This window comes from Panthera pardus, unplaced genomic scaffold (assembly GCF_024362965.1).
Source record: "Panthera pardus isolate Hobbes unplaced genomic scaffold, ASM2436296v1 HiC_scaffold_20, whole genome shotgun sequence".
NCBI classification, from domain to species: domain Eukaryota; kingdom Metazoa; phylum Chordata; class Mammalia; order Carnivora; family Felidae; genus Panthera; species Panthera pardus.
The window spans coordinates 1,037,000-1,104,409 of NW_026526766.1; the positions used below are offsets into that span (position 1 = coordinate 1,037,000).

The 67,410-nt window shown below is 60.0% G+C and overlaps 3 protein-coding genes across 9 annotated transcripts; 2 read left to right on the plus strand and 1 right to left on the minus strand.

Annotated features, from left to right (window-relative positions):
• The first annotated feature begins 1,484 nt into the window (after positions 1–1,484).
• On the plus strand, positions 1,485–18,286 carry SUSD3 (sushi domain containing 3). Of its 4 annotated transcripts, none has more exons than XM_019434344.2 (5): positions 1,695–1,831; positions 12,335–12,523; positions 14,005–14,149; positions 14,529–14,681; positions 17,599–18,286. In XM_019434344.2, exons 1-5 carry the CDS (start codon positions 1,744–1,746, stop codon positions 17,789–17,791), a joined length of 768 nt encoding a protein of 255 aa, XP_019289889.1. In that variant the 5' UTR covers positions 1,695–1,743; the 3' UTR covers positions 17,792–18,286. The 4 variants fall into 4 exon arrangements, with proteins under 4 accessions (XP_019289891.2, XP_053763672.1, XP_019289889.1 ...); XM_019434345.2 differs by lacking the exon at positions 1,695–1,831 and adding an exon at positions 6,350–6,416; XM_019434346.2 differs by lacking the exons at positions 14,005–14,149; positions 14,529–14,681; positions 17,599–18,286 and adding exons at positions 6,226–6,306; positions 13,572–13,997 and having other exon boundaries at positions 1,485–1,831.
• Positions 18,287–24,208: 5,922 nt separating this feature from the next.
• Positions 24,209–37,360, plus strand: CARD19 (caspase recruitment domain family member 19). Of its 3 annotated transcripts, XM_019434337.2 has the most exons (6): positions 24,209–24,433; positions 33,565–33,707; positions 35,145–35,298; positions 36,337–36,396; positions 36,581–36,652; positions 37,096–37,360. In XM_019434337.2, exons 1-6 carry the CDS (start codon positions 24,427–24,429, stop codon positions 37,209–37,211), a joined length of 552 nt encoding a protein of 183 aa, XP_019289882.1. In that variant the 5' UTR covers positions 24,209–24,426; the 3' UTR covers positions 37,212–37,360. The 3 variants fall into 3 exon arrangements, with proteins under 3 accessions (XP_019289882.1, XP_053763673.1, XP_019289885.1); XM_053907698.1 differs by lacking the exon at positions 36,581–36,652; XM_019434340.2 differs by lacking the exon at positions 36,337–36,396 and having other exon boundaries at positions 24,211–24,433.
• A 7,100-nt stretch (positions 37,361–44,460) lies between these two features.
• On the minus strand, positions 44,461–54,356 carry NINJ1 (ninjurin 1). Of its 2 annotated transcripts, XM_019434342.2 has the most exons (4): positions 54,184–54,351; positions 46,667–46,892; positions 45,964–46,126; positions 44,461–44,966 (listed from the first exon to the last, which is right to left on the minus strand). In XM_019434342.2, the coding sequence occupies exons 1-3, from the start codon at positions 54,256–54,258 to the stop codon at positions 45,972–45,974; spliced, it is 456 nt and encodes a 151-aa protein (XP_019289887.1). In that variant the 5' UTR covers positions 54,259–54,351; the 3' UTR covers positions 44,461–44,966; positions 45,964–45,971. The 2 variants fall into 2 exon arrangements, with proteins under 2 accessions (XP_019289887.1, XP_019289888.1); XM_019434343.2 differs by lacking the exon at positions 44,461–44,966 and having other exon boundaries at positions 46,017–46,126; positions 46,665–46,892; positions 54,184–54,356.
• Between the last annotated feature and the right edge of the window lie 13,054 nt (positions 54,357–67,410).

Below are 67,410 nucleotides of genomic sequence, written 5' to 3' on the forward strand. Positions count from 1 at the left end.
GGGGCCAGCACCACATGCTTGAACACCCAGAACCCACTACCCAGCTGTAGACCAGCGAGAACAGTTTGTGTCCCTGACCTCGATGCCATCTGTCAGGGGCTGAACTGTGCCCAGGCCCCCACCCCCCAAATTCAAGTGCTGGAGTCCTAACCCCAGTACCTCAGAACATGCCGTTTTTGGAGACAGTACCTTTCTACAGGTAACCAAGTTAAAGTGAGGTCAGAAGGGCTGCCTCTAACCCAGTGAGACTAGTGTCCCTATAAAAAGGGTAAATCTGGGCAGCGACAGAAATGTACAAAGGGACAGACGGCCATGTGAAGTTTGGAATGATACAGCCACAAGCCAAGGGACTACATACAGGAAGCTGAACAGAGGCCTGGAATAGATCCTTCCTAGGGCCTTTGGAGGGGACACATCTGCTGGCACCTGATCTCAGGCCCCGAGACAACATGTGTGCAGTTCTAAGACACTCAGCCTGTGGCACCGTGTTACAGCACCCCGGAACATACCGCCCTAAGTGGCCAGGCTCAATCTGGCATTTGGGACTCCTGGAGGCCTGGGCCAGCCGGTCCTACCTCCCCTCCCACTCACAAGCAGAGACCAGGGTTAGCCCTGTGTGCAAGCCCTGGAGATGGGCTGGGGGCCTCTGGCAGGGAATTCTGGGGCTCCAGCCTAGGGTGGTCTAGAGGCAGCAGGGATCACAGCAGGCCCTGTGGGCTCACCTGGCTTTCCCATGTGGCAAACGGGATATACTTGCTTGGTCAGGGGAACTGAAGAAACTCATCTTGTGTGGTCCACGGGTCTGAAGTGGGGACCAGATATTATGGGGTGACCGCAACTCAGACCCAGGAAAGGGGAGGGTCCCTCACTTATTCCACTGGCTCTGAAAGCAGAGGTGGGGATGGGCTGCCCTGCTGGGACCCTGCTCTGTGGTTCCAGGAGAACACTCACCTCTTTGTGCCACCTGCCAGGCCCTCCAGAGCCAGTCCTGTCCACCTGGGCCACCTTCTCAGGCTTCGTGAGCCAGGGACTTCCGGCTGTTCTTCAAGCTTCCAAAATATTCCACCTCAGGACTTTTGCATCTGCTGTTCTTTCTTCCAAGATCACTTCCTCCAACTCCGCCAGAGACAAGCCTGCTTGGGAGCAGCCCTGAGCCACCCAGTGCCGCCTCTGCTGGGAAGTCACTAGTTTGAGAGCCCCCTGGGCGAATGGCCAGGCAAGGACGCGCGGCGCCGGGGCGGGGTGGGGTCAGAGGGAGAGGAAGGGGCGGGCTGCAGCTCCGGGTCCGGCCCGGACCACGACCCGGGTTGCTGGGCCGGGGGCTGAGCCGGGAGAGGGCAGGTGCCCCGCCGCGTTCGTGAGGGCACAGCCAGACCCCAGGGGTCTGAATCTGCCCCCACCACCCGGGGCTCCTCAGTGAAGACCTACAGCATCGACCCCCCAGCTCAGAGGGCCTGGCCCACAGGGACACGGATGGGGTTCACATGTGCCGCTCACGGAGGACACCTGGCCTGGGGAACCGGGGTTTTCAGAGGGGCGGGGGCCGAGGGCAAAGCCCGTGCAGAGCCCTGGAGCGAGACTTCCTGCACCGCCAGCTTTGCCCCCTGGGGGGTTGGGGCTCCCGCGGGGTCGGCCCCGCCCCCGACCTACGGGGCGGGGCCGGCCCTAGGGGACGTGTCCCGGGCCGCCCCGCCCCTCCGGCTCAGGCCCCGCGGTACCCGCCGAGCGGCGAGGAGCGCAGGGATGCACGGGGCGGCCTCGACCCCTCGCCGCAGGGCGAGGCCCGGGGGGCGCGCGGTGGACGCCGAACCCGCCCCGGGGAACGGCACAGGTGAGCGCCGGGGCTGCGGGCCACGAGCGAGGCTCTGCACCCATTTCACGGACCGGGAAGCCAAGAGGCGCGCGGCGCAGCGGGAGCGGGGAGGGGGTGCGCACAGCCGTGGCGGTGGGGGCGCGCAGCCGGGAGAAGGGGCGCACGGCCGCGTCCGGGGAGGCCCGCAGCCCGAGACCCGCCGGAGGACGACCCTCTCCGACCCTCCCCTCCCGCCCAGCCGGCGCCCCAGAGGAGCCGAAGCCCGGCTGCAGGCGGCCCGAAACCAGGCGGCGGCGGCCAGCCGCCCCTCCGCGCAGGTGCGCGCCCGCTCCCGCTGCGGCGCCCGCCCCGCCCGCGCCCCGCTCGGAGCAGGGGAAGTCGGTGCGGCCGACGTGGGGACCCGGCCTCGCTTGGCGGGGAGGCTCTCCGGTGCCCCGGCTGGCCCCCCACCCCCAGTTCACAGGTGAGGAAACTGAGCCTGGCGGGGGAACGACTCTCCGCGGTCGCCAGGCTCCCGGGCCAGGGACGAAGTCTGGGGTCTCCGGAAGTGGGAGGACTGGCACTTAGCGTACTTTGTGACTGATTTCGAGAATGTTTTGAAGAGGGTTCACCTTCGTGCTTTGGCTGCGGTGTGGGCAGCTCGTCCGAAGCCCCAGGTTTGGAGGCTGGCTTTGCTGCATGAATGCGCCTAAAGCCTAACTGAGAAACAGAACCAGAGGTCCCTGAGGCTCACTTTGGCGGACACTGCCCCCTCCCCTTATGCCTGAAGGTCTCTGCACACCTGTGGCCCAGGCCAGGCTCAGGACTGGGCTCTTCGCACGGATGGAAGCGGGGTCTGGAGGAGCCCCCCTGGGTGCTGCCAGTCCTGCTTAAAACAGTCCCCACCCTGGGGGCCCTGGCGGGCAGCTCCTTCTCAAATGGGGAAACTGAGGCCCAAGGAGGCAAATTACCGGCAGGGGAGAGGTGCTTGGCTCTAGGGGCAGCCTGGCCTGGTGAGGTGGGTTTATTTTCTTTGACTCCCCGTCCCCCTAATACCGAATTTGGTGCGTGTGATGACCGTTTGAGTGTTGCCCCACTGCCGGGGAGGTGGGTGTTGACCAAGAGGTGGAGAGACTTGCACAAGACCAGCCTAGGACGGGGAAGGGGAGGCCCTGATGTGTCTGCATACAAAAAACTGTTTGCTGAGAATCCTGGGGGTGGGGGGTGGGGTCTCAGAGGCCAGTCCCCGCCCTCAGGCTTTCCCTGCCTCCCATCTTAGGGCTCAGACTCCTCTGGCCGCCCTGGGGGTCCCAGCCCATTAGCCCTTTCCCAGCATTTGGGGTTGAAAGACACCTCTCACCTGGGATGTGTCGCTCTGCTTCTGGCCTCAGTTTCCCCACGTGCTTAGTGGGCACTGCATGCCTGTCCCCGGCCTTGTGGACCAGTCAGGGGGAGTCAGGAAGGGCCTGTGCACCCCCCACCCCCGCCACAGTTGTTCTGCTCCGGGGTAACACAGTCATCCCAGACCCCACCATCCTCCTGCCCCATGGCCCCAGTCTTTTGAGCTGTGAAATGTGTACCCACTTGTCCCTGTGGGGTTGTGACAGTTTGGCACAAGCTACAACCTAGCAGTGGGGGCGGGGGGCGTGTTTTTCCTTGCCGTGGTAAAATGGACGCATCACTCTGCTCTTCCAAAGTCTAGCCGCACGGACTTGGCGTCCCGGGGTCCACGTTCTTCCCTCTTCGCCCAGGTGTGGCTGGTGAAGGGGCAGAGGCTGGCTCACAGCAGGGGTTAAGTGTTTGTTGAGTGGAGGCCGGGTGCCCCGCTCGCCATGGAGGCCACCCTTCCGCTGCCCACAGGCCCCCGCCGGCCCTGGCCCGCCTCCCGGGCTGCTCCAGCACTCCCTGATGGGGGAGATTGTGCAGGAACGCAGCCCTGCGGGAAGGACACGGTTCCAGCAGCCAGAGGTGACCCCCTCCCACTTCTGGAAGGGCCTTGAAGGAGATGCCTGGGAAGGGGGCCGCAGGAGGACCCGGATGATGAGGGCGTGCCATGGGCGTGACTCCTATATCCCTGCCGCACCGCTGATCTGCGCGCACTTCACAGAGGACAGACCGAGGCCCAGGGGGAGTGGTGGGAATTCAAGCGTGGCCTCCTTGTCCCGAGGTCCAGCTCCGCCTTCTGCCTTCACGTTCCTTCCCCCGCCCCTGGAGCTTTGGGTGGCAGCTCTTCCTGGGTGGGAACCAGCCTGGGTCTGCTCTGAAACACACTGGGGATTCCGCCAGTGTGGGCTGACCCACCAGCTGGGGGGCGTGCCGGGAGACCCCGTCTCCACTGTGGCCGAGGCCCGAGGCCCGGGCCTGCCCTCGGAGGGGACAGGAGACATGCTCAGAGAGGGCGAGTATCTAGCCTGAAGACACACAGCCGGGGCTGTGGGCCCCCCCACGTGTGGCTGTCCCCCCCTGCTGGGGTCTTGGGGGTCTCACCCTCCATAGAGCACATGTCACCCTTTGAACTCTCCTCCTTGGGTTTCCCTTTCCGTTTGGGGGAAACCCAGACGCAGATCAAGGAAGCAACTCTCCAGTGTCGCAGGGACCCAGGCTGGTGGTGAGCGGGCCCAGCAGCCTGTCTCCCCATCCCAGTCCCAGTGCACCTCTTCCCAGAACGGAAAAAAGTAACTGATTTACCAGGTCCTGGGGGGGGGGGGGGGCAGGGGGGAGGTCAGGGTTTGAGGGCAGTGTGGGCTCCAGGAAGGAGGAGGACGAAGCAAGCAGGCCTGTGGCCCAAGGTTCCAGATAAAAGATTAACAACCGGGATTGTTCTTCACCCTGCTGGCCATGCGGGGCTGGGCTGGGGAAGCACCACCACAGGCCCTGCACCCCCCCTCCCCATGAGAGGGAGCATCCTCCTGGACCCGTTGGGGCGGGAGCTGGGGGCAAGGGGCGTTCCAGGGCAAGTCTGCCCTTCACTGTCCAGGGAGCCCCTAGGGTTTGGTTTGGGTTTGTGTCTTCTTTGCAGTGAATCCATTTACTTTGTTTTTCCTGCTTTAAGATTTATTTGCACCTAGTAAAAAAGAGGTCGTAAAAAAAGGCCATGAAGGGCCCAAGGAGCAATGCACCCAAGGTTGAGGGGTGCATAGGTCCAGCCAGAGAAGGGCTGGGGGGGGGGGGGTGCAGCGCCAGGTGTCTGGGCCAGCCACAGGTGGGAGGGGCCTAAGGAGAGGACAGCGTGAGGGTGTCCTGCAGGATGCCCAGGGGCAGCGGGGTGTCTGTGAGGGTTTTCAGCAGCGACAGGAGGAGGTGGGATTTGCTTCTTAGATATCAAGGGAGGGGCTGTTGGGAGCCAGTGATGGGGTCTGGGGTCTCCAGGACGGGGAGGGGTCAGTAAGGGCTGTGAGCAGAAGCTGGGTTCGCCGTGTCAAGGGCCATGGTGTCTACAGCCCGCTGGCCCATCCGCCGGCCGTGGTGATTCCTCAGGACGTCTCTGGGAGGGGGTCTTGGGTGGACGTGACTACAGCCCCCCGCAGCCCTTTGGCACTCAACCACCTCCCTGCCCTGGCTGTGTGTCACCAGTTCCGTGGAAGGGTCTTGTGGAGACCCTGCCAGTGTACACGGGGGACATCAGTTTCCTCATCTGGAAAATGGGCTCAGCCCAGAGATGTGTTCGCTGGCCTTCTGGGCCCAGGGAAGGGATGCCGGAAGAGACCCATAGGAGCCTGGGGGTGTCTGGGGTGCCATGGGCTGGGTGCTCAGAATGAGGCATTGAGCCCCCTCCTGGGGAGTGTTTCTGAGCTCAGGCACTGCTCTGAGGTCTCCCTGGGGTGGCCTTACTCTTCTCATGACCCTTGTGGGAGGGCAGTTCACCCTGTTTTGCAGATGGGGAAATTGAGTCTGAGCAAGGTGAGGCCCAGGTCTAGGACTCAAGTCAGACCCGGTGGAGAGGGCCTGAGGTTTGGGGGCTGGGGGCTTCCCAGCAGGGGCAGGGGCACCTTCCCACCTCAGCATCCTGTCCGGGACGTGGGGCTCCCGGCCGGCCCCCCAGGGAAGGCATTCCCCTCTTCTGGGCAGGTAGTGGGCAGGGCTCCTCCCCCTCCTCTCACCACGATTATTCCTCTGGCCCTGTGTTTGGCCGGCCACACACTGATGCTGTGGCTCCCTGCCTCTGACGGGTGTGAGCTCGGCTCGCTGCCTGGAAATGCAGAGTATGAGGCCGCAGGGCTGGGGCACGGAGCCAGGACTGCACTTAAAGCCCCCCACTCTGAGTCTCTCGGAGACCCGCAGACCCCCACCCCACAGTGTGCTCGCTGGGTGGGCTCTAAATCCTGTCTCCTGTCTGCGGGTCGGTGCCGCCCCTCCCCCTTCCCTGACGGCCCCCTCTCTCTGTCCCCTTATGGCTCTGAGCACCTTAGGGAGAATCACTTCTCTCCTTTCAGCTGTGTGACCCATCCCCTGGGTGGAGAAACCCAGGACGGGCATCCTGGCCACCCCCACGGGAACCGGCAGCAGCACAGGATGTGAGTGACAGCGGGGCCCTCCCCCAACCCGTGCACACAGGGCGAAGCAGTTCCTGAGATGGCAGTGCCGTCTGGGTACTTCCAGATGGGTCACAGGCCCAGAGCAGCAGGTGCGGGTGGCGGGGGCAGGGGGGGTTGCCGCAGAGCCCGAGGGGTCTGGAATGGGCCGGGCCCTGGCTGCCAGGCGGTGACATTCAGCGGTGACACTGGCTGGAGGCTCTCTCCCCTTGTCTTAAATATCACAGACGCACCTGCAGAGCCGAATGGATTTATTACCACACCTCCCAGCCTGACCCTGCCCTTGACTCTTCACCAGGCTGCTTCATCGCCTCTGCTGCTGCTCTGGTCTGTCCCTCAGGGCTCCTGACCTTCTTGAGAAAGTTCTAGGTGTGCAGGCCAGGCGCTTGGTGAGGGTGCTGTGAGCGCTCCCGGCCTCTCCCCCTGGCCAGCCTCCTCCCCAGGCAGGTCACACGGGGCAGCACCGAAAGAGGCTGCTTAGCGGCCCCGGCCCCAGAAGCAGAAGTGGCGGCTCTAAATTGAGGACTAGGAAGTGTTGGCTCCCTGGTGACCCCGGGGGAGGGGCCACGTGGCCGGCCTGTGGCTGCCGTGCTCCGTCTACCCGGTTCCAGAATGCCCCGCCCGCCTCCTGGCCGGGAGGACAGCCGGTGTCCTTGTCCACGGGTCCTGGTGGGGGCGCTGGCTGCAGCCCGGTGGCTGAGACGGCCTTTCCGTCGCTCCTGCCTTGGCGCCTGTCGAGGCCAAGTGTGGCGGTCAGTTAAGAGCCCAGAGTCTGCAGTGTTCAGTCCCAGGTCAGCGAGTGGAAGCGGGCAGTGTCCACCTCGGGGGCACAGGGTGGGTCCCCTGCCCTCCACGCCGGGGCTCTGCGTGCGCACACACACACCCCACCCGCCCCGGTACGCCAGTCTTTTCCATCTTGACCAAGCTAAGGGGCCAGAACAATACCTCGCATTTCAAATTTGCACTTCTCTGATTGACACAAGTATTTTCCTGGAATTTTTAGGAGCTTTATTGAGATGTCATTCACCCATTTAAAGTGTGCATTTAACGTGTGCAGCTCAGTGGCTTATAGTACGTTTTCAGATAGGGACAGCCATCACCACAGTCCTTTTTAGAACATTTCATCACCCCGGAGAGAAGCCGTGCGCCCTCCAGCAGTCTCCCCCCCCCCCCCACCCCCCGCCCATGGCTAATCTACTTTCCGTCTGTGAGGATTTGCTTGCCCCTTCCAGACATTTCCTATAAACAGAGTCTGACAACTTGAGGTTTTGTGACTGGCTCAGGCACCGAGCGTCCTGTCCTCATAGGGTTCGGCCACACTGTGGCCTGTGTCGCTGCCCCTCTCCTTTTTGTCGTCTGGTGCTGTTCCAGCGGGGCTTGTACCATTTTCTATTTATCTGTCCACTCATCCGTGTGGACGTTGGGGTGGTTTCCACCGTTTGGCTCTCGTGAGTGATGCTGTTGTGTGTGTGTGTGTGTGTGTGTGTGTGTGCGCAAGCAAGTCTGTGTGTGGGTGTGTTTTCATCTCAGTTGTGTTGCTGGGCGGGGCAGCGCTGCACCGCGTGGTAACGCCCCATGTGACGTCAGGAAGGGGGCTTCACGTGTTGTGTCCCCACCTGCAGGGCACGGGCTCCAGGTTCTCCACCTCCTGGGGACACCTGGTCCTTTTCAGGGACAGGTGCTTGCTGGCTGTGAAGCAGGGACTCCCTGGTGATTTGATTTGCATTTGCCTGAAGGAAGGACGTTGAGCATCTTTTCATGTGCTAACGGGGGCCACTGGTATGTCTGTCGAGAAATGTCTGTCCAGGTACTTTACCCATTTTTAAATTTGGTTATTTTGTCTTTTATGATGGAGTGAGTATAACGGGGCATCTGGGTGCTTCAGTTGGTTGAACGGCCGACTCTTGATTTCGGCTCAGGTCATGATCCCAAGCTGGTGGATCGAGCCCCGCCTTGGGCTCTGCACTGAACGAGGGGCCTGCTTAAGAGTCTCTCTCTCTCCCTCTGCCCCCTCCCCACTCTCGCGCGCACTCTTTCTCTCTCTCAAATAAAATTTTTTTTCATTTATAATTCACCATAATAACTTCCGCACTCTAAACACAAGTCCTTTATCAGATATACAGTTGACAAATATTTTCTCATACTCTCTAGCTTGTCTTCTTACTTTCTTGATCATGGCCTTTGAAGCACAAAGATTTTTAATTTCAGTCAAGTCCCATTTATCTATTTTTTGCTTTTGTCGTTAGTCTTTTGGTGTCGAATCAAGGTCAGGAAGATTTATCCCTCTGCTTTCGTCTGAGAGTTCTGCAGATTTAGCTCTTACATTTAGGTCTGGGATTCACTTGAAGTTCGTTTTTGTGTCTGCTGCGGGGAGAGGGCCAGCGCTGCTTTGCCTGTGGATGTTGTTGCCCAGCACTAGCTGCTGGAACGCCGTTCTCTTCCCGCCGGACGGTCCTCGTGCCCTCATCAAAGCTCACCTGACTTTAAGAGTTCATTTCTGCACTGTCGCTTCTGCTCCATTGGCTCCGGGTCTGTCCCTTTCTCACCGTAGCTTTGCGGAAAGTTTTGAAACAGGAAAGCGTGAGTCCTCCAACTCTGATGTTTTTCGAGATAGTTTTTGTTGGAACTATCCTAGGTTTTCTGCATTTCCTTAAGAATTTTAGGACCCTCCTGTCAGTTTCTGGAAAGGCAGCAGCTGGGACTCTGGGAGGGGCTGTGGTGTGTCTGCAGAGGAGCCGAGGCTAGTGTGGCGGTCAGTCTCCCGGCCCGCGGGCACGTGCGACTTCACCTCCGGGCAGGACCTTTATTTCCGCCCGCAGTGTCTTGTAGTTTTTGGGGTTTAAGTTTTACTCTTCTTTTGTTCACTTTATTCCTAAGCGATGTATTCCTTTGGACGCTCTTGTAAATGGAATTGCTTTCTTTATTCCACTTTGTTCCCTGCCACTGTGCTGAAATATGGATTTTCGGGTGTTGGGCTTGCATCCTGCAGCCTTGCTGGACTTACTAGTTTCTGTAGGTTTTTAGCAGATGCCTGGGGATTTTTGGATTCGAGATGGTGTCAAATGGAGGTTTGCTCCTTTTCTGATGTGAATGCTTTTTATTTAATTTTTTTTTTAAAACTAATTGCCCTTCCCCTGGTTTTTGAGACATTGCTTTTTCTTTTCTGATTTACCTGTTCTTTTCTTTTGTGATTGTTGACACCGTCTTAGTAATTTGGTAGTGCGGTCTATCAGGGAAAGACCCGCTCTGGGACAGGTACCCACACCCCCTGCTCTGCTGCTGACTTAGTCCGGGCCCCTCCCCTGTGGAACCTTGGTTTCCTCGCGGCAAAATGGAGACGATGATTCTTCTCCGCTGTCCTCTGAGATGGTTGGGAGTGCTGCACGAGGGTAGGAATGAGGGTGCTTCTTGGCCAGAACATTCTATCAGAGCTGCATTGCTGGTGGGGTAGTGATGCTGGTGTCGGACACCTGCACACGGGGGCCCACATCCTCCCAGCCGCAGGACAGACGGGGACAGCTGCGGCCAGTTCCCGCGGTGTGTCACCCAGCCTTGCTGTGCCTCAGTTTCCCCATCTGTAAGGTAGTGATGGACTGCCCTGCTCACAGGGCTGTAGCCAAGCACCCAGTAGGTTCCCAGTGTTAGCTGATCCAGGAGTCAGCACCCCACCCCTTGCACAAAGCATGAGGGCCCCCGGCTCACATTCTGCCCCACATTTCGGCCCGTGAGCCCCCCTCCCCCCAGTTCTCGGTGGGGCAGAACAAGGGGTGGACTAGTGCAGCGTGGCAGAGCACAGCCAAATGCTGTCACTCACAGTCACTGCCCATGGTGAGGCCTGGGGCAGCCGCGGCTCCTACTGTTTTCCTGACAGCACGAAGCGGGGCCGATGCTCAGGCTGCTGCCCCCTTAACAACCTCACCCTGAGTGGGGCAAGGCCAGCACAGCTGGACAAGGGGTGGCTTGACCTCCCCCTGCCTTGGTTTCCCCTCTGGACAGGTTGGATGTGCCAGGCATGTGCGTGTGTGGCTGTCCCGAGTGGTCCTGGGTGTGCTATCCTCCCACAGCCTATGTGGAATGGGGTGCCATGGTGGCACGCATGGAGCCCCCGTGGCTGTTTCTAGGTGGGCGTGGCCTTGGGGGGCACTCTAGCCCCCTGGGGTGTCCTGGGTACAGATTTTAAAAGCAGAGCCCGCAGGGTTTGCTGGCGAGTCGGCTGTGGATCAAGAAGTGTCCACGTGTCAGGGCTGGAGCACAGAAGGAGCCGGCCTGGTGCTGCCGTCCGAGTGAACACAGCAAAGGCCACGTGTCGCGCAGCCTGGCGAGCGCAGGAGCTTGGCTGGGTCACAGCGTGCCAGGCTGACGGCAGAATGTCATGGCCGGTGCCTTCCCTGGGCATTGTGCTGAGCAGGGGAGCCAGACACAGGGCACGTGGCTGCGTGCATATGTCCGTGTGCACACACACGTGTTCAGAAGGTAGCCTGGTGCCATCTTGCTGGTTCCGAATCCCTGCCCTGCAACACAGGAGCTGTGTAGCCTCGGGAAGTGACTTAGCCACCCTGTGCCTCGGTTTCCTAACCTGCCAAGTGGGGAGAATGGTGGCTCCCCAGGAAGGCACGGTCCAGGTTGACGTGTCAGTGCACGTAAGGCGTGCGTTCAGCATCCGGCACTCCGTAGGCTCCCGGTAAGCGCCAGCTGTTGTCATTGTGGCGGTCTCATGACGGTGCTGTGATTGCCACTCCATTCATACCGTCTCTGTACGTCCTTATGGAAGGACGGCTGGCTGGCATTTGTCACCAGGCTATGCCTTGCTTGGCCGCACGGGTCCACGGCCAGGCACATTGGTGGTTTCTGTACACGTGGGGGTGAACATCCTGGTGTAGAAATCCTGGCTGCAGATTCGTAATTCTTTCCTTTGGCTAAATTCTCGGATGATCCACGACACAAAGCTCTTCACACGTTTTCCCATCCAGAAAGGTTTGGATCCACCCAGAGCGGGCGTTCCCAGGCCTCTTGAACTTGGCACATGGTCTTTTTTCTCTTACGATTGGCCAGCTCGAGGTGTGAGAGACGAGGTCTCTGAATCCGCACATCCTCAGCTACCGTGAGGAAACAGATTCTTGCCTCTCGGCTCCTTGTGTTTTTTCTGTGAAGCACGTGTTCCCACGTTAGCTGTTGCTTTTTATTTGGGGTCAGCTTTTGTGGATGAGCACGAAGATACCAACCAGCAAGGGGGTGGAACCTTCGTCCTGCGCTCTCCAGATCTCTTCCTGGTTGTTTCACCTGAGCTTGTTTGTGTCTTAGTTATTGGAGGAACGAAAGTTCTCCTTTCTTACTTTTCACGCACACTGCCCGTCTCTCCCTTCCCCTGTTTTTTCCTTGCTTCTGCCTTTGGGTCTACGCTTAGATACTAATTGTGTGCAGTTGGCACTTGACCAACACAGGAGTTAGGGGTCCTGACCCCCATGCAGTTGATATTTGGATATAACTTCTGACTCCCCGAAAACTTAACCACTAATGGCTACTGTTGGCCGGAAGCCTTACTGATCACATCAAGAGCTGGTTCACACCTATCTCACATGTTAGATGGGTTATGTACCATATGATTACAGTAAAGTAAACTAGAGAAAAGAAACGTCATTAAGAAAGTCGTAAGAGAAAATCCATTTACAGCCCTGTCCTGTAAAAAGTCCACACTTAAGTGTACCCGAGCAGTTCAAAACCGTGTTGTTCAAGAGTCACCTGTGTTTGCTTTTCTTGTCTTCTGACACAGATTCGTTTTTTCAACACTGTGGTCTTTGGAACCTCTAAGGTTCACTTAATGTTGGGATCTGCTCCGCGTTGGCCCCCAGGCCACCGGCCGAGTGGCTGCCACGCCAGATGGCCTGGGCCGTGGCACCTTACCCAGGGCGTCGTGTGGCTGTTGGAGCAGCAGCGCCCTTCCCCGCCGGGGCTCCTCCCCACCCTCTGCTGTCCAGGGTAGGGTCCTCATCTCTGCTCTCTTCTTCCCTAGGCACGTGCACACGGGTGCAGCCACCCCCGCGGGGCACCCTTCAAGTCCTTCGTGGCGACGGCACTTCTGTGGGGACTGTCCTCGTGTTCCACTGCCCCTCAGGCCACCAGATGGTTGGGTCCGGCCTCCTCACCTGTGCTTGGAAGGGGAGCATCGCCGAGTGGTCTTCAGTGAGCCCCGTGTGCAAGTGTGAGGCCCGCTTCCCCTGAGCACCTGCAGGGGGTGGGGGGCGGCTGGTCCCGTCATGTGGGGCTGTGAGCGTCCACGGAGGGGATGCGGTGGGTACAAGTCCCCGCTAGGCCTCTGTAGGGTCCCGACCCCGCTGCTGGCAGCTGGACAGCCCCCACTGGGCCCTATGTCTGCACATGGACTCCAGGCCCAGCAGCCTCAACCCTCGCTCTGCCACTGACTTGGCCTGTCAGCACCGAGAGCTTGTTTGAGCTGTTCTCTGTCATCTTTTAAGCAGGCAGCTCTGTCTGTTCATTCATTCATTCTTTGATGCACCCATGCAGCAGACCTTCATAGGATATTGTGTGTGCTATGGATTCTAGAACTGGGGACACTGAGGGCCAGGATGCTCGCAGCCCCGGGCTCCCCGTCAGGGGACGAGATGGCTTTCTAGCTTTCAAGTTGTATTTGTTGTACAGGGTGGTGAAGGGTTTTCCAGAGGGAGGTCACTGTATCGTGTTGACGTGTGTCGGGCATCAAAGAGGGCTTCGTAGCCAACACGGTTTGGAACATGCTGGATTAATAGGCTACAGCACTTCTCAGAGCCTTTCAAATGCTCGTGTGCTGGATCAGTCTCTGAGAAGGAGGGCGCCCATCTGGATTAGGCTCCAAGATAACAGGGATTCACTGACAAGGAGCTTTCTCTCTGAGGGCCCATAGCCCTCAGGATGGGCATCTCATACGGCACTCCCTGTGGAGGGGGGACCCAGGCTGCGCTGGCCCCTCGCCCTGGGGTGGGACTCAAGACAATGGCACCTGTGTTCTGGGTGCTTGTCGTGGCCGGGCAGGAAAGGAAGGCCCTAAGAAGTGCCCCACACCATTCCCCTCACCCCCACGGGCCAGAAGACGGATATACAGCTGCGGGGGCAGCCGGGAGAGCTCTTGGGTCTGGGTGGCCTGTGTTCAGCTGGGGCAGGGGATGGGGATGGAGGTGGGGCGTGAGCAGTGTCACCGCAGGGCAGGGTGTGCAGTGTTGCTCAGACTAGGACCCTGGGCCTTGTCTTCCCAGGATGCCCGTTAGAAGCCGGTAGAACACTGCTCGACCCATAGCTGAGGTCACACGGCTGTTAAGCAGCAAAGGCCCTTTGGCCTCAGACACAGGCATTCTTCTTGCTTTTGAGCCTCCTGGAAAGTGAACTGAGAAGGCACGTGGGCCCCTGAAGGGTTTACCAGCTTGGAGCACGTGGAAGCAGGCCACTGCTGGCATGTGGCTGCCATGGAACCAGGGGCTATCACTGAACTCCTTTCAGAGCTTTTCCGGGTGTGCTGCTGTGAACTCCTACACACCCTCTGAAACCCTGCCCAAGCACCCCCCCCCCCTTTAGGGGACAGTGTTCCCTGACAGCCCCAGCCACCAGCACCTACCTCCCTGCCTCCCCCACGGAACGGGGTTACTGAGGGCCTCGCGAGCCCTGTGCAGGAGGTGGCCTTGTCTCCCTCAGCCGTGCCGCCGTATGAGACCTTCGGCTTCAAGGTGGCCGTGATCGCCTCCATCGTCAGCTGCGCTATCATCCTACTCATGTCCATGGCCTTCCTCACCTCCTGCCTCATGAGGTGCATGAAGAGGAGTGAGCAGCCATCCGACAGGTACGCTGGCCCCAGCGGCCTCCAGCCCTCCCTGCCGCCCGAGCCTGAGGGCAGAGGGCGCTCCATGGGCACTTGCCATCCGTGCCCTGGGCCTCCGGCGGGTGTCCGGGGGCGCTGGGGCTGCCCTGGCTCCTCAGGGAGCCCGGCTACCGAGTGCTGCCCCACAGCAGCCTGCGACTCACAGAGCCTCGCGGCTCTGGAAGGTCTTTCCTAACCAGGCCGCACACATGGGTCTGGTCTGGGCCTCCTTCAGTCTGGGTCCGCTCGCGGCCTGGGCTCCGCGGTGCTGGGTGAGCAGGGTGACGAGCCAGAGTCCGGCTCATCAACCGCCTTGCAGAGGATTTGGCATCCTGAATGTCCTTCCCCCGTCTCTCCCCAGGGCAACCCAGCTGTGGCTCCAGCTGAGAGCCGGGGACTTGGATACGGTGCAGGCCTCCTACCTCGGCCTCAAGGGCCCGAACAATGGCGGCGGTGGTGGCAGGGACCCTGGGGTCCGCCCTGGCCAGGCGCACGACAACTACAGCTTCACCACGTGGGCACGGGCACGGCGAGGGGGGCATTGGGCGTGAGGGTGGGGGGCCCAGCTTGGTCAGGACGCCCGTCATCCCACACGCTGCCCAGCCTTACCTGGGCCTCAACTCCCACCACCCAATGCCTTTATCCTGGGAACTCAGACCTGCAGAGACAGGAGGTCCCCTCCCGGGGGACGCAGCAGGGCTCTGGGTCTTATCTTCTTGCACGGGCACACAGACTTTCTGAACCGTTACAGGGACATTCTCTTATGTCCCTTCCTCTGACTCCCGGAGTCTGGTCAAGACTGCACGTGGGCTGCAGATACAACAGCTCCCGGTGTTTCTAGCTTTCAGCATGTGCCCTCTGACCCCAGCGCTGGGGCTCCGGGCGCCTTCAGTGGGGCGGGCTGTTTGTTTTTGGCAGCTTTGTCTCTTGCGGGTTCTGGGCCGCCAGGCTTCTGCATGGCCACACTCGGGCTGCATCTCCCGGATGTGCCCCCTGGTGGCGCTGCTGTGGGTCACAGACGCAGGTCAGGCCGGCGCCCCGTGGTCACATGCTCTGGGGCCTCTCGGTTGAGGCGTCCACGTCACGTGATGAAGAGGGGACTCTGCAAGGGGCCATACTGCTCCCCCCACGACCCTGACCTGTGGCCTGGGAGTTACACACATGGTGATTCTCTAATTGTGCCGCGACTCTGTCCTTCCTGTTGTGAGGAATGAGGATGAGCTCTGGCTGTTTACTCACTTTCTTTTTGGTTTTGCTGTTTGCACGTCACTCTGAACTCTTTCCTGAACTTTATTTCGGGGAGATGTCAGGAGCACACAGAAGCAGACGGAACGTGTAACGGGCCCCCTGTCATGCTCACGGTCACTGTCCCCGACCTCATCTGGGTGCACGTTTCCACAGGCTCCGGTCCTTTCCGTCCACCTGTCCCCGTCCGGTGGCCTTGCTGCATGGCGGCTGCCGCGGCCTCAGGGTCCTCCGTCAAACGGCCAGGGTCTTAGCAGTGCCTGGGCCGGCCGGACAGGGCTCGGGGAGTGCCGGCCGTCACCGTTCATCCTGCTCTTGTCTTGAGGCGCGGCTGTGGTGCGGCGGTCTGGCCCCGTGTCTGCTTGCGACGTCCCGGGCCCGGCGATGGCTGGAGTGTGGAGTCTGGCCCACGGGGAGGCACTGATTTCCTGCCTCCCTCCCTGGAGCTCCAGATGCACCTTAGACACACACTAGGCGCACGTCACGGTGGCGTGGCGGAAATGCTGCCTCGCCCCCTTTCCATCCGTGCACCACGTGGTCCGCGGTCCCCAGAGCGTCGCCCAGATGCTGCAGCCATTGCACTCGGGTCGGGGTGAATGTCTGCACTTACTCAGAGTGGTTTTCCTCTCTCAAGATGACATCTGGGACCACCCAAGAATGGACTGTTGAGGTCAACAGTCTGGATGTTTTTATTTCCACGTTCTTTCCCCAGGAGCCCAGCACAAGTTATCTGAGCCGTTTCCACAACAGCTGCACCGTCACCGGGTGTCAGGACTGGTCTCCCGCTCACTCCCTTAGCAGGCGCCAGCTTCATGCTCGTCGGCGGCTCCTCGGTTAACGCCGAGGTGTTCCCCACACCATCGCTGTCAGTTGTGTTGTTGGCTTTAGTCCTTCGGGGTTACTCTGCGCGTCGCCTGCTGGTGACGGCTGTTCTGGGAGCTCTGTGGGTCCTTGGGACAGAAGCGTAGCCACGGCCGCAAGTGCCTGCCTTTTTGCTCCGGCTGTGCTGTGGGGTCTCGGCTGATGCATTCTCTTCGCGGACGGTCAGCCGCCCCCCCCCCCCCCACCCCCGGCAGGTCTCAGAGCTTTTCCATTGCCCCCTACCCGGTGGCACCTTCCCTTCCCATTACAGACTGTGACACACCGTGCTGTGTCTTAGCTGGGGACGCACCAGTTCAGTGGGGGAGGAACGGCTGTCTCTCGGATGTGCCTTCCTAGGTAAGGCCCAGGGCCTCGAGCCCCCCATCTAGGTCAGTGGGGCTGTCTGGAGGAGGCCAGGTGTGCCCCCCACATTCCTGTTTTCTGTATGTTTCCCAGCAACTCCCAATAGGCCAGGCGCTGCTCTAACCTTAGCGGCAGGCACTGTTTCCATCCCATTTTAATAGAAACTTGTCCAGAATCGCACATAACTGCTAACGTGAAGCCGAGTTTGGACTCTGGCTGTCTGGCTCCAAAGTCCACAGCCTCACCCACCAAGCAGTCTTTCCTCTCCGCTAATTAACTGGTTCATTTACTTATTCATCAAACCAACATAACTTCTTAACTCCTACTACTTCCTAGAGCTTTTCTGAGAATTAAGTGTGGGGGGAGCAGAGATCCAGGCAGGCTTCCTGGAGGAGGTGATGCCTGTGGTGAACAGATGGGGAGAGTCTGCATTTGGGGGAAGGAGAGAGACAGCATCTTAAGTGGGGGCAGGAAGCAGCAGGGCAGCGTGAGCAGGAGACGACCCAGTGGATGGGGGTGCAGGCTCTGGTCAGGCTGAAGAGTGTGATTGGTTTGTGGGTTGGGGGTGGGATGCACAGAGGAACCGGAGATACAGGCAGTGGGTGATCTGGCCCCAGGCCACCAGAGGACAGTCTGGAGGAGCAAAGCTGTCTCTGCCCCCAGCAACGGGGCCAGGGAGAGGCCTGGCCCCTGTGCTTTCTGCACACGCTGAATAAGCCCCCTTCCCCAGCACCACCCCAGGAAGCCCCTTCCCAGCTTGGAAGGTGGGCATGCTGCTCCTTGGACCATACCTCATACGAGTGAGGGGTCTGAGGCCCAGGGAGGGGCCTCCTCAGGCTCAGGGCAGTTCTGACCCTGCCCCAAGCCCACTGAAGGCAGGGCCCAGGTGCCCGGCATGGGGGCAGTGTCGGGTTACACGGGGTCCCCGCTTTTCCCCCAAGCTTTGCCTCTTCTTCCTGCAGAGACCTGGGTGAGGGCACCAGAGAAATGGCTGGCATGGCCCGTGGCGTGGACAAGGACCCCTGGACCACTCGTCCTGCTGGCTCACCCCGTGCCCAGGTGATGGTGCACACGGCGGACCCGGGGCACACCCTGCCTGCCTCCTGGCCCGCTGCAGGAATGTCCAGGCAGCATGCGGCCTACGTCCCGGGGTGACTGAGGCAGAGGCCGGAGCCTGCCCTCCACACTGGGAAGACCAGGCCAACCCCACCACCCAGCCACCTGCATATCCACCTGTGCCCAGCTTAAGAGTGGTCAGTGAAATCACCTTCTGGGGTTAGGGATCCCTCAGGGTGCTGAGCTGGGGACGCCGGTGGGGTGTCCTGTCCCGGGGACGCCCAGCCAGAACAGTTTTTATAGATAGGCTCCCTTGGAACCAGCACGAAAGGTTCTGGAACCAGGTGCAGCCTTGCCTAGCCTGCTCCTTTAAAGAAACTGGAGGACATTTAAAGCAAATCTCACTTATAGCAGAGCAGGAGGCCGGGCAGCCGACCTCTCGGCTCCTGCTGGCTGCCTCATCTTCCCCGCAGGCCAGGCCGGGGCCTGTGAGCAGGGACCCAGCTGGGGTGCTGCCTCTGTTACCTGCACAGTAGCCACGAGGGGTGAGAGGTGGGAAATAAACCATTCTAACACTGGGAAAACAAAGATAAAGATCACTGTCTTGATTTTCAATCTCTGTTGTACTCAGGGTGTAAAACAACTCCCTTATTGTCACTGCTGCTCAGGGCCCCGGGCTTGCTGGGGCTCCGTCAGGCAGTGCCATCAGCAGCCTGCTCACAGAGACCTCAACGGCGGTGGCCGTCTCGAGTGGCCCGGGTCTCCTTGCACACTGGGGGCTGGTGTCCACGGTGAGAGTCCTGAGTGTCAGCCATGCCCTCCGGGGCCTGGGAAGTCCTGCCGGGTCACTGCTGCTGCATGCCAGCCAGCAAGGGGGCAGCTGAACTCCACTTCTGGATGGGAGGAGGACCAGACACAGGGGGACACCTTCAAAGCCATCACAGTCCCCCAACCCCGAACTCATCAAAGCAGTTTGACAAGAAGATGTCTTGTCTTTTACCACCGAGCCCCTCTTCCGAAGGGGACAGACGGACAGCATACCTGTATGTCCACACCCATCAGGTGTGGCTCTCAACGTTTGCACCTGCTGTTGTGCTCCTCCAGGGCTCACTGCTCAGCCACGCCTCTGAGTGGCTCCTGGGGGCTGCTAGGTCCCACCCTCCACGTCCACATCTGTCCTGGGCCGGTTAAGATCCAACCTCCAGTCTCCTGCATTTTGGGGTGGGATCTGTCTGGCCATTGAGAAAAGTCACTTTGGTTTGTCCTCTGACCTTCCCTGCTTCCTGCCCGGAGCCTCCGCAGCCACACTGGGGCCGTGAGGAGGGCAGCCTGTGGTCCTCAGGAGCCTGGGCTGCCCCCCTGAAGCCATGATTGTGGTGTTTCCCATCACTTACAAATATATCCTGATGCAGGCTACCCAGATTGGTCTGTCTGTCCCTTGGCTCTTGTGGGAAGCCACCCGCTGAGGGACCCTTGGGTGGTTTTCAGCTGTTGCATTTGGTGCCAACATCCTTTCTGTCCTGGGATGCTGTTCCGTAGGGTGGGTTTCAGGGTGGGATCGTGAGGCCAGAGGGTGTGTGCAGCCCTCACCTGGGCACGAGGCAGCTTTCACACCGCGCTCCCGTGGGGGGTGCTGGGGGACACCAGCTGGGCAACGTCATTCCCAGCCCTCAACCTGAGCAGTGTAGGCTCCACATGATGGTGTCCCCGGCAGACCTGGGCTCTCCCCAGATTCTCTGGCAGTGGCAAGCCGTGCCCCTGGGCCACGCGCCTCTGACGAGTCTGCAGGCTCAGCTGCCGGGGGCCGGGCTGGGGTGACAAGCTGCCGTGACCCCACAGAGGGTGGCCGTGATGCTGTCAGAAACTGCTGTGCTCCTTGAGGGCTTTCAAGTCCTTCCGAGGCGAGTATTTTGTCCCCGGGTACCTGACCCGGGGCTCCCGGAGCGCAGGACGGGAAGACTGGGGTGAAGCGGCCCAAGGAGGGCGGCCCCGTTCTCCATTCCTAACAGCTGAGGGTGACAGATGGGGTCCGGCTGGGGCAGGTGCACGAGTGTCAGAGTCCTTGCCCGGGAGACCCGGCGGCGGGAGGCCTCAGCTGTGTGGCACGCTGGGCTCTGAACCCGTGTGTGCCACAGTCAGGGGTCTCTGGTGGATTGGGAGCGTCCCGGACGGTTCAGGGCAGAGAGGCGTCACCCAGCTGCAGAGAACAGGGAAGCAGCCAGCCCCAAGCCCCCCAAAACCAGTTCCACCTTGTACTGGGAAGAGAGGAGTGAACACCTTTCTTTCTGCTTCTGGAAACCCCAAGCTCACTCCCACGGAGGGGCCTCGGCACCTGCCACCGCCCCCACCCCCACTCGTGCCTGCAATGCTGCCAGGCCAGCTTCTCCACCCAGGTCACCATGGTGTTCAGGAAGGGTCCTGCTGCTGCGAGGAGCAAGCCCTGGGCCAGCCCCAGGCCCTGGGGTGGAGGCACACCTCAGAGATTTATCTCCCAGTCCTGAGGGCTGGGAGCCCGAGACCCACGTGCCAGCCCATGTGGTTCCGGTGTGGACCCTCGTGCTTGCACACAGCCACCTTCTGTGTCCTCACGCGTGCTGGGTGACCAGGGCGGTGGGCTCTCTGGTGTGTGGTTACAAGGACACTAATCGTAGGGATCAGGGCCCCACCCTTCGGACCCAGTTTACACTCAGTACTTCCTCAGAGGACCATCGCTAGAGACAGCCATGGGGCAGGGCCTCGATCCACGGATTTGGGGGACACGAGCATTCGGTCCGGAGCAGCCCCCTCGCCTCAGGGTTTATTGCTTGCTTGCGCTGTGCGGTCACAGGCCCCCAGCTGGGGGAGCAGCCCCATCCCAAGGGGGGGTCCACGACCTCTGGGAAGAGGAAGGGATGTGAAGGGTCCCTCAAGGCAGGGCTCTGGCCTGGGGGGCACGCACCTCACTCATGCGCACCACGCATTGACCAGACTGACGTCACGGGCCAGGAGGGTGACTCTCCTGGTGTGCCCTCCTCCTCTCCACCGCACGTGCTTCGAGGCCTGCCCCGGCCCTTCCAACACGCGAGACCCGCGGTGTTGAGGTGCTAGGATAGCTACGCCATCAGAGAACACCAGTCAGCCCTCAATACTGGGGCGCGGCCGTTCCTGTCCCCAGAAGAGGCTGAGCAGCATCAGGCAGCACCCCATCCCAGGTAGAACGTCCCCCGCTCGGGGGACAGTGGCTGGGGGAAAACTGCCTTGTGAGTCCATTTCTCAGCAACTTGGTTATCTGTGTGTACCATTTATCCACTGCTGGACAGCCAGCCACCGGGAAACCCTGGCTTAAAACCACAGCCGCCAGGTTACCATTTCGTCTCCTGGTTCTGTGGGTTTGCTGGGCACATCTGCCCCACGGCCCTTGTCAGCAGAGGCCGGGCTGGAATCTTCCAGGGGTATCTCCACACATACGTCTGGCAAGTGGCTGTGACTCAAAAGTAAGCGGCCCAGGAAACAAAGTGCGAGCTTCCTCAGGCCTGAACATTCAGGGGTTTAGATGCACTTCAGCTTCTGGACTCAGCAGAGACGAACTCCTGATTCTACCTGCCCCTTCCACTCCCCCAGGCCCAAACACCGATTCCACTTTCTCTGAGTCCCCACATCCAGTCCTGCAGAGAGTCCTTGTGACTCAACCTCAAAACCCATGTGGAACCCACTCGGTGTATCCAGCCTCTGGCTCCTGTCGCCCCGATTGTTGGAGTAGCTTCCTGGTCTCCTAGGCTCCTTGCCTCCATTCAGGGACCACCCTGCACACACGTGTGAATTTCCGCACAGAAAGAACCCTACCACAGGGTTGCTTTGGGGTTTTGAATTTCTAATTGTGGTAAAATATGCATAATATAAAAATTTACCATCTTAACCACTGTTAAGCATACAGTGCAGGGGCATTAAGTACATTCACACTCTTGTACACCCATCACCAACATGTTTCCAGAACTTTCCCATCTTCCCAGACTGAACCTCTGTACCCCTTAAACACTCCCCTGTCTCCTCTCTCCCCAGCACCTGGCACCCACCATCCGATACCGTCTGTCTATGGACTTGGCTGCCATAGGGATCTCATGTAAGTGGAATCCTACAGTATTTGACCTTTTGTGTCAGCTTATCTCACTTAGTCTTTAATGTTCTGTGCAACCAATTTTGAACGTGTGGAGGGGGCTTCCCCGCACACCAACAAGCAGTTCTCAGAAACCAGCAGAGTGGCCTACAGTTCAACTCACTGCTGACCCTGTCTGCCAGGAGAATTCGATCCCACAAGCTGCGGGCTGTCCTAGAGTGTCCCCCACCTGTCATGCTGCAGACGCCGGCCGTAAATCCAGTTCTCACCCGTGCATCTGACCAACTGGTTGTAAATCAGAGGTTCCCACCATCCCTTCCTTGGATTGGACTAATTTGCTAGAGTCGTTCACAGAACTCAGAAAGATGCACAGGGCAGCATGTGGACAGAGGGCACGGAGAGTCCAGGCACTCTCCAGGCAGACCACTCTCCCACACCAACGCGGAGGCTCTCTGACCCCTGTCCCTTAAGGCACGATTGATCTATTCATTGGCCCTTGGGGATTGACTCGAGCTCCAGACCCTCTCCTCTCTCCTGAGCCGAGGGGTGGATTGCAAGTTCTAACCCTCCAATCACATGGAGGTTTCTCTGGGCCACCAGCCCCATTCTTAGGTGACCTGGGGACATTCCAAAAGTCGCCTCATTAACATAACAAAAGGCACCTTTTTCTCTCCTTTAGGAAATCCCTAGGGTTTTAAGAGTTCTGCCAGGAGGAAGACCAAATATGTATTTCTTACTGTTAATCACAATATCACATTCAACATCATGTCCTCAAGGCTCATCCATGTTGCAGTAGGTGTCAGAATTTCCTTCCCTTTTAAGCCTGAACCCACTGTCTGGACACAGCGTATATACTAACCCGTTCCTCCGCTCACGCACACAGGCTGGCTTCTGCCTCTTGGCTACCGTGAATAATGCTGCTCTGAACACGAGTGTGCACACGTCTCTTGGAGACCCTACTGTTAATTCTTTCGTGTGTACAGAGGCTGTTTTCAAACCTATCAGTCAGAGATCACCACGCCCTCGTCTCAGCGCATAACCTCAAATACTGGGCCCTGGCTGCCTGGCCTGCGAGACTCTGCATGACTCCCCGGTCACCTCCCGACCTCACTGCTATTGCAGAGTCCAGTCCAGCCGCCAGACTGTCTCTCAAGCCTAGAAAGGTGGTCTATGCTTGGGCTCCTGCATGATACTGTTCCCCAGCCATCGTGTGGAGTTCTGCCTCCCTTTGGCTGGGCGTCTGCTTGGATGTCTGGTGCATTCAGTGAATAACTGCCAGGTAACCAGTTACCCTGAAACACAGTGGTTCAAAAACAATCGTCATTATCACCTGTTACTACAGCTCTCTGTTTCACGTGAGGTTTGGCAGGGTGGCTCTGGCTCTCTGTTGAGGCTGGGGCTGTGGTCTCACCTGACGGCTGGACAGGCGAGGATCCATCCATCGTCACTGTCCAGGTACTGCCCCCTTTAGGCTGATCCCTCCTGGCTACTGGACGTCCACCGGCCTTTGTCCCAGGCTTGTCCTTGTTCCTCCTACAGACTGACCTGCGTGACCTTGGGTAAGTCACTTCCTCTCTCAGAGCCTCAGTTTCCTCATTCGGGCGTGGGGCGCGGTGGCGCGGGGCAGGGAAGCCTACTGCGCCCAGCGTGGCTGAGCCACCTACTCCCGGGCGAGGCCATCTCGAGGGCGGGGCCTCGAGGGGGCGGAGCCTAGATGGGGCGGAGCCAGTAGGCGGGCGTCGGCAGTAGGGGAAGGTGAGCCAGGGCTGGGGGCGGGGCTGGAGTGGGGGGCTCAGAGTCCTGGTCGTCGCCGGAAGGGGCGGGGCCATGTTGGGGGCGGAGTTTGGAACCCTGGGACAGGATGGCGGGACGGGACTTATTGAGGGGCGGAGCTAAGGGCTTGTGAGGCCCCTGTACCCTATGCGGGTTGGAAACTCCAGACTTCAGAAGGCGGGGCCGGGCTCAGTGAGGGGCGTGGCTCAGGGCTGTAGAAGCGACCTAACAGACGTCAGCAAGGGTGGGGCTCAGTGGAGTCGGAGCTTAGAGCCCTAGCATAGGCGAAGACGCCTGCGGCGCCCGGGATGGAAGGGCCTCAGAGAGGGGTGGGGCCAAGAACTCCTGCCAGAGCCGTAGGTGCCTCCAGAGGGGGAGGTGTTCAAGTGGGGGCGGGGCTTAGGACCTTCGCGGCCAGGCCACAGGTCTGGGGGCGGAGCATAACGTCCGGAGGAGGCGGGGCTCGAATGGGGAGCGGGGCTTTGGGCCCTCGCGGCGCCGCGGCTGCCGCTGGGGGCGGAGCATAACGGGAAGGGGCGGGCTCAGTGGGGGCGGGGCCTATAACTTCTACGGGTGCCGTAGGTATCTCGGGTGGAGGCGGGGCTCGAGCGGGGTCAGGGCTTGGGACGCTCGCGGCGCTGCCGCTGCCTCTGTGGGCGGAGCATAACGGGAAAGGGCCGGCTCAGTGGGGACGACTTGGGACTGTGGCGGCGACACCGCCGAGACCGGGGCGAGGCCTGCCGGGAGGCGGGCCTGCCGGGAGGGGGCGGAGCGAGTGGGACCGGGCGAGCGGCGGACAGACGACCTAACGGGTGGACGGCGGCAAGGGGACGGGCCGGGCCCGGCCGGGAGCGCGCCGTGCGTCGCCATGACAGGTGAGAGCGGGCCGGGCCGGTGTCCAGCCTGCCAGCCCGGGACCGGCGCGCGGCCGCGGTGACCCCCCGGTGCTGCCCCGGTGGCAGCTCCTCGCGGCAGCGGCCAGTGACCTTGGTCCGTGACCGCCTCTCTGTGGGCGGGACGACGACCGGCCGGGGGCGGTGGTCGGAGCCTGGAGGGGCCGTGGGCGAGGGGCTGGGGTGATGCTGAGGCCTGACAGGGGGAGGCGAGGGTGAAAAGGGCACCAGCAGTCTTCGCGGGGGTCATCCTGGCCACCTGACACCCGTGTATAGTACCAGTGGGACTCTTGTTTGGGGTCAGGCCCAGGAGAACCGGGGACACAGACTCAGCCAGCACCCCTGGGCTTTGTGCTGCGTGCAGGGCGGCCCTGCCCCCTCCAGATTCTCCCAGAGTGGGGTCTGAAGTGCAGCCAAACCCCCAGAGCCTGTGTGGCCCGCAGAACCCACCTGCCTCCTGGTCCCAGCTGAGCAGGGTCACCTTGTTGTGTGGGACTTCCACTGATGGAGAGACCTGGTGATGGAGATGGGTTGGCCAGGGATCTCATGACAGCATGGTCAGGGAATGTTCTTGCTCCCCAGGGCCCCACTCTTCCAACCTCCGGGGTGGCAGAGGGCTCAGGGAGGCTCCCAAAGGTCCTGTTCTCTCCCCGGTGCTCACTGGAGTCCCACAAATAGGATTTCATGGGCTAGTTCCTGGTGTCTTCTGGGACACCAGTGTCCCAGCGTAGGTCGGAAGAGACCCCAGCTGCACCCTATTCGCCTGTCACCTCCCAGAACCCTTCTCATTTGTGGCTGCTTTTTCTGAGAGCCTGCTGTGCCCTTGGCCCCGTGTCAGGTGTAGAAGGACATGTAGGATATTGTCTGTATGTGGATGAGGAAATAAAGGCTCAGGTTGGACAGGTGCCAAGCACCAGGCTACCTGGGTGGTCAGGGGCAGAACTAGACCTGTGCCCTGCCCAGGCCCCTCAAGGTCCTGTGGGAGCCTCTCCACAGCCCCTTTCTTGCAGCCAAGTCTGAGCGCTGAGCCTCTAGAGATCCCTCCCGTCACAGCTCCTCATTTTGGGGGCAGGAAGCTGAGGCCCAGAGAGTGCGGGCAGCTTTGCCAGGCTGCAGGGATGAAATCCTTGGCTCGTTCCTGTGCCATGACTGGGGGGTCTGCCTTGTGCTGGTTCTGGGGCCTTCATGACAGGTTGCAGGGTGGGCATTTGGACCCAATGTGTCTGCACAGGGCCGACGCTGGCCAGGTGTCACTGCAGCTGTTACTGTTCTGTGGACCCAGGTGTGCTGGGGAGTGAGCCCTCTCAGCGCCACACCTGAGGCCAGGTCCAGAGCCCAAGCAGGAGGGGATTCTGAGCGGGTCAGGGACTGCAGTGGGGAGGGAGCCATGGAAACTCAGGGAGGCCTCTTGAGGGGAGGACGGTGAGCTGAGTACAGGTTAGCCAGGGGGAAGCCAAGGGACAGGGTTCTCATCCTTTGGCAGGGGTCCCAAGCAGCATGGTGCCACGGCAGGGGCGGGGGGCGGCTGCTGTGCAGGACAGCTCAGGAACCTGGGGTGAAGGCACCTGGGGTAGCTCCCACAGGGCCTTGAGTGCCACGCAGGGGTAAGGGGTTGGGGGCTCTGTGGTTTTGGCACCAGCTGAGCAAGTAGGTGGGGGAGGTGGGGCTTGGCAGAAGTTGCTGGCAGAGTCGGGTGGGTTTGTGCCAGAACATTCGACTCCATCCTGTAAGAGCTTTCTGGGGCTGTTACTCAGGACCCAGGACCAAAGTTTCCTGTGCATTTTCCTTCCTGGGTGTGGCCATCTGGGTGTGGTTTTCCTGCACGGCTTCCAGCCACCACGGAAAGCTTCAGCCCTAGGCTGTGTATGCCCTGTGCCGGGTGACTCATGCTTGCTGCCGTGGAGACTCCACCTAGCTAGGGCTGCAGCCGGAGGACCGCCAGTGTGCTGGCCGTGGTCCACCGACAGTCCATGCATCCAGAACTCTTTAGTGAGTGCCTGCTGTATGCCTGCCCTGTGCACGAGTGCACACGCTGTAGAGGCAGTGCTGGGCAGAATAGCCTGGGGTCAGGATGCAGCTAATTGAACAGTTAATTAGTACGTTAATTAGGCGAGTGGGAAGTCTTGGATGTCAAGAGGCAGTGGCTTGACACAGCCACAAAGCTTTGGATGCCACCAAGTTGTGCCTGGCTCCAGCCTCCATCTTCACTCTCTAGTGGCTGAGGTCTTGGGCAGGTCCCTCATCTATTCCCATCTGGAAATGGGCGCGATGGTCTTGCTAGAGCCGCAGAGCTGATGGGGCGATGAAGATGATCTGCACGCAAAGAGCCTGTAGAGTGCCCGGTCACGGGGCACACGCCGTCAGCCGGCTCAGAGGGGCTACGAGTGGTGACGCCAGGTGACCGGGAAAGTCCTGCCTATGTGGCCCTGGCAGATCTTTCGGTGTCCCTGGGGGTGACTTCCTCACCATGGTGAGGCTGCTGACGGGTGCGTCTGCCAGGTAGACTTTCAGGACCTGGGAGGACCCAGAAGTTAGAAATGCATATTTTTGAGGGAAAAGACCAGCCAGGAGGAGGTGGCAGTGGGAGAGAGAGGTGAGGAGGACAGATGGTGTGTTGAGTAGGCCCCATGGCGGAAATCTAGGAGGGGCCCTTCTTGTTCCCACATGATGACCCCATTTGAAAAAATCAACTTTATTGAGGTATTATTTACTCACAACAAATGCATTTATTCTTCTTAAACATTTTTTAAGTTTATTTATTTATTTTGAGAGAGAGAGAGTGGGGGAGGGGCAGAGAGAGAGGGAGAGACCATCCTAAGCAGGCTCTGTGCTGTCATCACAGAGCCAGACATGGGGCTCCATCCCACAAACCGTGAGATCCTGACCTGAGCTAAGATCAAGAGTCAGTTGCTTAACCGACTGAGCAACCCAGGTGTCCCCAAATGCACCTATTTTTTAAAAATGCTTTAATTTTTATTTTAGAGAAAGAGTGCACACACATAAGTGGGGGAGGGGCAGAGAGAGAGGGAGACACAGAATCTGAAGCAAGTTCCAGGCTCCGAGCTGTCAGCCCAGAGCCCGACTCAGGGCTTGAACCCACAGACAGTGCAATCATGATCTGAGCCGAAGTCAGATGCTCAACTGAGCCACCCAGGTGCCCCAAACATCTGATTCTTGATTTCAGTTCAGGTCATGATCCCAGGGTTGTAGGATCAAGCCCCGTGTAGGACTCCACGCTGGGCATGGAACTTGGTTAAGATTCTCTCTCTCCCTCTGCCCCTCCCTCCCACATGCATAGGCTTGTGCTTTATCTCAAAAAAATAAACATTAAAAAAAACCGAGTCTGTATGAATTTTAGAAGAAAAACAAGAAACATCATTGGAGTTTGGATAGGAATTGCGCGGACTCCATAGATCACTTTGGGAATTATTGTCATCTTCACGACATTAAATCTTCTAATCCATGAACAGAGGGTATATTAATTTGTATCTTTTAAATTTCTTTCAGTGATGTTTTGAAGTTTTCAGTGTACAAGTCTTTTACCTTCTTGGTTGAATTTACTCCTAAGTATTTTATTATTTTTGATGACATTGTAAGTGGAATTGTTTTCTTATTTTCTTTTTTGGATTGTTGATTGTTAGTGTATGGAGATGCAACTGGTTGTTGTGTATTGATTTTGTATCTTGCAGCTTTGCTGAATTTGTTGATTAATTTTAACCTTTTTAGAGTTTTCTAGATAGAAGATCATGTCATCTGCAAAAAGAGATCATTTTACTTATTCCTTTTTTTTGAATTTTTTTAAATGTTTTTATTTATTTTTGAAGGAGAAAGAGACAGAGCATGAGTGGGGGAGGAGCAGAGAGAGAGGGAGACACAGAATCAGAAGCAGGCTCCAGGCTCTAAGCTGTCAGCACAGAGCCTGATGCGGGGCTTGAACCCACAAACTGTGAGATCATGATCTGAGCCAAAGCCAGACACTCAACCGACTGAGCCACCCAGGCGCCCCCCTTTTTTTTAATTTTTTTTTTTTTACTTATTCCTTTTCATTTGAATAACTTTTTTTTTTTTTTTTGTCTAATTGCTCTGGCTAGAACTTCCAGTAATGCATTGAAAAGAAGTAGTGAGGGTGGGCCTCTTGCTTGGTTTCTGATCTTAGGGGAAAAGCTTTCAGACTTTTACCATTAAGCATGATATTTGCTGAGTGTTTTTCATGTGTGACTTTCATCATGTTGAGGAAATTTTCTTCTAAATTTATTGAATGCTTTTTTCCTTTAATCAAGAAGGAATATTGCATTTGTCAAACGCCTTTCTGCATCATTTGAGATGACCGTGATAATCGTCTGTGTGTTTCTTCATTCTATTAACATAATGTATTACATTGATGGATTATCTTATGTTGAACCACCCTTGCATTCTGGTGTATAATCCTTTTAATATGCTGCTGAATTCAGTTTACTAGTATTTTGTTGAAGATTTTGGCATCTGTGTTTATAAGTGATATTGGTCTGCAATTTTCTTGTAGTTATCTGTGACTGGTTTTGGTATCAGGGTAATGCTGGCCTCATGGAATGAGTTAGGAAGTGTTCCCTCCTCTATGTTTTTTGGAAGAATTGTAGAAGCTTTGGTATTTAAATGTTGGGTAGAATTCACCAGTGGAGCCATCTGGTCCTGAGCTTTTATTTGTTAGGACAGTTTTGATTACTAATTGAATCTCCTTACTAGTTAGAGGTCCATTGAGATTTTCTCCGTGTTCATGTTTTGGTTATGGTAGATTGTGTGTTTTTAGGGATTTGTCCACTTCATCTAGTTTGTCCAGTTTGTTGGCTTACACATTTTCCAAGTATTCTTTTATAATCCTTTTTATTTTTGTAAAATTGGTAGTTCATTTCCTACTTTTATTTCTGATGTTAGTAATTTGAGTCTTTTTTCTTTGTAAGTCTAGCTAACAGTTTGTCAATTTGCTGATCTTTCCAAAGAACCAAGTTTTGTTTTTGGTTTTGTTTTTTCTATTTTCCATGTCAATTATCTTTGGTATAATCTTTATTATTTCCTCCCCTTCTGCTATTTTGAGTCTAGTTTGCTCTTACCTTCCTACTTCCTTAAGGTGTAACATTAGGTTGCTGATTTGAAATCTTTCTTCTGGTGTAAAGTGTGCATTTACAGCCTAAATGGCATCTTCCAAACTGTTTTCATGGCATCCCTTACATGTTGGTGTGTTGTACTTTTATTTTCAGTTGTCTCAAGGTACTTGCTAATTTCCCTTGTGATTTCTTCTTTGATCCATTGTTTCATTTTCACATACAAGTGAATTTTCTAGTTTTCCTTCTGTTACTGATTTTTGGCTTTATTCCATGTGATCAGAAAGACCCTTTGTATGATTTCAGCCTTTTTAAAGATATTAAGACTTGTTTTGTAGCCACATTTGTTTTATGGTCTGTCCTGGAGGATGTTCTATGTGTGCTTGAGAAGAATGTACAGGTCCACCTTGGAGCTATTGTGAGTTCGGTCCCAGACCACCACAGTAAAGCAAATATTGCAACGAAGTGAGTCCAGTAAAAAAAAAACAACAAAAAACAAAAAACTAAACAGTGAGCCCAGTATATTTCTTGGTGTCCCAGCACATATAAAAGTTATGTTTACATTATGCTGTACTCTATCAAGTGCACAGTAGCATTATGTCTTAAAAACAATGTGTATACCTTAATTAAAAACATCTTATTGCTAAAAAATGCTACCAATTATCTGAGTTTTCAGCAACTCATAATCACTGATCACAGATCACCATAACAATTGTAATAATAATGAGAAGGTTTGAAATACGGTTTGAAGAATGAAAAGTTTGAATTGCAAGAATTATCAAAACGTGACACAGAGACCCAAGTGAGTCGATGCTGGTAGAAAAGTGGCTCCAGTGGACTTGCTCAGAGCGGGCTCGGCACAGACCCACAGTTTGTAAAATCGCAGAATCTGCAAAGTGCTGTAAAGGGAGGTGCACCTGTATTTTCTGCTGCTGTTGGGTGACTGCAGTCCGGGTGTGTTGGCCCTCGTTGGTTTATCATGTGGCTCACACCCTCCGTTCCCTTACTGGTCATCTGTGTGGTGTTTCTGGCTATTACTAAGAGTGCGGTACTGGGGCACCTGGGTGGGTCAGGCAGTCAAGCGTCCGACTTCAGCTCAGGTTGTGATCTCACAGCTCGTGAGTTCGAGCCCTGCATTGAGCTCTGTGCTGACAGCTCAGAGCCTGGAGCCTGCTTTGGATTCTGTGTCTCCCTCTCCCTCTGCCCCTCCCCCACTCACGCTCTGTCTCTCTCTCTCTCTCTCAAAAATAAACATTAAAAAAATAATAAAAGTGTGCCACTGAAATCTCCAACTGATACTATTTTTCATTATTAGTAAATCTTTACTATTATCTGGGGGCTCTAATACCTGGCTCATGTGCTTATTAGATCTTCTTGGTGAATTGACTCTATTATTAACGTTGATATACTTCTTGGTCTTTTGTAACAGTTTTTGATGCAAAGTCGATCTTGGCTTCTATGCGCAGAGCCACCCTGCTCTCTTTGAGTTGCTATTTGCAGCGACATCTTTTCCCTTCTTTTCACTTTCGGCCCATGTGTGTCTTTGGATCTGAGTCTTTTGGAGACAGCTCATAGTTGAATCATATGTTTTTAATCCTCAGAGGACAAACAACTCTGTTTCTCCTCTGCTCCTACACGCAGCACTCATACCTCTGAGGACTCCTGGCACTTCTGGTCACCAGGTATGCGGTCCCTCACCTCCATCAAGCAGTCCCCTGACACCAGCTGGGGGTGTCACAGTTCACCTCCCGACGCTGTCTCCCTGGGGATGGCCTCAGTTCCCACTTGTGAAGAGCTCGGTCCTGTACACTGTCCCCGCTACAGACCCCGGTCACAAGGCTTCTCACCGACTTGCTATAAACCGAGGGTCCTGTGACCCCCTTTTTTGGTTCAGTCATTTGCTACAGCTCACAGAATCTGGGAGAACACTTTCCATACTAGTGCTGATTTATCACAGAAGGATACAAGTGAACGTCCACACACACAGGGTGCTTAGAGCAAAGAACTCGGGAAGGGGCCCAGAGCCTCTGTGTCCCTGCCGGGCCAGCCGCCCCAGCGCCTCCATGTGCTCGGCAACCTGGAAGCTCGTCCAGCTCCATCCTCTTGGGGTTTTACGCAGGTTTTATTACATAGGCGTGATTGATTCAATGATTGGCCATTGGTGATGGGTTCGGCCTGCAGCCCCTCTCCCCTCTAAGCCTCATGTGGTTGGCTCCACTGGCAACCAGTCCCATCTTGTGGGTATTTAGGGGCTTTAGAAGAGTCACCTTGTGCACACGGCCAGATGAGGTTGAAGGGGGCTCGTTAGGAACAAAAGACAGCTTCATCCTCATGGCTCATCTCTTAGGACGTTCCAGGGGGTTCAGGAGCCCTGTGCCAATATATATTTCTTATTAGAAATCACAGTATCAAAATTCCATTTTGCCAATCTGCGTCTGTTAATCTGTTTACATTTTTTAAAAATGTTTATTTACTTTTGAGACAGAGCATGAGCATGGAAGGAGCAGAGAGAGAGGGAGACACAGAATCGGAAGCGGGCTCCAGCCTCTGAGCTGTCAGCCCAGAGCCTGACGTGGGGCTCGAACTCACAAGCCGTGAGATACTGACCTGAGCCGAAGTCAGAGGCTTAACCGACTGAGCCACCCAGGTGCCCCTGTTTACATTTATTTTTTTGAGAGCTTTTATTTTCTAAGTAATCTCTACACCCAATGTGGGGCTCGAACTCATGATCCCGCGATCAAGAGTTGCATGCTCCACTGACTGAGCCAGATAGGCGCTCCTTAATCTGTTTACATTTAAAGTAATTACTGCAGTCACTGGGGTGCCTGGGTGGCCCCATGGGGGAGCCTCCGACTTCAGCTCAGGTCATCATCCCACGGTGATTTCAGGCCTGTGTCCGACACCTTTGTGCTGACAGCTCAGAGCCTGGAACCTGCTTCGGATTCTGTGTCTCTCTCTTTGTCTCTGCCCCTCCCCCTGCTCATTCTCTCTCTCTCTCTCTCACTCTCAGAAGTAAATATTAAAAAAAATAATAATGAACTAATTACTGCAATTACTGATAATGAATTGCTTGTTTCTGCATTTTTGCTGTTTGTTTTCTGTAGGTCTTGTAGCTTTTTGTCCTTTATCCATTACTACCTTCTTTCATGTTTAGTTGATTTTCTGTAATAACATTTTTTATTTCCTTTTGTGGATATTCCACGGATATTTTCTTTGTGGCTACCATGAGAGTTCCACATAACATCCTAAAGTTATAACCATCTAATGTGAATTGATATCAACTTAATTCCAGTCACACACAAAAACTCTCCTCCTCTGCAGCTCTGCCCTCACCCAGTGCCCGTGTCCGCCAGCAAGTGGGACAGGCTGGCACTGGTGGGGGGGGCGGTGCACGTGGTCACACAGTGGATGCTCTGGGATTCAGCCCCTTCCTTGGGGATCCTGTGCCTCCCACCAACCACTGACCCACCCCTGGACTTTAAAGGCCTGTCATTCTAAAGAACATTCTTAATGGGAAAAAAGGCATGGCAGTGATGCCGCGATGCCAGGACCCTGGCTGGGCACACCGGTCTGCTTTGTGGCAGCCTCACAAGGCCGGGCAAGCTCACGTGTCCCGTGGCCATGCCAGCACGGGCCACCCAGCCCTGCGCCCCTGTCCCTGTGGGAACAGCAGCCAGGGGAGCTGCAGGGTCGGGCCTTCTCCAGGCTGGTGTGTCCCTGCAACAGGCCCTGGCGGGGGGGGGGGGGGCGACCCAGGGACAGCGGACTTGGCCTGAGTTTATCTCCTGCTGTAAGCTCTCAGGCGTAGCAGAGAAGAGCTGGAGTCTGTGGTCCCACACACTAGTGCGCCCCATCTCTGGCAGGGGGGTGGCAGGACACGGGGGTTCCGGGCTGTGCATAGCCTGCACGGGTGGGACGGCTTACGGCTGATGTGCCGCCCGGGGGCTTGGGGGCCATGCCACGGGTGGCATGTGGGCCCCGTTGGCGCTCCTCGGCCGTGTGGGCTCATGCCCTCCGTGCTCTCTGCTGTTTCAGAGCAGACCTACTGTGACCGCCTGGTCCAGGACACGCCTTTCCTGATGGGCCACGGACGCCTCAGTGAGCAGCAGGTGGACAGGATCATCCTGCAGCTGAACCGCTACTACCCCCAGATCCTCAGCAACAATGATGCAGAGAAGGTGCTGGGGTGGGGGGAGGCGGGGGGGGGGCGGCACATCTCTCCCTCCCTGTCCCTCCCTCCCTGGGCTGGGAGAAAGTGGGTGGGGGGGTGGGAGGGTGGAGAAGGACAGTGGAGGTGAAAGCCTGACTCCTTGCAGTGACGTTGGGCCCGGAACACCGGCTCCTTGAGCCTCAGTCTCTCCCCGTGTCCTCGGGGCCTGCCAGCCCTCCAGAGCCACTGGAAGCATCACAGGAGACAGGACAGTGTGCCACTGCGTGTGACAAGCCTGGGAGGGGAGAGGGGGCGGGGGCGCTGGCCGGGCTCACCCCAATGCCGCAGGGCTCCGCACCCTGCCTCTTCCAAAGGCTCAAGAGCGGACACCGAGGGAGGTGGGTGCACCTCGCCTGAGCCGCCCTTTCCCTGACTCCCCCTCAGGGCCAGGGCTTTGGGGTGTGGGGCCCCCTCCAGCCGAGTGGCTGAGTGAGCCCCACTCTCGGGGCTGCAGGGCTGCCTACAGGGCTTGGGGCCTCTCCTGGGCACGGTGAGGCTGACCCCCAACACAGCTGGAAGGCTCGTGGGCCCTGCCACTGGCTCAGACGCTCAGGTTGTGAAAGTCTACAGCAAAGGAAAAGTACGGGTGGAGTTCATACCTTACTATTGTAATTAAAAGTCTGATACACGTTCATTATATAAATATTTGAGAAGTTTCAGACGTTTATACAAGAAGAAGGAGAGTCCTGCATGCACATTGCCACGCTGTTCTGCTCCTTGGTCTCTCTGGCTCCTACCGTCCGCTTGCAGTTTGTTACACTCTGGTTCTGAGTGGAATGGTATGCTGCCACCAGGTGGCAGCACCGGGCCACAGCCTCCAGGTCCTGCATCAATGCCACCTGCCGGCTCACTGACCTTTAGAACCATACATTTCTCCATGAACTCCTCAGAAGATTCTGGGTTATTTTGTTTTGTTTTCCTGCTTAGCCCTCCGTTTTTAAATTCCTCGAGTCACATTCCTGTTGACTATAAACTACTAGAAGTTATTACTTATGACATCACCTCCTTGATTCCTTGTAGCCTTTTTACAAGTGAAGAAACAGAGTCCCAAGGTGTAAAATGACCTGCCAAAGTCACATGGCAAACCATCAGCTTTTAACAGGTGGAACAATGTCACCACTGTCTTTCTTGATGACCTGTCCTGGCCTCCACAGGGAGGGGGCTCCACAGGGAGGACCAGTGGCTGTGCTGTGACCACAGCACCGGCTTGGGCGCCACGTGGGTGGGCTGTGGCCCTGGTGGCACTTGATGCCTCCTCTGGGTGCTCTGTGCTGCCGCCCCCGCCGCACCCCGGGCAGGGGCCCCTCTGATGCAGAAGCTGGAGCCCAGGGCAGAGCCAGAGCCCCCAGCCTCCTTGGCCCTGCCCCTCCAGCCTGACCTTTCCACGCACCCTTTCCACCCCCAGTTCCGGAATCCCAAGGCGTCCCTGCGAGTGCGGCTCTGTGACCTGCTGGGCCACCTGCAGCGGAGCGGCGAGCGGGACTGCCAGGAGTTCTACCGGGCCCTGTACATCCACGCGCAGCCCCTGCACAGCCGCCTGCCCAGCCGGCTGGCCCTGCGTAAGTGCGCCCCCCGCGCCCCCAGACAGGAGCAAGCTGTCGGATGCGGACACTGCCGTTACACAGGAGGAGGCGTCTGGCGGGTGTGGCTCCGCCCTCCCTCCAGCCTGGTGCCCTGGGGCCCGTCACCTGCGGGCTGGGGGCCGCTCACGGCTGTGCCAGCCTTGAGTATCTGTGCCCCCATGGCAGAAACTGAGGTCGTGCCCACAACTGAGGATGCCCTGGCCGGGGGCGGGGGGATCCCCGTAATGTGGGCGTTTCTGTAGAACGATGTCAGGCACGGTGGCTGGTCTGAGGCATGCACGCTTTGGTTTCAAGGGTTTTGGCCGAGAGCTCAAGAGGCACGTGAGTCCCGAGGGACCCTCTGAGCTGCGTGTGGGGATGGAGGAGACACAGGCGGGGATGGCAGTCCAGGCCTGAGACCTCTGTGCCCTGGTCCCCTGGAGGAGGGGCCGGTGTCCCTCGATCTTCTGATGGGAAGCCAGAGGCCTGAGGGACAGGGTGGCTCACCCTGACTGCTCAGCTGGGACCCCGGGGCAGGTGTCCCTGACCTGAGGATGAGCTCTGGTCCAGGACCCGTGTGTCACACCAGCCACTGGGGGGCCCCACAGTCTGGCTGGGCATCAAGCACCTTCCAGGCTCCTGGGCCATCAGCAGGTGACTGGTTGGGGAGGTCTGGGAGAGAGTGTGCCCTGCCCTCGTATGGACATCACCAGACTTGGGATGGTACGCTCGGTGCCTGCCTCCGCACGGAGCGATGCCCCCTACCCATGGCCCTCAGGGTCTCAGGATGTGGACAGAAGGAGATCCAAAACTCAGGGTTCTGTGACGCTGATCCCACGGTTCCCTCCCTGGTGCTTTCTGCCACGCCTGGCCCAGAAGGCCGGCTGGGTGTGTGTACAGCCTGGTCCGGCCCAGCCTAGGGGTTCCGGGGGTGGAGGGAAGGAGCCTGAGCAGCCCCTTGGTTTCCTGCAGGCGGGACGACCACCCTCCTCTGGCCGGCCCACAACTAACCGAGCCCTGTGATTTTGTTTCCAGAGAACTCAGATTGCACAGAGCTAGACTCCGGCACCGTGGGCCGCGAGCTCAGTGACAGGGGTAACGGCCTCCCACGTCCCCCACCCTGTCCCCCACCCAGGGCTCCGTCTCTGCCTCAGGGTCTTCTCCTTTCCGAGTCAGACTCGGTCCTGCCTTCCCATTGACTGGGCCCCAGGGTGCTCGCTGGGGCGCCCGCCGTCTGGGCTCAGGCGGCCATGTGCCCACATGCCCCCTTTCTCCCCAGGACCCGTGGCCTTCCTGGCCTGCCTCGGCCTGGCCGCGGGGCTGGCGCTCCTCGTCTACTGCTGCCCTCCAGGTGGGTGCCGCCTGCCAGGCCCAAGCACCGAGCCCCCTGGCCTCCCTGTGCCTCAATTTCCTAGCCTGTGTGGTGGGACGGCAGTGGGGCCCAGTTTGCAGGCACAGGAAGAAGAGGGAGTATGGGGGCTCCACCACCCCCCAGGGGTCGGAGGGTGACAGCCCCTGGCGGGAGGCAGGGTGCAGCCGGGGCTCTGGGGGCCCCTGTCCTGTGTGTGGCCTGGAGTAGGGTGCCCACCTCTGGCCCCCATGTCACAGCCCTGGCAAATGGACGGGGGCCCGCAGCCCAGCATGGCAGCTGCCGTCCCTGCCTGGCCACACTGGGCCTGTCACCGTTGTGGACGGGGAGCCACAGGCCCACTTGGCAGGGACGCCCCACGCCGCTTGGCTGTGGGGCTGCACAGGCACGTCAGTGGCAGTGTCTGAGACCACCTTGTCTTCCAGACCCCAAGGTGCTGCCGGGGGCCCGGCGTGTCCTGGGCTTCTCCCCCATCATCGTCGACAGGCACGTCAGCCGCTTCCTGCTGGCCTTCCTCACAGATGACCTGGGAGGGCTCTGATGACCCTGCCCCCACCAAAGAACCCCGCCTGCCTGCCGAGTGGGCCCCACTTTTCTAAATGTTTATTTTTCACTATTTATACTTTTTTAAGAAAGTTACCTTCGCCTGACAAAGGTGCTCAACATTAAATGTTGGAGTCTTGTCGCTTCCCTTGGGAATGTTTTCTGGACGATTCTGACTTGAGACCCTGTGGTGTCTTGGCTGGCGGGGCTGACTCTGAGGGCTCTCAGTGTCCCACACTCAGCCCGGGGCCAGGTCCTGCTCAGGCTGCCCCAGCCCCCACTGCCCCTCAGCACCCACCCCCAACATCCCCCCACCTCACCGTCTCCCCAGAAGGTCCCTCCTCTCTTTCCCCTTCTCCCTCCCACTGTGCCTCTCCAGAGCCCACACCTCTCACTTGGAGCCCCTCTGTAGTCTTCTGTCTGGCACGCGGTCCGCCCCCCACACCCATCCCCCCATCCCGGCCCATCACCTCGCCCTTCCCGGCCACCAGCCCAGGTGGGAGGGCTGGGTGGGGGCACTGCCCCGCCATCTGTCAGCCCCTGCCTGGGGCCACGGGGGGGCACCAGCTGCACATACCAAGATGCCCCAAGAAGCCCCATGCCCATATGTGTTCACTCCACCCAGCGACCCCAGCAGGTGGGGGCTGCATCCCTGCTTTCCTGAAGAGGATACTGAGGTTACTCAGCCAGGAAAAGGGGGACCTGGCACGTGAGGGGGTCTAAGATTCACCACTGCCTTCATTCTCTTCTGTGATGTGTCCTAAAGGGACCCTTCACAGCCCCTTGTCCCCATCTAGTCACCAGAGCCAACACCCGGGTCCAGGGCCCTGCCTGACCTCACCCGCCTCTGTCCTGGGAGTGGAGTCCCTCCCTACCACGAGGTAAGACCTGGGCTTAATGGGTCTGGGGTGGGTCCATTGGGCCTAGAAATGAGCCCAAGGTCTTGTCCCAGATTCCAGGCAGAAACTCAGAACAAAACAGTCCACAAAACCTTCTAGAACTTTTAGAGTTGACAAATGTCATTGTGCCATCCAGGGTCCTGGCCTCTGGCTCCTCCCCACTGCCCCCACCAGCCTGGGGTTTGCACCACCCCCCTCATCCTCATCTTGGGGACACTGGCCTATCCCCTCAACCGGGGTGTCTACACCTGTCTCACCTGCTAGCCTCAGGCTCAGGATCCCAATGTGGAAACTTCCCTTTGGACATGGGAGGGTAAGTGTGCAAGTCCAAGAGGGCCTGGTGCCCTAGCCTTGGCATTCAGCGTCACAACCCTGAGGGCCCCGTAAGCCAACTGAGTCGCCTGCGGACTTGCAAGCAGGACCTCCTGGCACCGCGTCGCCTCTGGGCGCCATCATTTTCAGTCCAAAGCCAAGGACCACACAGCCGCCGAGATGGGGGTTCCACCCAGCCTCGCCACACATGCATGTGCACCAGGCACAGGCTGGCCCCCAGGGGTCCCTCTCCCAGTTGCCTCCTCCATCAGCTCCTCCCCCACAGCCCCTTTTTGGGGAAACAGAAGCGTGTTTGTCAACCCACGAATCACCATGAGTTTGCATTTTCCATGGGAGGTTTCTGGAGATGCCAGGGCAGGCCACCTCCAGGGACGACAGCTGCTCCCAGGTCTCAAGGTGGCAGGGCACGTGTAGGGAAACGGGTGGGGGCAGAGGGGCCCGGCTCCGGGACGTGGTGTCCCACACACGCAGCCAGCTCCTGGGCTAATTCCCTCATTCCGGCGCCCCGGCTGGATGCCGTGGGACAGCATGGCCTGCGCTCACTCTCCACCTCTACGCTGCAGGCCCCGGGGTGTCTCCAAACGGAGCCTTGGTTTGCCCATCTGTACAATGGAGACACTCCTGTGAGCACTTCTCGAGCAGGCCCTGGACGGCACTGCTCAGTCCCATCTCTTTGCCAGAACTCTCTCCACGATTTCACCACTTTGTGGGAGCGTCACATGCAGATTTCTCTCTGGGACATTCCATTGGGTGGAGCGGGCACGGCTGCTGGTGCTTGGCCGTGAGGACGCAGGGGCTTCCCTGAGCCACCCGAGCTGAATGGAGCCCCCACAGCTGAGCCCCACACAGAGCCCCTCTTGACCTTTCCCGGGGCCCAGGAGAGGGACCTGCAGACCTGCCCGCTTCCCTACGGCGCTTTGGCGCCTGACCGGGGCTGGAGAGACGTCCCGCGTGCCAGGTCCTCGTGCAGACTGCAGAGGCTGGACTGGAGGCCACCTTCCCGCTGGCCCGCCACACCAGAGGCCTGGTCCCTGCACCCGCTCTGGACTCTGACATCGGGGGGCGCCGGAGGTTCCGGAGGTCAGACCCCGAGGCTCAGCTGGGCGGGTCCCCTCACGACGGAGCAAGATCCCGATTCCCAGGTTAAATTTCTTTCTGGGCAGGTGCCCTGGGGTGTTTGTTTGTCCTGCTCCCTGAGAGACACAGCTGGCAAAAGGTGACGGAAACACCCCAGTGAAGGTGACAGACACCTGGGTAGAAGTGGTGGCTGCACCCAGGTCACGGTAAACGAGGCCACTGCGTGAAAGTGCAGGCACGCCGGCCCTCAGGAGGCAAAGAGGTTCCGGCGGGGCTAGAATTTTGCCTCAGCTGAAAGCACCTGCTGTGTTCTGAACAGCCGCATCCCCCCCAAAATCCGTAATGGTGGAACCTGACCCCCAAGGTCAGGTGGTGGTGGTGAGGTGGCAGGTGGTGGTGGGGGTGGTGGTGGCAGGTGGGGCCTTTGGGGTGATTGGATCACGAGGATGGAGCCCAACATGGGACTAGTGACCTTGTAAAAGAGACCCCAGGGAGCCTGCCACGTGAGGGCACAGTGAAAACAGGAAGCTGGTTCTCACCAGACACGAATCTGCTGACGCCTTGACCTCAGATTTCCAGCCTCCCGAAGTCTCTGTGTGTATAAGCCACACAGTCTGTACTCCGTTCTAGCGCCCGAACCAGGACACCACCTCCAAGGAGATATCCCAGAGGCAGGCCCACAGGCCTGTGGCGGGTAAGGTCCTCCTGCTGTGCGCCACCCAAGACCTGTGAGGCCGCCACCCCCGAGGGCCCTGTGGTAGGGTTCCTTCCCCTGAGCAGGGGGCGGCCGGTACCCGTCACAGGCCTCGGGACCCGTGGTGAGCCGTGGTGGTCCAGGGCGCCCGTCCCCCAGCCCTGGCCAAGCAGGCTTCTCCTGACTGCTGACTTTCTCCTCCTGTCCGTGACCCGCCAAGGCCTTGCCCCTCAGCCCGGGCTGTCTGGACCCCTCCCTGGCTACCAGCCTCGACAGGCCCTCTTCTGTGACTGGACTCCATGCCGATGGCTGAGGTCTACGCTGGCCCAACTGCCTGCCCCACTGGTCAAACCCTGAAAGGCCTCCCCTCCTAGGCTGAGGCTTGGGGGAACAGTGGGGCATCAATGCTGAGGTTCAGCGCCTCCCCCCACCAGGCCCCTGCCCTGCCTACCCCCTGGGCGGTCAGAGCCAGCGACCCGGAATGGAAGAAGTCCATCGGGGCACAGAAGGCCCCACACGTCACGCATTCCCCCGCTCCCCCTGCCCTGGCCACTCTGAGCCCTCGCTGTTTGCCCCTGTATGCCCACCCCCACACATCTACAAGCGGAACCGCTCACGACCCGTGCGTCACACCTTCCACGTGCTGTGCCCACAGCTGGAACGCTCTTTCCAGAACCCCCTTGGGTTTAACCTGAAGACGTGAGACGTTGCCTCATCTAGGAAGCCCTTCCAGATACTTCAGTGACCAGAGTAGGTCCTGACCCAGCCACGGTCGGTCGTACTGGAGTGCCGCTCCCACGTCAAGAAGAGTGCAGGGGCTGGGACAGGCTGCCCGGGGGCATAGGATCGTTCCCAGGATTTGAGAAGCGACAGGAGTTTGAGGATAGCCGAGGGGAGTGAAATGAGGTGTGAGGAGGATGTGAGGAGGTGCCTGGAGAGTGTTGAGGTATGTTGAAGCGGGGGGGGGGGGGGGGGGGGGGGTTAAGGGAGTCGTGGTGAAAGGGCGTGTGATGGAGGCTGCTGGAGACACGTGAGACCCGTGTGAGGGGGTGAAAGGACAGTGTGACGCAGGGCGCTAGTGAAGGAGGTCTCCTGGTGGAGGGAGTTTGGCCCCGGATCCCCCTGCCTCAGGCGGATGTGGTTACGGGCCAGTCGAGGGCACAGGCTGGTGTTTGCGGAGCCGGAAACGCGGCTGCATCTTGCACAACCCAGCGCTCCCTCCGGGGAGAGGGCGGTGTTGACCCTGCAGGTGTCCGGGCGAAGGCGCTGACGCTGTGGGATCAGAGCGTTACTTCCAGTCCGCCCGGGGCCAGCGTTCTGCGATGGGCTGAGGGGTCCTGCTGACCCCGTGTCCTCCCAGACCTCGGCTCGACCCCGGGCCCCACCAGGCCCCCGGATCAGCCTCCGGCCGGCTGGGCCCCACAACCCGCTGTCACAAGGACGGGGGAGGGTCCCTCGGCGGTAGCCAGGTGGCGGCCGGGACCCTGAATCCCGTGCCGCCCGGAAGGGGAGGCCGGAGCCCCGTCTCCCCGCTGAGGGTCTGGGTGGGATCAGGTCGGGGCAGCTTCCTCGGCCCCCACACGGGTCTCCTTAAGTAAACGCTCGAGAGAAAGAGAAAAACCATCAAAACAGAGTGACCGGACCCAGAGGACACATGTTCCTGGGAGAGGTGGAGGGGCGGGCCTGGCAGAGCTACCTCCTCGCGAGGGGACGCTGCCCAGGGATGACCCATCTGTCACCTGTCGTCTAGCCTCTGTCGACCACCTGCCAACCTGTCATCCTCGTCCATCCACCCATCACCTCTCTCTCAGGCTGAGCACACGCTGCTCTGGCCCCCGCGGCCCCGCGCTCCTGCACCACGGGCCGTGCCCCTCTCCCCTCCAGGTCCCCCCTGCCTCCCACCTTCCCCAGTGTCTCTCCAAGGCTGCCCTCGGTCTCCACAAGCTCATCTCCTCCCCACCCCCGCCCCCTCACTCGTGACTGGACCCGCCTGGCTCACCAGCACCAGTGAGGGAGGAGGTCTGCAGCAGACATTCACTGGGCACCAACTGTATGCCAGACATGGTGCCAAGGACACAGGCCACAGGTGGTGGCACCTGCTGGGAGAGCCAGGCCAGACCCGTGGCCCAGAAACAAGCAGAAGGGAAGGCGTACACGGGGGGCCCTCTCCTCCCCCAGTTCAAGCCTCTCTCTCGGATCCTCAGGGTGACTGGCCTTAGGACCCTCCCTCTCTGGGGGCCGCCCTGGACTTGAGGCAGGCCCGGCCGGGGTGGGCAGGGCTCAGACGCGGGCCCGGGGGGACACTATGGATGGCGATGCCAGCCCGTGGCGCCCAAGTTGGAGTAGACCCGAGCAGCCTCTGTGACAGTGACTGGCGGAGAGGGTCAGGAGGACCTGCAGGACGTGAGCCCCACCCTGGAGAGCGGCCACATGCCGAGGCCTGAGATGGGAGCGCATCTGGAGTGAGGGCCGGGGGGCCAGAGGGGCCGTCGAGGCTCGAGCCTGGGAGCCGGCAGGTGGGGAGGTGTGGGGTGCCGGGGACGGGGTGCTGGGGGGACCAGGGCACACAGACCCACCCACCACCCCTTGCTGTCCCCAGTGCCCCAGCACCTTCGGAGGCCAGCCCGGCTCGGTGACTGGGGCTCAGTCCAGTCATCTGGGGTTCACCCCTCTGGTGGTGCACTGACGGACTTCCTGTCCTGGCCCAGGGAGGGGCTAGGCCATCTGCTGGCCACGTGCATGGTGCCACCCCACGTGACTACCGGCTAGTCCACACCGCAGGCCGCAGGCCACTCTGGGCAACCCCAGGGGCGTTGTGCAGGGCAGGACTGGGCCAGGGGAACATCCCGGGACACTGGAGATGGCCGGGGGAGAGGGGCAAGGGAGACAGAGGGGGTGCACCGGGTGGGCTGGCAGGAGGGCCAGGTTGTGTAGACAGGTCACAGACGTGAGCCTGACCTCCTGCTGCTTCCGGCAAAAGCCGCGTCAGTCAGCGCAGGTGAGCCGGGCTCCCGGCAGCAGGAGGAGTGAGCTAGCTACCCGCCCCCCCCCCCCCCCCCCCCACCGCAGGGCCATTCCCAAGTTTGTGACCTCGGCACCACCAGACCCCAGGGCTGCCTGCCCCTGCCCAGCGGGGCCCCATCAGCTCCTCTGCGAACACATGTCCACCCTCTGCCCACCTGCCCCTCATGCTTCTTCATGGATTTTGTCTCACACATGGATCAGGACACAGACATGCTCACGGGAGCAGAGGGCTTCCCCAGGGCCCCAGCTCCGAGGCCACCAGCCCTTCTCGACCTCGAGTCATTCACTTCCTCATGCTTTTTCCTGAGTAAAGCCCAGGACTGGACCACCTTACCCACCAGCACTTCTGTTTATCGATCACTTTGTGCGAGCTGACCACAGTCACCTGAATATTTTTAGGGAGGGACCTGGGGCTGGAAAGTTTCCCACCTGGAGGACCAGGCGAGGGTCCTGTCACACCAAGGACATGAAGGGGTGCCGGTGTGGGTTGGGAAAGGGGACGAGGGGGCAGAGCACGAGGGCTCAGGCCCTGGAGTTCGCAGGGGTGGACCGAGAGAAGAGGGGACTCCAGCCAGCATGGGGACCCTCAGGACAGATGCCCTGGAGCCAACACTGGCACTTCGGGGGTCTCTGTGGGTCGCGGCCCGCCCAGCACCAGACCCCCTTCCCTCAGCCCCCTCGGCCTGATTGGCCAGCAGCACTGGGCACCCCGCAGTGAGCCAGGTTGTAGGTGCAGAGAGGCTGCAGGAAATCCGAGAGCACTGGAACTTTCCATGAGGCCAGGGGGTCACGGGCCCAGTGCCCTGAGGGCATATGGTGACACCTGGCTGTCCCTCCAACCCAAGGTCATCCTGCACACTGTCCTTCCAACCTCTTCAGAGGGTCCAGGTCTTGGCTTCTGACCCCAAAGCCACCGAAGTGGACGAGGGACCAGTGTCCCTCCTGCGGCACTGACACAGCCCCCCAAGCCAGTGGTCCTACACATGCCCCCGCCCCCACGGGCCTGAGGGAGCACCTGGAGGCCCAGGCCTGAGCAGGGGAGTGTGTATGCAGGGTCTGCTCTGCTGTGAAGAGTCTGTGGGATGCCTGGCAGCAGTGTAGACGAGAACACAGCACACAGACCCGTGGGCGGTGTAGATGAGAACATAGCACACGGGCAGGTCTGCAGCGTAGACAAGAGCCCAGCGCACAGACACGACTGCAGGGCCCAAGACAGGGGAGGAGGTGCATTAGCTTTATTGGTCACTGGTGCTTATAAAAGTGGGGGCTCTGCCCCGTCACTGCTGGTGGAAGGCATGGGCAGGGCCCGTGGCCCAGGGCGCTTGAGGTCCAGAGTCCCGGGTCAGGAAGCACAGACGCCACAGGTCATCAGCATGGGGGGCTCGAGGCCAGATGCTTGTTGCGCTGGCAGAGGGTGGGGGTCTCCTTGTCCCTCTGGAAACGTCCTGAGGCCAACGCCGACCGGGCCTCTCATCCCCATCCTTGGGCCGCTGTGTGTCCATGCCAGCCACGGCCCTTCCCCAGTTCGGCCTCCTGGGCCCGACTCCGGGGGCCCTGCGCTGGCCTGCAGGGGCCTAACCCCTGGCGGCTCGTCCCAGGACACGGTCTAGCGGGCCCTCCTGGGCTCTTCCAGTTTCGGGAAGGGCCTCTCACAGGGACGTGGGCCTCAAGGGTGAAGCGGCTCCTGGGACCTGGGTGGCTGTGGCCAGGTGCGATCTGGGGGCATCTGCCGAGCAGGGAGAGGAGGGGTGTGAGGGCCACCCTGTCTGGAGGGGCCTCTAGCTCCATTCTGTTCATCCCCTGTTGGCAGCGTGTCCGGCATCCAGCCCACGAGCTTTGGAGACACTACAACTCCAGAGCCAGAAGGGCCCAATTCTGCCTTGGGCAAGCCTCAGTTTCCCCTCCCGGGTCACTGTCAGGGCTGAAAGGGGGGCCTCAGAGAGCAGACCCGTGTGACCCTCTCTGGGCTGATGCTCAGGGAGGGCCAGGACCGTGTTTAATCACGATTAATAAGCGGCCTGGCCATCACGCCATGAGCAAGAGAGCAGGCTGGCATCCAGAGGATTCTGGGGGAGATGGACTTAACAACAAGGCAGGGCCAGCAGGCAGGCAGTGAGCTGGGACTCCCATGGCTGGCCAGTGGGAAATGGACACGTGTGGGCCCTGCTCCCGGGTCCCACCTCAACCTCCGGCTGGCCCCCCTGGAAGTTTTCTTTCATGCGCCCGACACACAGGCAGTGTCCAGGCAGCCCGCTGTCCACTCGGCCGCGGTGCCGGACTGGTGGCTGTCTGTCAGCAGTGCCCACCCCTTCTCTGGGGCGGGCCTGACGAGCAACCGCTGGGCCCGAGGCCGCACGTACCTGTGGTGTGCGGCCCCGGCCAGGGCCCCCTGTGCAGCACACATGACACACGCTGGGCCTGCTGACCCGCATTCGCCCTTGAGGCAGCCCCTCGGGCCCCGAAGAGTGCATGGAACCAGGGTCCCCCGCCCACGGCAGCTCCTGCTCCTGGGTAGGGCAACCCTGGGTGGGTGCTCGCCTCCGAGCAAGGACAGGGGATGAGCCCAGGGACGGTGCACACGGCCGGCGGCGCCCCACAGGACCGACGCGGGTCACGAGGGTCCGCTCGTGGGTCAGCGGGTGCCCGGGCGGCCTCGCGGCGGAGACGGACCCGCCCGGGGGCCGGCAGGTGGACGGCAGCAGGCGGGTCCCTCCCTGGCTCACCTGAACCCCTACTGCCGGGGTGCTGCGTCCATCACGGGCTTCTGGACGCCAAAGGCAGTGATGAAGATGTTGACCACGACAATGATGAAGACTAGGCCGGTGGCCAGGTTGTTGAGGAAGTCCAGCTTGGCATGCTTCGCGGGGTTGTTGAGGTCGTACCTGACTGTGGGCGGAAGGGAGCCGACGCTGCACCGGGGCCTGCGGCGCCTGGGGCCTGCCGCCACGCTCGGACCGCTTTCCAGGCCTGCGGCCTCAGCCCCGCAGCCCCTTCTCCAAGAACGGAAGCTCAGAGGTGTCCGTCTGGGAGCAGAAGAGACGGCCCGAGGCCCAGGTGTGGATTTGAGGGCACAACGCGCTGGCGCTGAACGCACCCAGGCAGGCGCCTTTCTGAGCACTGCGGGCAGTGGCCTAGTGACTGTCACGTGGGCCCAAAGCCCTGCCCTTACCCCCACTTCATGGATGAGGCAACCGAGGCCCGCGGGGGTCAGGTACCTGCCCGAGGTCACACAGCCAGCCGTGGAGGTGAGCCCTGACCCTCCCCCCGGTGGAAGGACCACCAGCTAGTCCCCGTAGACCACGTTCTCCCGCAGCCTCGCTCGGGTGGGTGGAGGGACAGAGACGGGGGGGCCACCTCCTGACTGCATGGCTGAGTGGGGGCTGCCCCGGGGCCCTCCCCCGCCAGGGCCCCAGCCCAGGCTCACACCGAGGAAGATGAGCAGCACGCCCACGCCGATCTGCAGCACGAGGGAGATGGAGATGAGGACCACCAGGGGCACGAAGAAGGCAAAGCCGGGGCCCTGCTCGATGACGGCCTTCAGCTGGGACGCGTTGGCCATCAGCAGCGCGATGTCCAGCATGCTCTCCGCCGCGCTCTTCTTGTTGGCGTAATGGTTCACGTTAATGGGCCGGTTCCTGCCCCAGCGGGATGGCTGCGGGGAGGGGTTGTTCAGCCTGTGCCACCCCCCCCACCCGGCCTGTGCTGCCCCCCACCGCCTGTGCCCTCCCCCCACCCCCGGGCAGGGGGTGGGGCTCCGTGGGGCCTGCAGGTGAGGCCCAGGGCCCCAGAGGGAAGGGCTCCTTGACAGATCAGAGTCCGGACAGGGCTGTGCAGCCCCTGTAAGACAACCCCCCCCTTCCCGAATCAAGTCCCCTAGGAGACCAAGCTGCAGCCTCGGCACATGTGCTGGTCTGGCCCCGGGTGGAGCCTCTGGCCCCCTGCCTGGCACAACCCCACCGGGGCCCCCGCCTGCCCTCCTCCGGCCCGGCGGGGCCGGCGGGGGGGGGGGGGGGGGCCAGGGCAGGAAGTGAAGTGTAGGCACCAGAACCCTGCTCGCTCCCCCAGCCACCTACCAAAGCCGGGTAGAGTCAAACTGAGCTGCTTTTTTAATTTTTATGTATTTACTTTTATTGTATTTTTTTTTAAGTTTATTTATTTTGGGAGAGACAGAGCGGGAGGGGGGCGAACATGAGTGGGGGAGAGGCAGAAAGAGAGGGAGAGAGAGAATCCCAAGCAGGCTCTGTACTGTCAGCGAAGATTCCGACCTGCGGCTAGAATTCTGAACCGTGAGATCATGACCCGAGCTGAAAGCAAAGCGTCAGGTGCCCAACCAACTGAGCCACCCAGGCGCCCCGCATTTTTATTATCATTATTTTTAATTTTTTTAATGTTTGTTTTTGAGAGAGAAAGAGAAAGAGACAGAGACAGAGCACGAGCAGGGGAGGGGCAGAGAGAGAGGGAGACACAGAATCTGAAGCAGGCTCCAGGCTCTGAGCTGTCGGCACAGAACCCAACACAGGGCTCGAACTCAGGAACCATGAGATCATGACCTGAGCCCAAGTTGGACGCTTAACTGACTGAACCACCCAGACGCCCCCCTAATTTTTTTTTTTTAATTTTTTTTTTCAACGTTTTTTATTTATTTTTGGGACAGAGAGAGACAGAGCATGAACGGGGGAGGGGCAGGGAGAGAGGGAGACACAGAATCGGAAACAGGCTCCAGGCTCCGAGCCATCAGCCCAGAGCCTGACGCGGGGCTCGAACTCACGGACTGCGAGATCGTGACCTGAGCCGAAGTCGGACGCTTAACCGACTGCGCCACCCAGGCGCCCCAATTTTTATTTTTAAAAACAATTTTAAACCACTTTATCGAGGTGTGATTGCCATACAAAAAGCCGTACACAATTAACGTAGACAACTTGGAGCCTCAGGAGTTAAGTGCACACCCAGGACACCCTGGCGGCCCCCAGAAGCCTCCTCTTGCCCTTTCATTCATTACCACGCTCTGTGATGAGGCTTGTGACGCCTTCTGTCCAGGAGGTGCCTCTGCCCGAGAACATCGCTGGGCCTCAGGCCACTCCTGGAGCCCTCCGTGCCCCGCCCAGGGGTCACCACCTCCAGGAAGCCCCTCTCTCCTGGGCACAGCTGCCCCCGGCTGGCCCCTCCCCAGCCCCCCAGGACGCACCCGCACCCCTCGGCCCTGAGCCACCAGGCCCTGCACCGCGCCTCCTGGGGCACGGGGGAGATCGCGTTTCCGAAGTCATGAAAGATGCAGGCTGGAGGCAGGCTGCAGGGGAGGGGCAAAAGCAGCATTCTCTGCCCCCTGTACCTTCTGCGGCTGGAAACTTCACCCCGGAAAATGCTGAACTACAGGGGTGGGTGTGGGGCAGGGGCGGGGGCGGGGCAGGGGTCGTTTTTGCCCTGTGTCTTACTTACTAAACTTAATCTCATCTAGAATAGTGTACCAGGAGGAAGGGAGAATGGGCGTGTGGAACAGCGGCAGTCGGGCAGCCCCGCCTTCATTCAGCCCGGAGGCTGAGTAGCAGAGGCACTAGGTTTAAAATTCCAGATCCAAGCACTGGGCCCTCGACCCAGCCCCGCCTCCACCCTGCACTGCTGACTGCGGCGCTCCACACACAGCAGCCCCACCGGGGTCCCGGCTTGGCCTCTTCACGCGAGCCTCCAGCTGTGCCCACAGCTGTGGGGGGGGGCCACCCCCAGGCCGCACACGCCCCAGCCCGCTGCCTAAGGGCCTGTGTGCCCACAGCGGGCGGCTGGGCTGGCCACGCCTCATCACGTGGGCGCTGCTGCGAGGGGCGGGCGTCCCTCGCCTGTGGCGGGAACGTGCTCCTGTCACAAACCACAAGTGCCAAAGCACCTTCCCTCAAGGCCACCACAGTGCTGTCCTGGTCTCCAGTCCTGGAGAAGAGAGCCGGGCGCAGACCTTTGGAGGGGCTCCCACCTGCTGGGGGCAGGGTGGCCAGGTACATATACGCCCAAGAGCACACACCCATCAGCACGTGTATGTGTACACGTATATAAACACGTAAACACGCATGCACGTATAAACACGCACAAGCAGACACACGTGAGCAAATATGCACACATGCTCGGTGCACACGCATGTGGGCACATGCACATATTAACCTATAAACAGGCACACGCACACATGCACAGCCAGGCTGACTGTGCTGGCCTCTGGGCTGGAGGAAGAATTCCCTTTTATTCTGAGCCTTCCACAACCGTTCGAGTCCTTTACAGCCACACGCACACTCAAACACAGAATGACACGTCAGTGCCCCCAGCATGGGGACCCTGTGTCCCCACTCTCCCCTGTCCTGGGTGCCCCTGGCCCGTCCTCACACTCACTGTGGGGAAACTGAGGCTAGCACAGGAAGCACTTTATCCAAAGCAGAGACCAAGGGAGGGCTGCGCTTTGACCCGTGTTCCCCTCGGGCCTGCAGAGGGGGCTGGGATCAGGGCCGGCCAGGTGGAGCTGTGCACTCACTCGGCCACTGTTCCGCAACCCCCACCCCCACGGCTCCAGTGGTGTGACCTTAGGACAGCCAGCACCCTCTGGGCCTCAGTCTCCGTGTGCGACCCCCTCTGGGCCTCAGTCTCCGTGTGTGCAACCCCCTCTGGGCCTCAGTCTCCGTGTGTCTGACGGGGCCAGGAGCAGGCATCCTAAGGTTCTGGTGGATCTGGCCACTGCCTCAGGGCCCCGAGTGGCAAGCACGCCCCTCCTGGTGCAGGGCACTTCCTGCCCACGCGGCCATCTGCTTCCTGTTCAACCCGTGCAGGGATAAGGGGCGCCAGCCAGGAGGCCAGTCAAGCCCCGCTCACCACAGCCTGGCTGTGTGGCCTCGACAACGTGCTCCCTGCAGCTGGCCTCAGTCTCCCCATCTGTGTGCCCCGGGCCGCACTCTGGGAAGCCCCCCTCTAGTGGACAGGGAGCATCAACCCTCCAACCTGGCCTGTCTGCCCCAGAGAGCCCGCTGTCCCGGGCACAGTCTAGCGGGGCAGGGTGGGAAGGCCGCCGGAGCCCTTGGTCTGAACTGCCAGCCTGGCTGCCGGGAGCCACGCTGGGAACCTCCCACACAGACCTCTGCCCGTGACCTGAGTAGCGCAGGGAACAAACACCCTGGTTAATGTGTCCCCAGGGCCAGGAGGACTTCCCCCAAACCTCAACGGTGGTATCGGGAGCCGGGCGAAGCGGCAGGTGAGCGCTGGAGTTCTCCCCCTAAAATCCAGGAAGGAGCCTTGCGGGTTGGGAGCCAGGGCCCAGGAGGGAGGCCCGCCTTCTGTGGACAGAGGGCCTGGGGGCGTTCGCAGCTAGCCCAGGGCCACAGTGCTGTCCTCAGCCCGGACAGGGAGGGAACTGGGACGGATGTGAGCCCAGATCTGCAGCGCCCAAGTGCCTGCTTCGGCCGTAGCTTCACGGATACACTCCAGTCCAGCCCAGGCTCGGGTAGAGGAGACGGTGTGCCCGCCCCAGCCTCCAGCTCCCCGGGGAGTTGAGGCCAGGCCTGGGAGGAGCCAGGGGACTGGGTTGCTGACCGCCGCCCATCCTGCCCGCCCTGACTGCTGCGTGGAAGTGTGGAACGGGAGCCCCTGCCCAGAACCCACCTTCCTGTTTCCGGAAGAGACCAAGGCCCCCACCAAATCCATGGCGTCCATCGGCTGCTCTGTGAGGAGCTAGGGTAGGACTCCCGCTGGCACCTCTCCCCAAGACCCCTGAATCCCACACCAGGGTTCTGTGCCTCAGTTTCCTCATCTGCAAAACGGGCGATCAGACTGAATGAGGGGTGCAGAGGCCCTTTGGTCTGTTGGAGCCCAGCCAGCCAGGGCAGACGGCCTCCTAAATGAGCTGCACGGATTTGGACCAATAGATCCGAACAACAAGAGAAAGGACAAGCCCAGGAAATGGCCGTGTGCCCTGAGCAGGACCCAGGGGTCTGGCCCACCACAGCTCCTCTGCTTGGGCACAGTAGGTGCCGGTGGGAACGGGGCTCTGGAGTCCTTCCCTCTGGGGAGGGACCTGAGAACAAAGGTGGGTCTGGCAAGACCTGGGGTGTCCCTCATCTGACCCACCCATCTGGCCATATGCCATCGCTCATGCCTGGCACGGAGGCCACAAGGCCAGCACTGAGAGGTGTCTCGCTCCACGTCAGTGTCCCTGTCCGTGTCCCCACAGGAAGTCTCGGTGGGGGGGGGGCAGTTTCCCACAGCAGCTGGGCCATGGGCTGGGCAGACCTGCTTCCTGTGGGCTCAGCACTGGCCGGCAGTGACCCCAAGGCCTTTTAGAACTTGGCCAAGACCCTGCCAGCCTCAGGATCTTTCCGGGAAAGCAGAAGTGAGGGAGAGAGCCCAGATGCAGCCCCCGGAGCCACACCCCACCCCCCTGCTCCCCCCCTGCTGTGTCCTCCGCTGGCTGTGGCCCCAATGGCCACCACAAGGTCCAATGCAGCTGCCCCCAAGCCAAGACGCACCCCGGGCATGACACGGCCAAGGGCCATTTTCACACAACATTCAGGTTTGCTACTCGTCCTGCCACCAGCTGCAGGTGAGAGAGACACCAGCTCTCTTCAGCAGGGGCCCCGGGCAGCCTGGCCTCCGTGAGGGCCGTGGGGGCACAGGCACGGGGTGAGGAGCACCTGCGGGGTCCATCTGCTCAGCGGTTGCACGGACGGCTCTTCCCTGAGCCCGGCCACCCTGGGAAGTGGGTGACCCTGCCCCACTTCCCACTAGAGGACACTCAGCCCCCAGCGGGCGTCCTGAGGCTGACAGGGGCTTTCGGCCTGGGCCTCCCAGTCAGCACCGCCCGCCGCCAGGGCTGTGCTGGGGACACGGGACCAACCTAGCCCACCCGCTCTGCCATCCAGGGCTCCTGTTCCACTCGCGCATCCAAAGACCCCAGGGGTCGCCCCTCTCGCCAGTGAGACCTCCTCACACAGGCGCCGGAGGCTCAGATTTGAGCAGGTGCTGTGAAGGAAAGGCTGTGCCTGTCCACAGGGGTCCCGCCACGGGGAAAGGTGCCTCCCTGGAGTCATCACCAGCAGCGGGCAGGAACGTGGACACTGTGCCCAGCACACACACGAGCCCATGTGGTCCTCACCACGACCTCTGACGAAAGACATTGCTACCATCCAACATCACAGAGGGGAAACCGACACAGAGTAACGACCCGCAAACACAACAAGGCGGGTCCTGAAGGCGGGAGGGCGAGGCAGAGGCTGGGGAGTGGCGCTACGTGGGTCTGGGCCGCAGGCACGGTGAGATCCTTCCAGGAGACCCCCACACCCACACCCACACCCACACTGGCTCTCGGGGGCCATGGAAGGGCCTGACCTCCTGTCACACTCGTTCTCCCCAGACTTGCTTGGGCCTTTCCCTTGCTGTTCTCTCTGCTTGGGATGTCCTTTCCCACACGGCAGACGGCCATGCCGCACCACAGTCGGGTCCTGCAGCACGCAGCGCCAGCAGCCCCCTGTGCAGGAGCCCTCCTGACCCCCCTGTCCCCCACCCACACAGCAGGGCTCCAGGCTCTGGCCTTGGTTTCTCCGCCTGGGCTGGTCTCAGCACTGACGTAGCGGCTCAGTGATGATGGGGGAGGCATCTCCCACCTGACCTCCCTGGGCCTGGGATTCACAGGACCCTGCCTGCCAAAGCTGAGGGGAGCAGAGAGAGGCTGGACTGGAAGGCGCAGCCACAGGTTGGGAGGTGAGCAGGATCCCTCCTTTCCAACTGGGGTGTGGGGGGGGGGGTCGGATTATTTCTCCCTTTCCAGACGGTGCACAGGAGGCCCTGAGAGGTGAGGCAGCCTCCCCGAGTTTGCACACCCACAGCTCTGAAGTGCTTCCATGCCAGGGCAGGCCACTCAAGGACCTTCTCGGTCCTCAGTTTCCTCACCACCAACCCAGGGACAAACATCCTGTGCCACCCTAGGGCCTTCAGGCTTTCCTGAAGGGTCAGCACAGAGGCTGGGCCCCAGAAAGCCTCTGTCAAGAACAGACAAGGATGCAGAGAATGGAGAGGATTAGTGGGGTCACCAGCACACAGGGGGCCTGCCCTGCCATCGGGGTCTCACTCACCCCAATGTCCTCCCCCACCCCCAACCCGGCCTATTCCCCACAGCTGAGCCGCGCTGCCCCAGCCCGGTTCACATGGCTGGGAGACGGCCATCCCTGCCCCCATCGCCAGGGGGTCAGAAAGTGAAAGAATGTTCAAAGTCAACAAGTCACCAGAGAGTCATGCCCAGGACTGCATCACAAACAGAGGTGCTGGAGAAGCTCTGGGCCCAGGGAACAGGGCACGGACAGCCCCACCCCCCGCCCCCCACAGGACCCAGGGGCAGCGGGGGAGCCACCACTTGTAAAGTGGAAGTCGGGACCCCTGCCAGCGCCTGTCCCATGCCCACGGCCGTCCGAGGCCAGGAGTGCATGTTTTGCAGAGGCCGCGGCGGAGACAGGAGCGGAGCCACAGCGGCCTCAAGTTCCCCATCGGGGCACGCACTGGATAGTGCGGTGGCGGCAAACACAGCGGGTGACGTAACCGTCTGCCCGCTGCTGGCCCCGGGCCCGGAGGCTGGGATCCTGCGCGTCCGGGCGCGCACGAGCGGGAGGGGATGCGGGGGCCGAAGTTAGAGGCCCGCACGGGAGGCGGGGGAAGGTGGCGCCCAGGCCACCCCGCCGCGCGGCTCGGCGTACGCACCTGCCGGCCCGCCCGGCGACCCCGGCGGCGTGGCCCTAGCCCCCGGACCGCACGTCGGACCCGACGGCGGGGGGGGGGACGCACGGGGAGCAGAGACCCCGGCACCCCGCAGTGCGGAAGCGGGCGCGCAGCCGGCCGGCGACCCCCGGTGCCCGGGGAGCAGCGGGCGCGGGGCCCAGAGAGGGCGGGCGCCGGCCAAGATCGCACAGCGGCGCGGGCGGGGCGGGGCTTACCGGGGCGTCCGGGGAGCCGGGCGAGCCCGGGCGCAGGTCGCCGTTGAGCTCGAACTCCTCGGTGCCCGATTCCATGGTGCGGCAGCCAGAGCCGCCTCGCTCGGGGCCTGAGCGCGGCCCGCGCCTGGGCCCCGGGGACCCCGCTGCGCTCCCGCCCTCGGCCCGCCCCCGGCCCGCCCCGGACTCCGCCCCCGGGCTCCGCCCCTCCGCCCCATCCGCCCCCAGACTCCGCCTCAGGACTCCGCCCCTCCGCCCAGCCGGGGCGGGCCCGCGGGACCCCGAGGACCCTCCCACTCGCCGCGCGGGCGGGGGCGGGCCACGTCCGGCTCGGCCCGCGTCTTGGACACTTTTAATCCACGAAATGAAGCCAAGAACCATCCTTCCCCGGGCCACTTCGCAAACTGCTGGGCGCGCCAGGAAGGCGAGCGCGCCGCTGCCAGGGAGTGGGGGTTCTCGGGCGCCCCACGCCCCCGGGGCCGATCCGCACGCTCAGGAGGTGGGGGGGGGGGCGGTGGGGGCAGCAGAGGGCCGCTTGGTGCAGCCCCCGCCCTGTTGGCGCAGCCTCCGTGTTCCCAGGCGGGAGACAGGTCCTCTGGTCTGGGGTGGCGCCCCGTGCCAGGGCGGGCCGCTGCGGGCGGCCGGAGCGCGTTGGCTCCCTCAGGCCTTGGCTCAGTCGGCCGCTGTTTCCCAGGCGCCCGGCAAGACGCGGGCCGCTCCCAGGCGTCGGAAGCCAGGCGGGTGCGCGGGGGCCCGGAGGGGCCGGGCGTTACCTCCCGGGGCCACTGTGTCCTCGAGTCCTGACCCTGAGCCTGCTGCCAGGCCCAGCCGCTTTTACCACTCCCACTTCTTCCGCGGTGTCTGCCGACGTCTCCGCCAAAGCACCCTAGTGTCCGTGAGCAGGGCCACTGGCCCCCTTGACCCTCCCCGCGCCCCTGGCTGGGGTCCCTCTAGGCTGCCGGACTCTATAACCCTGAACCACCATAGCTGTGTGGGCTGGGGCAGGTGACTGGACCTCTCTGTCTCGGCTTCCCCATCCGTGATGCGGGAATGGTCCTCTTAGGCCCTGTGGGCTGATTATCCCCCCACCCCCACCCCAAGAAGGTAAGTAGCAGTGCCCCAGGTCAGGAAGCAGCGAGTTAAGTGGGTGAATTAGCTGGAGTTGGAGGCTTGTTCATTCATCAGGTCGTCATGGAACGCCTACTGTATGCCCGGTCCTGTTCTAGACACAGAGCTGCGACAAGGTGGGGGGGGGGGGGGGGGCAAGGTTTGTGGGACAGGCAGGAACCAGCCCCCAGCAGCCCTGCGTGGGGCCAGGTACGTGGCTTTTCTTACAGCCTCGGGAGGTAGGCTCTCCCCCGCTGGCCTGATGGGGGGGGGGGTGGAAACTGAGGAAGGGGGAGTGGGGGGAGGCCAAGAAGGAGGAGCTCAGAACTTCTGGGGCGTTTGCAGGCCGTCTAAGCGGTCGACTGGATGCCCCCCCAGCAGGTCTGCGTGGCCAGCAGGAGGGCACCGTGGGTGTGGGAACCCAGTTCCTGGTTTGACCAGGATCGTCACCACACTGCAGGCTGAGACCTCCCCTCCCCCACCCCACGCCTCATCCCTGCTGGCAGAGGAGTTTTATAAGTGAAACCAAAGGCATGGAAAATGCAAGTCACCCAGGGGATTTATCAGAAAAAGGGATCTTCCACTAAACCCTGGTCTGGGCCTCCTGTTGACCTTTCTCTCCTCCCTTGTGTGGGGGGAGTAGCAGGGCCGGCAGGGGGGTAGCACCGCCCAGGTGGGGGGGCAGCCATCCCAGGGGGTGTCGGTCCTACCCACTTACCCCATACCCAGGTCTGTGAAGGAGCTGCCGTTGGCCCAGTTCAAGGCTGAGGGAACTGAAGCCAGGGCAGGTGGTCCGTGCCTCAGTCCTGCTTTGGGCCGCCCTGAGCGGGGACTCTGCAGTGCCCCCCGGGGTCTGGGCAGGCCTGGGCACGGGGCCCCGTACAGCAACACACAGTTGTTCTCACAGAGCCCACACCTGACTGTTGACAAGTGGCCGAAAATGCAGAATTTTAAATGTTAGCACCTTTCACACAGAATGGCATAAACTCCCACCCCAGGGGCCACGCTGGCTCCTGGAGGGGCCAGGAGGGAGGGTCCTGAGGGTGCAGGGGAGGCTGGGCGGTGGGGAGAAGAGCCTCGGCCCCTTCCGCAGGTGAGAGGGTCTTGTCTTGGTGGGCCGTGTGGGGGCTGCGGATGGGAAGGCTCCGGGGGCCCTGGTCCCCCATCCTGAGCTTGTCTCTCCTGTGGGCCCCATGGCTGCTCAGAGCTGAGGTTCGCCATTCCCTTGGTCCAGAAGGAGGATGTCAGAAAAGGTCCTGGTGTAACGATTCAGCAGTTCACCTTCCGGGGGTCAAGGTCACAGCCCTCACAGCAGGGTCTCACCCTCCAGGCCCGCCCCCCACCCCATTGTGTGTCCTCGAGAGGGACTTCCTGGATGGCTGTGTCATCCTCATTTGCCTATGAAGTGTCTGCTTCCCTGACTGCTCCCTTCACGGACCCAAAGGGGCCGGGCCATCTTGCTGTGTGTCCTCACTACCTGCTTTCAGATTCTCCTGCAGAGAGCGGATGCTGAACTGAAGAGAGGGTCCGTGGGCAGAGGATCACGGGGAGTGTCCCGGGCTGGCCGTGCTCCCGCAGAGAGGCGCAGAGACGTGGCGGAGAGGCTGCCCGTACAAGCAGCACACATACACTCAGAGTTAACCTGGCCCCACCGAGCTGCGTGACTATGGAAACACTTCCCGTCTGACAAATGGGGGCGCTGAAGGTGAAGCACCCCAGCCCATAGAACACCAAGGCCAGTGCCCAGTGTGGGAGGGCCCTGGAGCCCCCGTGGGCCCCTGTCACCTGGACCAGGCCCCCCGGAGCTGAGAGCTGAGCACAGGAGCGGGGCAGCCCTGGTGGCAGCTTCATGCCCCAGGCGGGCAGAGAGCGGACGCCTGAGCAACACCCCTCCTGGCCAGGAAGGACACAGGCCTCCCCGCCGAGAGGCCTGCACCCCAGCCACCGCACCCGCCCTGGAGCCAGGGAGGAGCATCACCTGTGCCCCCGCATTACGGCGGGGAGGGCTCGACCCGTCGCCTCGGGCCTGGGAGGATGCACCTCCAGACAAACCGTATTTTGTGGACCGGAGCCTTAGAAGGCCGCGGGCTCCTGGCCGGTCTCCCTCTCTGAGAGGCGTGGATCCCTGTCGGTGGTGTTTCCACATACGGAGGGCAGGAACGGTGGGGGGAGAGGTGGCATGACCTGCCCAGGCCCCCCCAGCCCCGCAAGGCAGGCTGGCGCTCGGTCTGCCCGGGAGGCCCCGCCTCTCCCGCCTCCAGCAGGGCCCCGGCCCGCCCGCACACGCCCAGCGCCAGGCAGAGCCCGGGGGGTGACAGACACGCCTTGGGAGCTGGTGGCCCATGCCCACTGGACCCCCTGGGGCACCATTACCTGGCGGCGGGTGGGCCGGGCTCTGTGCTCTGTCAGGTACTTTCGGGGACCACGGCTCCCACCAGATGGGTGCACGGGGCCAGGGGGTGGAGCAGGGCTGACCTTCCATTTCCAGAAGGACAGGGAAAGGAGGTCAGGCCTATGAGGAGGTGCTGTGCCACCGCCACACTTTATTTGTAACTTTTTAAAAAGATTTTCCTTCAACGTTTATTTATTTCTGAGAGAGAGTGCACGCGTGCCTGTGCTTGCATGGTGGGGGAGGGGCACAGAAAGAGAGGGAGAGAGGATCCCAAGCAGGCTCCCCGCGCGGCTCCATCCCATGAACTGCGAGATCACGACCTGACCGGAAATCAAGATTCAGACGCTCAACCCGCCGAGCCCCCCAGGGGCCCCTTCTTCCCCACTTGAAAGACAGGAGCAGAGGAGCTTGCCAAGGTGGCACAGGCATGCCTGGGTCAAGGATGGCAACGGGCCAGGTGGTGCGAGCGGGACGCCCACGCAGGTGTGTGCACCACCTCCCACAGTCCCCCAGCGAGACGTGACACGCCCAAGACCACCCAGTATGGCGCAGCTAGCCCTAGAGGGCCCCGAGCCCCAAAACAAAGTGAGCGCCCACCGTGAGGGAGACACTGAGTTGTGGCCACCCGTGTTTTGGAATGCCTTGTAGCCATTTACAGAGCAAGTGGGTGGCAGGCTGGCTGGCCTGGAGGGACCCGCCCGGTACCATGGAGAGAGAGCAGTGACAAGTGGCTTCTTCCTGAGGCCCTGACCCACCCGTCTGTCCTGCCCATTTGTGCACTGGGTTCTCCCAGAGCAGGGTGGGGCTGACTCACTTGTCATCTCCAGGCATCTTTACCCAGCAAAGCCTTTGTCCTCAGCAGCCAGGGCAAAGGGGGCAGGGTCAGCGGTCACCCCCACCGGCAGTTCTTCCCTTCTGTCTCTGTCACGGACTCCTGATTTTTAGCTTAGCAAGTGGCCTCCCAGAATAGAAGCTGTGTTTCCCAGCCTCTCCTGCTGCTAGGTGTGCCTGTGTGGCTACATTCTAGCAGTGGAAGGGGACGTGCAACATCAGGGAAGAGACCTTAAACAGAGGGGTTTTATTTTTTATTTTTTTAATTTTATGTATTACTTCCTTTACTTTTTACTTCCTCTTTCCTGCTGGGTGGAATACAGTTGTAATGGCCAGAGTTCCAGCAGCCACACTGGCCCACGAGGAGAACTTGGGCCTGGGAGTCTTACACAGCAGAGCTAAAGACAGAAGAAGCCATGGGGAGCCTGGGTGGCTCAGTCGGTTAAGCGTCTGACTTCGACTCAGGTCATGATCTCGCGGTTCGTGGCTTCAAGCCCCGCATCCGGCTCTGTGCTGAAAGCTCAGAGACAGGAGCCTGTTTCAGATTCTGTGTCTCCCTCTATCTCTCTGACCCTCCCCCGTTCACGCTCTGTCTCTCTCTGTCTCAAAAATAAATAAACGTTAAAAAAAAAAAAAGACAGAAGAAGCCTGTGTCCCCAGTGCTTGAAGTACAGGCCCTCCCTGGGCTGCCCACCTCAAGACTTCTTGAGTGTGAATAAGAAAAAAAAATCTATCTTGTTTTGAGGGTTCCATAATTTGGGGGCAGGGGGCTTGTGATACAGTTGATCTGGACCCTGGTTTTTAAATATGTGTTATGCTTTTCATTAATAAATAGATTTTCCTTTTTTTTTTTTAAGTTTATTTATTTTGGGAGAGTGAGAGAGAGCAAGCGAGCAGGGGAGGGGCAGAGAGAGAGGGAGAGAGAATTCCAAGCAGCCGTCAGCACAGAGCCTGACAAGAAGGTCCATCTCACGAACCGTGAGATCATGAGCCAAAGTCAAGAGTCAGATGCTTAACTGACTGAGCCACCCAGGTGCCCCTAGATTTTCTTCTTTAAACACAGAACATATGACACGTTGAATCGCTTCCCCCTCCCCCCTCAATTCCATTTTGAAAATGTGTATCAGACCATGTCATCGGCCAGCTTAACTCTCTCTGAAGTCTTCTTGAAAAAATCCTCACTCCTGGACCCTGAACACATGACCCCTGCATCCGCCCCTCCCTTCAGCCTCCCCAGTGCCCTTCTCTTTATTCCATGGACTCTGTACCTCAGGGCCTTTGCACTCTCCATTTTCCCTGTCTGAAGATCCTGTCCCCAGGCCTCCATGTTGGTGGCTCCTTCCTGTCACCTGATCACAGACCACCCTTCTGCAGTGGCCCCTGGCCCCCCTCACTCTAGCCCAGGGTCAGCTCCCGAAAGCACCATGCTTGCTGACGCGCACGCTGTCTGCCCCCTCCCTGACGCAAAGCCCCAGGCACCACTCGCCCTCAGCCCACACCCTGTGCTGCCCAGGGCATGCCCTAGCCCTGTCTGCTTTGTCCAGCCTCCAGGCGTCTCTCATCCCGGCTAGCCCTGTCCAGCCCGTGCTCCGCAAACCACTAATGACAGAGCTGCCGGGCTCCAAATTCTCTGCCCTGACATTGACCGCTGACTCACACCAGGAAGCTAACGGGCCACAGGTGGTCGTGGGAGTGAGGGAGTGCGTCTGGAGCCCCGGCAGGGCAGGTGACCTGTGGTTTGGTGAAGAGACATTGCCGGCAGGTCAGGTCTAGGCTGGGTTCCTCCTTCCTCTCCAAAGGTCGGCTGCTGACCCCGGCCGGTCTGGCGGACTGGGCTGAACCACAGGCCGAGAGGAGGCCCTCTGGGCGGGCAGTGGCTCCCGCTTAGTACACCAGGCCTGAGAGCTCTGCCCCTGGCGCAGGTGCTCAGAGAACAGGTGCTGAAGGCCCGGGCCGCGCACGCACCCACCCACACCCACAGCCTCCCCGCTGAGGGCCAGAGGCTTCTCATTCTCCAGGTCCGGGGGCCGCCTCCTCTGGAAGACTGAGGGCAGCCCTGATCCTGCCCCTCCCAGGGACACTCCCCACACGGAGGCTCACGGCAGCTTCCCGGATGCTTCCGGCCCCTGCCTTTGGGTCCACGGGTCTGGCCAGGAGCCCACGGGTTGTGGCCCAGTGGAGGCACTGCCACCAAGGGGCCGAGGACGGCCCTAGCAGGCGTTGCTGAGCCCCGGGCTGGGGGCTTGGTGCGTGCCCTGTCTCACTATGGGGTGCTGCACCCCTTCTACCATGGGCAAACTGAGGCTCCCAGAGTGGAGACTTGAACTCAGTTCTCCCCAGCCCACCCCACCCACCCCAGATGGGTGCTGGGAGCTCCCTGGAGGCCGTGGTTGGGGGCGCACGGGGTGCCCAGCCACTCAGACCCCAGGCTGACAGCAGATTTGCTCTCCTCAGGGAGACCTCTGCAAATGCCCCAGGAGCTGCGGCGGGGGAGGGGCTTGTCCCCATCCCCGTCCCTGCCCTGAGGCCCCCAGCCCTGCCTGACACCACGCAGCCCCCATCCGGAGGGATATCCTTGTCCTGCTTCTGATTCGACCGGCGTCAGAAACACTGAGGGCCTCGGTCTTTCTGGCCCACGCCCAAGTCCCGGGGGGTTGGGGGGGGGGGCTGTGCGGCTGGTCTGGGGACCCCAGGTGGAGCCCCGAGGTGGAGATTGACGTCAAGTCAGGGATCTGACCATAGGAGCATGGGAGAGGAGGGCCCCCACACACGTGCTGTCACTCATTGCCCTTAGCGCTGGGCACAGTGTTCTCTGCTGTGGGAAAGCCAAGGCTGGTCAGTGCGGCGTGTTAGGAATGAGTCTGCGTCCGTCCGGGAAGGAAAGAGGCCGACAGAGGGTCTGTCCAGGTCCCAGGGCCGCCCGGCATGGTGTTCGTGCAGCCGGGTCCCTGAGGACCACCTGTCACCTGGTCACGTCTTGTGGTTGCTGAGCAAACTGGGGTCCGACAGACGGCGAGGCAGCCTTCCTCCTGATAAAGGGTCTGTCACCGCTCAGCAGGGCTCCGGGAGGACCTTTTCCTGAGAACAGCTGCCGGTGTGGGTGGCCACACGGGGAGCAGGATGCCCTCTGCCCTCTGGCCCGCTGCCCACCTCTCTGACACTCGGTGGCCCGTGTCTGACCGTGTTGGGCTCAGCGGCCTCCTCCAGGTTCCCCTGGGGTCTGCTGCTTTCCTTGTCTCCAGCCAAGGCTGAGCAGAGAGATTCTGCGTTGATTCCACAGCTGCTCCTTCCTGAGGAGGGGTGCAGAGGTTTGGGGGTGAGGCAGGGGAGGAGACGGGAGTGCCCGGGTGGCTGGGCGTGGGGGCCCCCGGTGCTCAGACCTCCGAGGCAGGCTCCAGAACCCTGGACACGCACGTGACCTGCTGGCCTCTCCGTGGGGGCCGACAGCCCGGCCCGGCCCTGCGGATGTCGTTTGCGCTGCAGAGGCCAGCGGTCTGTGGGGTCGTTCCCCAAAGCGCCACGTCTCCCGTCCCCGGCTCTGCTGGAGTGCGGGCGGGCAGCGGGCCAGGCCCCGGCAGGCCCGTTGCTGGGCAGAGCCCCGGGCAGCATGCAGCAGGCTCTCCGTGAGGGCATCTCACGAGCTAATGGAAACCCTTCCAGCACAAAGGGGCATTTATCGGAGTAGATGCCGTGTCTCCGCCAGAACTCGGGAGGACAGAAATAGCCTTTCACGGAGCGCCAGCAGGGCTGGGCCTCTCCTGCTTGGAGGGTGTCGGTTTGCCGGTTCCTTCTCTGTGCAACCTGTTCATATTCATGGTGAGTTACTCACTCTGTCCTGGCAGGGGACTCCTTGTTCCCTCTCTCCTGCTGGAACTGTTAGACTGGGTGGGGGGAGGAGGGCTGGGAGAGGGAGGAGGGGGGGGGAGGAAGGAGGAGAGGGGTGGGGAGGAGGGGGGGAGGAGGAGGGGGGCATGGGAAGCGGGTGGGATGGTGGAGGGAGGGGGGAGAGGGAGAGAGGGAGGGAAGGGAGGGAGAGAAAGAGGGAGAAGGAGGGAAGGGGCGGGGACTCTGGAGGGAGGGCAGGGAAAGGAGGAGGGGAGGGGGGGTTGGGGAAGGGGGACAGATAGTGGAGGGAGAGGGAGGGCGGGAGGAGAGAGGGGGGAGGGATGAGGGGACGAGGAGGAAGGAAGAGAATGGAAACAGGGAAGTGGTTAAGTCAGGGTGCTTACCTCAGTGGTTCCCTATGAACTGACCCCTCACCTGACCCTCAGTGAGACGATAGCAGGTGGCCTCACTCCAAGGAGAGACGTCTGTCTCTCTGGAAATGGCTCTCCCTTCCAGCGTGTATAGCTTTGCTTGTGCTGCTTCTTTTGCCTGTAAATTCCCTCCGAAAAGACACCGAGTAAGCAACTGTTAAGTTCCCACTTGATACCTATAAATAATGTTTAAAATTTTAATGTGCTGAGACCAACGCCAATAATGTTCTGAAGAGGTTAAGTAGCTTGGGTGCTAGTAACAGATCTAAAGCTCAAAGACTTAACTCATGCAGGATTTTCCCTCTAAATGAAACAAGGCTGGAATTAGGAAATCCAAGGCTAGCACGACTCCTCCACTCTGTTATCGGGGATTTTTCTTCTCTGTCTTGCATAATGTGGAGTTTCCATCCTCAGAGTAGCCTCATGGCCCAAGATGGCTGCTGGAGATCCCACCATCCATGCAAGAAGCAGGCAAAAGGGGGCTCGTTTCCCGTTGTCTGTCCTCCCCTTAAGGAGCTTTGCGGACGACTCAATGAATTGTGTGTACATTTCACTGGCGGCAGCTTGCTGCAGGGTGGGCTGAGCAAACTGCCCCCCAGAATAAAGCCTGAGCTCATGTCCTGAGGGACGCGGGTGGGTGTGCTCTGTGTCCTCTGCCGCAGGCGGGCAGACAGATGCAGTGGCCGACACCTTCTGGAAGGCAAACAGTCACAAACCTATCAGGGGGACTAGAAAAGAATGTCCATTCTACTAGATTGCATGTGTCTGACTGTGTCTTTGGGAAACAACATGTATATGCACGAGCACAGTCATCGTCCGGTAGTCACTGAACATGACAATCCGAAATAAATTTCTAACGGGGAAACACACGGACGTACCAGGTGACCACCCTCGTGCTGAGAGAGCCTGTCCGTCACGGTAAACGTCACTGGTGAAGGACACCTAGTAACACAGAACAGTGCTCACAACATAAACTTCAGAGAAAGGACAGAATATCGAAATATGCTTTGTCATGATCACAAGTTACCAGTGTCTGTTTGAGGCTGGAGATAGGCTGGCCTCAAGGGCAAGATTTTCTTTTTAACATTGCAAGAGCTTGTTACACACACACACACACACACACACACACACACCAACGTACGTTCTTCCTTTTATTTTTTTAAATGTTTATTTTGAGAGACACAGAGCATAAGCAGGGGAGTGGCAGAGAGAGAGGGAGACACAGAATCCGAAGCAGGCTCCAGGCTCCGAGCTGTCAGCACAGAGCCCGACGTGGGACTTGAACCCTACAACCACAAGATCATGACCTGGCCAAGGTCGGACGTCCAACTGACTAAGCCACCCAGGCGTCCCACAAACATTCTTTATATAAAATGATTTACAACATTTATATAAAACATATAAACATTAAAATTTTATGCAAATGCTAAAATACAGTATAATCTAAATAATAGTTAATAAAATACATAAATAATAAACTAATGTAGTAATTAAGCAACATAATATTAAATAGAATTTAGAAAGGGAAGGTAAGAGGGGTGCCCGGCTGGCCCAGACGGTGGACCCTGCGACTCTTGACCTCGGGGTTGTAGGTTCAAGCCCTGCTTGGGTGTAGAGATCACTTAAGTAAATACAATCTTTTAAAGAAAGAAAGCAAAGGTAAGGGTAGAAGCGGGAATGACTCCCTGCTGTGGAGCAGGGGGCGTTTCCCAATGAGCGTCACCGGTGAAGCCACTTTGGGGCCTCGTCGTGGGTGAGGGTCTTGCTTTTGCATCTGGGGCTCAGCCGCGGATGCTCTGGGTGACCCCCTCCCCGTGCATGACCTCCCCCCCCCCCCGCTCCTGTTGGGGGTCCGGAGCCCCCAGACTGGCGAACAGGGCATATGCAAGCCCTCCTAATGCCCAGGCCTAGAGCCAGCCACTGAGGCTGCGGCCACGTCCGCTGACCACCAGTAAGTGAGAGGGCCGATCCCAGATCAGCGTGGCGGGGAGAGGGAGCTCCACCCCGTGGGAGGGGAACGCGTGGTCACGTCTACTGTAATTGAAACCACCCCCAGACGTGCAGCCTTTCACACCTTTCCTATGCTTTTACATAAAGACATGATCTTTACAGAACAGAATCATTCTACTGATGTTATATGTCACTTAATTATGTGTTAGGAACACATCTTTCCGCATAGTAAAAATTCTATTTTGTGGTCATAATCGTAACTTTCTCATGAACTTTTATGTTTTCCTTTTGCAATGGCCACCCTCTGGTACACCTAAGTCTTTGCACATCTTTATGACTTTTAAAGAACACATTTAAAAAATTGTTTTTTAATTTTTTTTTTTGAGAGAGAGAGAGAGAGAGAGGAAGGGGCAGAGAGAGAGGGAGACACAGAATCCGAAGCAGGCTCCAGGCTCCAAGCCGCCAGCACAGAGCCCGACGTGGGGCTCGAACCCACGGACCGTGAGATCACAAACCTGAGCCGAAGTCGGATGCTTAACCGACCAACCCACCAAGGTGCCCCCCTGATTACTAGCTTTTTTAAGCCACTAACTCTTAGGGCCATCTGTCTCACAGCGATACTAAAACTGTATTTGGGTCCCGAGGCCAAGCTGCTCTGTGGTGTCAGATAACCCCCAGCATCTGGGAGGCCGGCCCAGTAGGATTTGGTGTCGCACTCAGCACGTGTGATGTGCTTGTCACGGAGGGACCCAGCGTATTCCACCCTAATGCCAGGTCACCTCCTGTCCCTTCCAGTGGTGAGAATAGTTGCACCTACGTGGCCAAGAGCATAATGGTATAAACTCACCATTGTCTCCGCCTCTGTGAATCACAAGAAACCTGGATGGCCACTACTTATTTTTAAAAAATAACCTCAGAGCCGAAGACATATTGAAACCATGATTCACAGCTTTTTACTTCCTATAGAATATCGAAAAACCTTTTTTTGAAAAAACAAGCCTGAATGTGTCCAAAACTTCCATAGTTGCTAGAAGACAACCATAAACACAGCTGCTTGTCTGCACGGCTGTGTGGGTGATTATACATCCAGGCCTTCACTATAGTCCTAGATCCTGACCCCCAATGTGCTGTCTGTTCTAAGGACATATCCTTTAACATGGCTAACGTGGGTTCAGTTCACCGCGGCATTGTCTGAAGGAACAAAGAATTGTAGGCAACGTAGCAGATGCCAGGGGAGGCCCTGGTGGTGGCCTGTCTGGAGTGGTCTGTCTGGGGTGGCCCATCCGGGGTGGCCTGTCTGGGGTGGCCTGTCTGGGAGGCCTGGGTGGTGGTCTGTCCGGGATGGCCTATCTGGGAAGCCCAGGGGGTGGCCCATCTGGGGTGGCCTATCTGGGGTGGCCTGTCCGGGGGTGGCCTGTCTGGGGGTGGGCTGTCCCGGGGTGGCCTGTCCGGGAAGCCCAGGGGGTGGCCCATCTGGGGTGGCCTATTTGGGGGTGGCCTGTCCGGGGTGGCCTGTCCAGGAGGCCCAGCGGGGTGGCCCGTCTGGGGTGGCCCATCTGGGGTGGGCTGTCTGGGGTGGCCTGTCTGGGGAGGCCCAGGGGGTGGCCTGTCTGGGGTGGCCTGTCCGGGGAGGCCCAGGGAGTAGCCCATCTGGGGTGGCCTATCTGGGGTGGCCTGTCCGGGGGTGGCCTGTCCAGGAGGCCCCAGGGGTGTGGCCCGTCTGGGGTGGCCTGTCTGGGGTGGGGCCTGTCCGGGAGGCCCAGGGGGTGGCCCATCTGGGGTGGCCCGTCTGGGGTGGGCTGTCCAGGGTGGCCTGTCTGGGAGGCCCAGGAGGTGGCCCATCTGGGGTGGCCCCGTCTGGGGTGGGCTGTCGGGGTGGCCTGTCCGGGAGGCCCAGGAGGTGGCCCATCTGGGGTGGGCCCGTCTGGATTGGGCTGTCCAGGGTGGCCTGTCTGGGAGGCCCAGGGGGTGGCCTGTCTGGGGTGGCCTATCTGGGAAGCCCAGGGGGTGGCCCATCTGGGGTGGCCCGTCCGGGGTGGCCTGTCCAGGAGGCCCAGGGGGTGGCCTGTCTGGGGTGGCCTGTCCAGGAGCCCGAGTGGTGGCCCGTCCAGGGTGGCCTATCTGGGAAGCCGGGGAGGTGGCCCATCTGGGGTGGCCTATCTGGGGTGGCCCGTCCGGGGTGGCCTGTCCAGGAGGCCCGAGTGGTGGCCCATCTGGGGTGGCCTATCCGGGGTGGCCTGTCCAGGAGGCCCAGGGGGTGGCCTGTCTGGGGTGGCCTGTCCAGGAGGCCCCGAGTGGTGGCCTGTCCGGGGTGGCCTATCTGGGGTGGCCCGTCCAGGGTGGCCTGTCCAGGAGGCCCAGGGGGTGGCCTGTCTGGGGTGGCCTGTCCAGGAGGCCCGAGTGGTGGCCCATCTGGGGTGGCCTATCCGGGGTGGCCTGTCCAGGAGGCCCAGGGGGTGGCCCATCTGGGGTGGCCCATCCGGGGTGGCCTGTCCGGGAGGCCCAGGGGGGTGGTCTATCTGGGGTGGCCTGTCTGGGGTGGCCCGTCCAGGTGGCCTGTCTGGGGTGGCCTGTCCGGGAGGCCTGGGTGGTGGCCCATCCGGGGTGGCCTATCTGGGAAGCCGGGGGGGTGGCCCATCTGGGGTGGCCTGTCCAGGGTGGCCTATCTGGGGTGGCCTATCCGGGAAGCCCAGG

What these genes read in the sequence shown, in the direction of transcription:
- SUSD3 (XM_019434344.2), top strand. Translation starts at nt 1,744, where the DNA reads ATGCACGGGGCGGCCTCGACCCCTCGCCGCAGGGCGAGGCCCGGGGGG. An exon ending in AGTGAGCCCCGTGTGCAAGT is followed by an intron (nt 12,524 to 14,004) that starts GTGAGGCCCGCT and finishes TGTCTCCCTCAG; the next exon opens with CCGTGCCGCCGTATGAGACC. An exon ending in AGTGAGCAGCCATCCGACAG is followed by an intron (nt 14,150 to 14,528) that starts GTACGCTGGCCC and finishes GTCTCTCCCCAG; the next exon opens with GGCAACCCAGCTGTGGCTCC.
- CARD19 (XM_019434337.2), top strand. An exon ending in GCAACAATGATGCAGAGAAG is followed by an intron (nt 33,708 to 35,144) that starts GTGCTGGGGTGG and finishes TTCCACCCCCAG; the next exon opens with TTCCGGAATCCCAAGGCGTC. An exon ending in CCGCGAGCTCAGTGACAGGG is followed by an intron (nt 36,397 to 36,580) that starts GTAACGGCCTCC and finishes CTTTCTCCCCAG; the next exon opens with GACCCGTGGCCTTCCTGGCC.
- NINJ1 (XM_019434342.2), bottom strand. Translation starts at nt 54,258, where the DNA reads ATGGAATCGGGCACCGAGGAGTTCGAGCTCAACGGCGACCTGCGCCCG. An exon ending in CCGGCTCCCCGGACGCCCCG is followed by an intron (nt 46,893 to 54,183) that starts GTAAGCCCCGCC and finishes CCCTCCCCGCAG; the next exon opens with CCATCCCGCTGGGGCAGGAA. An exon ending in CGTGCTGCTCATCTTCCTCG is followed by an intron (nt 46,127 to 46,666) that starts GTGTGAGCCTGG and finishes TTCCGCCCACAG; the next exon opens with TCAGGTACGACCTCAACAAC.